This window comes from Prionailurus viverrinus, chromosome D3 (assembly GCF_022837055.1).
Source record: "Prionailurus viverrinus isolate Anna chromosome D3, UM_Priviv_1.0, whole genome shotgun sequence".
Classification (NCBI taxonomy): Eukaryota; Metazoa; Chordata; class Mammalia; order Carnivora; family Felidae; genus Prionailurus; species Prionailurus viverrinus.
This window is the reverse complement of record NC_062572.1, coordinates 21228417-21297365: the sequence shown is the minus strand read 5'-3', so window position 1 is coordinate 21297365 and position 68949 is coordinate 21228417. Positions and strand designations below refer to the sequence as shown.

General features: G+C 46.3%; 4 gene segments (V, D, J or C); all 4 read left to right on the top strand.

The window, feature by feature from the left end:
- The first annotated feature begins 17608 nt into the window (after positions 1 to 17608).
- Positions 17609 to 18510, top strand: LOC125148950 (immunoglobulin lambda variable 1-40-like). The segment is given in 2 exon segments: positions 17609 to 17766; positions 17878 to 18510. Coding segments are annotated over 2 exon segments (438 nt in total).
- Positions 18511 to 23972: 5462 nt separating this feature from the next.
- Positions 23973 to 37294, top strand: LOC125149363 (immunoglobulin lambda variable 1-40-like). The segment is given in 6 exon segments: positions 23973 to 24131; positions 24243 to 24527; positions 32925 to 32927; positions 34875 to 34882; positions 35002 to 35092; positions 37194 to 37294. Coding segments are annotated over 6 exon segments (534 nt in total).
- Positions 37295 to 41955: 4661 nt separating this feature from the next.
- On the top strand, positions 41956 to 42629 carry LOC125148948 (probable non-functional immunoglobulin lambda variable 1-50). The segment is given in 2 exon segments: positions 41956 to 42112; positions 42223 to 42629. Coding segments are annotated over 2 exon segments (438 nt in total).
- A 10025-nt stretch (positions 42630 to 52654) lies between these two features.
- LOC125149361 (probable non-functional immunoglobulin lambda variable 1-50) lies at positions 52655 to 56978 on the top strand. The segment is given in 3 exon segments: positions 52655 to 52769; positions 52880 to 53214; positions 56844 to 56978. Coding segments are annotated over 3 exon segments (528 nt in total).
- Positions 56979 to 68949: the final 11971 nt, after the last annotated feature.

Sequence of the window (68949 nt, the reverse complement as noted above, 5' to 3'; positions counted from 1 at the left end):
TAGTTTTCAGAGTGCAGGCACCATCCTGGCTGGTGGACAGTCCTCCACAATATGTACTCTGTATCTCCAGGGGTCAGAGCCGAGGCCCTCCCTTCCCCCCAGGCTCCTGTGCTCAGGGCTGACTGAGTCGCTGTGTGTCTCCGCTGGCCTGGCGCACTGGCTGGGTACCTGCCCTTCAGGTGTGATGTCGGGAGATGGCGATTAGCCCTGGGAGGAGCTTTGGGTGTCAGGTTAGCAAACCTCCCAGTGGGGCTTGTGAGGGTAAGGAGGAAGTGCCACCATTGCTACAAAATGCTGAGCCTGCTCTCGGGAAGGTGGGGGAAGTAGATCCCTCAGATGAGAGTTTCCCACAGCTGCCACCACCAGGGCCCAATGGGCACCCCTGTGGCTGGCGTCCCGAGCCCCCAAGGCACTGACTGTGTCCTATTCTCCTCTCCTCATCAGTGATCCCACTAGTAGGAAGGCAGTGGGGTACCAGGAGCAGGATCTCCCTCACGTGTGCACAAAGGAAGTCAACCCCATGGGTCTTTCCAGGAGGAAGTCCTGTCATTAGTGACAGCTTGGACGAATCTGCAGGACATTGCCCTACGTGAAATAAGCCCAGCGGAGAAAGATAAATACTGTGCAATCTCATTTACGTGTGGAATCTGCAGGAAGAAAACAAATTTTTTAATTGCTATAACTTGTTAGTGATGGAGAGCACATATAAGGGTGGCAAGGGTATTTGTTTGACTATAGCTTCTTAAATATAATTTTGATTTTCAACTTTTAGTTAATAATTACGAAAACACAGGGGTGCCTCGGTGGCTCAGTCGGTTAAGCGGCCGACTTCGGCTCAGGTCATGATCTCGCGGTCCGTGAGTTCGAGCCCCGCGTCGGGCTCTGTGCTGACAGCTCAGAGTCTGAAGCCTGTTTCAGATTCTGTGTCTCCCTCTCTCTGACGCTCCCCCGTTCATGCTCTGTCTCTCTCTGTCTCAAAAATAAATAAACGTTAAATTTTTTTTTTTTAAATTACGAAAATACACATAACATAAATTTACTAGTTTAATCATTCTCAGAGACGCTAAGTGTATTTGCAGTGTTATGTAACCGTCACAACTATCCATTTCTAGGACCTTTTCATCATTCCCAAAGGTAACAGTGCACCAGCAGGGGAATGGGTAACCTGGAATGGCAGCGGAACCAGGGCCCAGGACCCAACGCAGGAAGCAGCAGAGTAAAGAGGGCAGCTCCTGCAGCGGGTCTTGGCAGGTGTGCCCTGACCCAGGTGAAAGCGTCCTTTGGGCTGCGTTTCTTACCCCAGATTGACCATGTGGATGCACGCTGCCCACCATGGCATGAGTATCAATGTGTCCCATTGCACAGGGTCCGGCATTTCCAGCTGTCTCTCCCAAAATGTGTCAGGAAACACCAGTGAGAACCTGAGGATCTCATCTGGGGCATTTGCGGTATGATTCACGCACATTCCTGGCTGAATCCCCTTCAAAATCCACGTTAGCTCTCTTCCAGAGACCGTGCAAAGTCCTTGTTTTGAGCCTACATCCTCCCTGGTGGTCAAGGGGAACTTGCATTTATTTCTGGTCTCTTTTTTTCCTGTGGCATCTATCTATGTGTCTCATTCTACACCAGTACCACACTGTTTTCATGACTACAAAATTTGAAAGCAGAAAGTATGATGACTCCAGCTTTGTCGTTTGTGGGAGATGCAGGAGAGAAGCCTCAAAGGAAAAGACTTCAAAAGGGAAGGGCTGGAGAAGGTGCAAGGCTTTAGGACATGTTTACATAGCTGAACGTGTCCAAGGTGGATCCTCCTTCACATCGGACCCTTCCTAGTGATACAGAAACCAGTTAACTGGAAATTCAACCTTGAAAAGCTAGACCATTAGATTGAGTAACACACTTGCTTAGCTGACTTTATGTACATAGTCTTTAGCAGTTATCCTAATAAAAAGAAGCTTCATTCTAGAGTTGGGGCCTCATTCCGACTCGAGTATGAGGACCTTCACTTAACGGCACTTTGTTTGCGGACTCACCTTTTGTGACTCTGGCCGTACACCCTGCAACAGTTCTTTCCCAAGATTGCTTTGGCCCCTGGAGGCTTTTCTGACTCGATACAAACTTCAGGACTTTTTTTCTATTTCTGTGAAAAAATGTCATTGGACTTTTCACAGAAATTGTATTTAATGTATAGATTGATTTGGGTAGCATGGACATTTTAAAGTTACTTTTGTTGTGAAAAGCACCGGATTTAGGAATTACCTGGAGGTTACGTGTGAGGTATGAGGATGTGTCTAAGATAACACCCGTGCCTGTGGGTAAGAATCTGGATGGATGATGACGGTCCAAAATAAAATGGAGATGTATGTTTTAGCCATAAGTTAAAGAAAGTGATATGTGTATTTTTTTCTTTTTTTATTCACTGATTTATTTTTTAATTTAAAAATATTGACTGAGCGCCAGCTAAGTATCAACAAGCTCCACATAGTGTGCTATGAGGAACAAACAGAATTGTGAGGTCATGGACATCTGTTGGGTTTTCATCTAACTCACTATGAAAGACAGTGATCAGATGTTTTATGTGAAGTTCAGAGAGAAACAGTAAGCATTTGTAGGAATAGGACATACAGTTCTATGTTAAGTGAGAGTGGTTGGCTAGAAGTGTGTATATATGTATATCCGTATCTAATATTTTATGTAAGTAATTTGTGTTTCATATGTATGATCACACACACACACATATATATATACTTAAGTGTATATATATATATATATTTAAATATATATATACTTATATATATATACTTAATATATATATACTTATACTTATATATATACTTAATATATATATACTTAATATATATATACTTAATATATATATACATAATATATATATACTTATACTTATATATATATACTTAATATATATATATACTTATATATATATACTTAAATATATATATACTTAAAGTATTTATATATATATATACTTAAATATATATATACTTAAGTGTATATATATATATATATATAAGTGAGAGTGGTTGGCTACAAGTGTGTATATATGTATATCCGTATCTAATATTTTATGTAAGTAATTTGTGTTTCATATGTATGATCTCACACACACACACACACACACACACACATATATATATACTTAAGTGTATATATATACTTAAATATATATATATACTTAAGTGTATATATATATACTTAAATATTTATACTTACATATATATATACTTAATATATATGTATACTTATATATATATACTTAATATATATATACTTAATATATATATACTTAATATATATATACTTATACTTATATATATACTTAATATATATATACTTATATATATTAAATATATATATACTTAAGTATATATATATACTTAAATATATATATACTTAAGTATATATATATATATATATACTTAATATATATATATATATACTTAAATCATACACACACACACACACAAGGTCAGGGCACAGGGTTATAGGGAATGAACTGCAAGAGTGGGAAATGTCCTGAGTTGAGAGAGAGATTGGCTCTCCCCTCAGGCCTCCCACATAGACGCTGTGGAGGGGCTTATGTGCCGTCTGCCCTTGTGCTCACTGGGCTCAGGTCACATTCTCCCTGATAGTCTGTAGGGGTCTAAGCTGGAAACCCAGGCCTGGGGTCCTACATTGTGCCCTCTGCTCTGTGCTCACTGCAGCCCAGGAGAGGCTTCCCAGCCCCAACTCACATCCAGCTTTCCCCAAATTCAGTTCCGGCACCCCAGGGGATGGAATGACTTGCATGAAGGGTTCCACTCTGCTTTCCCAGGAGGGGAGCGAGAGGTTTGTGCAGGTGTCTCACTTGTGTGCTCAGAAGCAGAACCTGGTGCATATCCTCCATGGCATGGACCCCTCTTCACTTATTTGCAAACCACCCTTGTATGGATGCCGTGCTAACTGATCTGGATGATTCCCATTTTAATAAGAGGCTGTCTAAATAAGCATAATTTATTTTTCTTTAGCACTCTACCAAGTAATTACAGATTTCATTTTTTTAATTTTTTATTTTCCAATATCTGTTATCCCCTTGTCATTTTTAAACTGTGTATACTTTTGAAGATTCCATTTTTGTCCAAAACTTTAGCCAGTGACTCTTCCATTCTGTTATGAAAATTATTATGTGATTATTAGACAATTTTTTCTAGTTTTTGTATCATACATTTTTGCTTTCCTGTGGCAGGGAGGTGGGCTGTTTCTCTTTTCTCTTCTTTCTTATCCCTCGTGGCTGGCAGGTGCTTACTGTCTCCTTCCCCCTCTTTTCCCATCACTGAGGTGTTTCCAGAGCTTCTCTCCCAACTTTCTCGCCCATCTGCTCACAACAGTGCATCTGAGACCTCCTATCTCCATCCTGCTCGCCCTGAATGCCCATCCTGTGGTCAGTGTCAGGTCTCCCCGCACGCTGTCCTGTGTCTTCACACTCAGGGGACTTTCTGTTCTGAGGGTGGTTCAGGCTGCTGCTAACTTTCTCCTTCTCTCTTCACAGATGTTTCTGGAACTGACTTCTCTTTCCACTAAAGCTCATGACTTGTGGCGTGAGCGTGCGAGCAAGGCCACCAGGGTCCCTGCATTTACTTTTGCATTTGCATTTACTTCCTCATTTATTTCACTTCCATGTTGTGTGAAGATGATGCACGGTCTGTCTCATGTGTTAAAAGAGTCTGAGTCTTGTGTAGTTTCTTCTGCCTTCTTAATCATGCAGGTGTTTTTAAGAGCTGTCATGGATATTTCACCTCAGCTACCCGGAAATTCTCATGAAAATTTTGTTTAAATGTGAAAAAATCATATCAAAAGGGAACCTCCTTTAAAGAATACTTCTTAAATTAATTACTGTTTTTATTTTTTACTGGATTCTAACATTGATGTAAGGAGTAAAAACGATCAAATATATTTAGTTTATATGTATTGGCAATTTCTTATTAATACATTCAATAAATGTGACTAAAACCACAGGTAAAGAGTCGGGAGAATAAGCCAGGTTTTCTTGTTAAGGGATGAAATGTATCAGGTCCAAGTGTCACAGAACCACCATGAGTTCACTCCTTGGTGAGTCACAGGGGGAGAGGCTGCACTAGATGTCACACAAAGGAATCTTGATCTGCAGCCAATAAGGAGATCAGGGGAGTAACTTCCAAAGCTGTGACTCCCTGAGTGGAGGGGAGTGGGTTCCTTTGATTCAGGGTTAGGATGGAGACCCAGAAGAGGGAGTTTTGTCATCCCACGTAAGGTGGCACCAGGTTGTGCAGGGGTCCTGAGAGCACGGGCCTGTGTGTGTATCCTGTGAGGTGTTAGCTGAAGCTTGTGCTCCTCCGAGAGTGGAGATTGAACATCATCCTGAGGCGGAGGTCCCTGGAGGACACGCCGGGGTCCATCTGAGCAGGTGGAGTTGGTGGAGGATGTAACTGGTCTAGGCTGCCAAGCCCGTCCTGCTGTTTGCCTCTGAAACAGAAGGTTGACTTTCCTGTGAAAAAAGAAGGGGTGTCAGTGCAGGTCCTGCTGGGGACAGTTTTAACCTCGTTAACCCTTTGGGGCGCGGTTTGAACCCTGCAAAAACAACTCAAGAATGTGCTTTAGGTCAGCTTTACTTTTGAAACAACACTGGGTGTGACACCACTGAGTTCTTGTCTCTGATGTGGTCAGACTGTTTCCTGACCTCGTAGAGACTTAGTTTTCGCATTCCCTTTGTTCCCTTAAAATCTTCTATGACCAGGTTGTTGTATTTATTTGTTCCAACGCTTCCTAGAAGGTTCTGCAAGATGTGTACTGGGCAAGTAGAGCCTGCAGGGTATGGATTCCAGAAAACAGCTGGGGGCTTAAATTATTGCTTTTGGGTCAGGAAAGCTGTCTCCTCTTTTTCTGTCTTCTATTTTTCTTTTGTTTTGGTTTTGTTCTAGGGACCTCCAAACTTTCTGCTTATAGAAAGCTCAAAGTATTTAGATTAAAAATACTGCACTGATAAGAAAATTCAGTGAAGTCACCAGAAATATAAATTAAAGTTTCTATTAATTATTTCAATAATCTTTAAATAACAATGATACTTTTTCATAAGTTAAAAATAATGAAGGGAGGAGGCTCCTGGGTGGCTCAGTCAGTTATTAAACATTCAACTTTGGCTCAGGTCATGATCTCATCGTTCCCAAGTTTGAGCCCCGCCTTGGGCTCTGTGCTGACAGCTCAGAGCCTGGAGCCTGTTTCAGATTCTGTGTCTACCTGTCTCTATGCCCCTCCTCCACTTGCACTCTGTCTCTCTGTGTCTGTATCTGTCTCTGTCTCAAAAATAAATAAATATTAAAACCTTTTAAAAATTTTTTTTTAATGTTTGTTTTTGACAGAGAGAGAGAGCGAGTGAGAGAGAGAGAGCGACAGAGCATGAGCGGGGGAGGGGCAGAGAAAGAGGGAGACACAGAATCCAAAGCAGGCTCCAGGCTCTGAGCTGTCAGCACAGAGCCCGACACGAGGCTCGAACTCACGGACCGTGAGATCATGACCTGAGCCGAAGTCGGACGCTCAACCCACTGAGCCACCCAGGTGCCCCAATTAACATTAACACTGTAAAAAAATAATGAAGGGATGCCTGGGTCACTCATCTGTTAAGTGACTGACTGCTTATTTCATCTTATGTTAGGATCACGGTCGTGAGATCGAGCCCCAGGTCAGGCTGTTGCCAAGCATGGAGCCTGCTTGAGATGCTCCCTCTCCTTCTCCCTCTGCCCCTCCCCTGCAGTCACTCTCTCTCTCTCCATTCCTCTCTCTCAAAAAAATCATAATGAAAATTATTTTAATATTATTACCAACAAAATGAAAGTGCTAATGTTACTGGACAAAGAACCAGTTCCAAAGTCGGGTTCTGCTATAGTCACTGAAAAATCAGTGCTGGAGAGACGAGTGAAGGTGAGAAAGGAAGCCGGCAACCTGGGAAGACTATGGACAGATGTCTCAAAACCCATCTTTCTTGTCCAGGTGAAGCCAGAGGGTTCACCACGGGAAGGTGTCAAAATGGTAGGGGCTCTGTGCAGGAGAAGCAGGTGCCCAGACCATGAACCATATGAAGACATGACTCTGCACACACTTACTTACTGACATCTGCTGTTTGACTTATCCTCTGGGAGCCTTTGGTCCTTCACTCCTCAAGGCCAGTGGTCTGCAAATCTGAAGGAAAGTAGGCTAGTTCTGCTATAGGCCCAAAAACTTTGGTCAGCAAATGAAGAATGCATAAGCTTGAAGCAAGTTTTATTTTAAGAATAGTGGGAGTGCTGGTGCGCATGGGTGGCTCCGTTAAGCGTCTGGCTCTTTATTTCTGCTCGGGTCATGATCTCATGGTTTGTGATCTCATGGTTTTCACATTGGGCTCTGTTCTGACAGGGTGGAGACTGCTTTGGATTCTCTCTCTCTTTCTCTCTGTCCCTTCCCCACCTCTGAAAATAAATGTAAAACATTGTTTTCAAATCTTAAAAAAAGCCCAGTGGGAGCGCTATTACAGTAAGAACAAATATCCTGAGATGTGTGCAATCTGTATATTACAGGGAATTGTAAAACTCCCTGAAGAGTGTGAAAGCCCGTTTGAAAAAAGTGGTGAACATATTGTTGTTGTCTTTAAGAAGAAAACAAAATATAAACATTGTAACAGTTCACAGGTGAGCTCCTGCAAGTTATCTTCTAGCTTCTGTTTCCAATTTGAGGTCTGGATGGGAGATACATTCTAACTTCAAGGAAATCGAGAAAAGTCTGACTATGTACTGTGGCGGGGAAAGACGTAACAATGGATTACAGAGAGGGATGGGAGAAATGGAGGATCACAGAGTGGCTGAGCTAGGGACTCCCTAGAGGGAGTCTCATAAATTCAGAGCGAGAACAGTCAGCACGGCCACGTGCACCTGCAGCCACAGGCAGCTGGGGAGGAAGTGGCATAGTGGGTTCTGTGGGGGCTGTTAGCGAGGCAAGCAAGACTAATGTCGATGGTTACAAAGAATACATTATGATGATAAGGATGATCCGTGATTTTAAAGTAAGTGAGGAGGAACAGGGAGTCTAAGGAAATGAAAAAAACAAGCAGGGTATTTCCCAGTACAGTGAATCAGGGTCCAGGTTGTTGGAGATAACAGGCCATGGGGGTCCTTATCCAGCAGTGGAAGAAGAATCTGTAATAAAGGCAAGGGTCCATTGATACACCTTATTTATATACAGTGTTCTTTTGATATCAGTCCTAATGTGCAGAGCAATTTTAAAATAGGCTTAAAGGTAATAGATACATCACTGCATCAGAAGAAAACTATGAACTGCCAAGAAAATACCAATAAGTACATTAAAACCCAGAGTAGGGTGCAAGGGCAGAAAATACTTTCCCCACCAGCATTGTGTTTTCATGTACAGACCGATGGGAGAGGCCAGGGGCTGTCCCCTGGGATTGAGGGAACCTCTCAGGAGACCCTCACAAAACAACAGCTGCAACACGTTTGGCACAACAGTAACATGTAAGAGAATCTGTAAGGGAGACCCATGCCAGCTGTAATGATGGGTGAACTTATAGGTCAGTCTGGGTAATTACATGCTGAATGTCGGTTTTTAGATAATCCTAGATTGTTAATCACCCAAGGCACCTGCCAGAAGCCAACTCACTGCCAGATTATGTGGAATATCTGTAGAGGTGACAAGTAGACGTGAGGAATGAGACCCGAACACCTTGGTTCTGTCCTTAATCCCTTGTATCTGAACAAAATCTCCTGTTTGGCATCTGGTTTCCAGCACGTGTGGGCTCAGGGAATATGTTCCTCAAGCCTCCAGATGGGATCCTCACAAGGACTTTTTCTACCAACGCTGGTAGTCGCTCCAGAGCAAAGTTTCTTTCCTTTTCCCCAAGTTATTAGAAGCACTGGCATATTTGGCCAACTTCAAAGGCAATGACTACGAGAGAAGACCACAGAGGGTTCAGGAGCATTGTAGCAGATGGAGAGCACCCGGCCCATGACTCATATGTAGTATGAGCTGACTGACTGGGAAATCTGATACTCAGTGTCTATACTATAAGAGAAGATGTGTACCATTTCTCCAGAGTAATGACAAAAATAAAATCTAATAGTGAAAACCAATAAACCAGAAACAGAATTTATTTCAGATCAATTGTCAAACTTCTGTACATTTGAGCAGTACAAAATAAATACACAAATAAATGTGTATGAGAAAGGAAGGAAAGAAAAAAGGATGGAAGGAAGGAAGGAAGGAAGGAAGGAACCATACAATGAACTTTTCAAACAAACAAAGTACAGGAAAACAAACAACCTGAATAGCAAATAATTCAAAAACATTACCAGACACTTTGCACAGGATGATATTACCAAGGTCACCTGGACCGGGAAGTTCCCATCAAAGAACTCACATATGAGTGGTAGAGAGGTGGAGATAAGGGGGACTGTGTCCCTGAGGTCACAAGCCTTGTAGTTCTGGACTGGAATAAAAAAGTTCACTGTAAAGGTTCCCCCTCCCTGCCTGAGGGTGTCACTAAGGGAGTGACAGCCCAGCCCTGAGAGCAGAGGGAGATTATATGTCACATTCTTATGGGCCTTGGCCTTGTGAGAGCAGCACTGAGACTGCTTTCTCAGAATCAATGTACCAAACAGTATCAGCTGCAGATTGGAGCCCAGAGACGGTTGGGGACTGTGCTGCCCGCGGGGACAGAGACTCAACCTGGGATGCTTGGTCATTGGCCTTGTTCCAGGAGAGCCCTCCTGCCCCCACACCACAGCCATCCCACAGTCCCCTGTGTCCCCAGGTGTCCACTGTGATGACTTTCAGTGGAAAAGGCTAAAGCCTGGAACATAAGCGACAAGAGGAGAATGTTTCTCTGGAGGATCTACTGTCCAGATAGTTCTTGGGAAACAGATTCTGGGGCATAAGAAAAATGATTCTATATTCTGAAGTTTGCAGGAAGTCTCTGGAAGAGAATCACACCTCCTGAGAGGCTGAGGGAGCCTTGCTGTCATCTAGTTTTTAATAGATCACCTTTTATCACAACCAATTTTTTGTGACAATTACAACCAAGGTGTCAAGGTGACCAGGCAGGAGGCAGGGTGGGAGAGATAGCACCCCCTCCTGTCCAGGGTGAAGGTGAGTGGGAGGGTTTTTGGAATAGGAAAGAAACTGCATTTTCTCTTTCCCTTTCCCTGCTGATTTCTTCACTTCCTTATACCCCTTGTCCCTCCTCACATCAAGTCATGGGTCACCATTATCACCGTGCTCCATCCCTCATCACCCACCAAGGATGAGTCTCCTCACCTCACCAGCCCCCTCCCCACGCCCATGGCATCCACCAGGATGCTTCTTCTCCCCCTCAATCTGCCAGCTGACTGTGGCTGCAGGTGCACACGGCCATGCTGACGGCTCCCACCATGGATTTATGAAACTCCCTCCGGGGTGTCCCTAGTTCAGACACTCCATGACCTTTCATTTCTCACATTCTTTTCTGTAATCCATTGTTATGTCTTGCCCCGTCTTCAATACATAGTCAGCTTGCCCTCAACTTCCTTGAAGTTAGAAAGTATCTTCTATCCAGACTCCAAACTAAAACATAGAAGACAGAAATGAGATCACCAGCTAAAAAGGTTAACATGTTTACGGTTAGTTTCTTATTGAAGACAAAAGTAAACATTCGCCAGTTTTTTCAAATGTGCTTTCATATACTTCAGGGAATTTTACAATTTCCTTTAAAATACAAATTGCACACATCTCAACATGTTTACTCAGCACTTTTACTTTTTTTGGTAATCTTATTAGGACGATTTTCATTATTTTTAACTTATGAAAAACTAAATGAATATAGAAAAAAAATAGTACACATAAAAAAGAGAACAGAAGAATTAACTTAAAAGAAGTCCAAATGTAAACAGTAATTGCTTAAATAATTAAAGACATGAGTAAAAAAAAAAATGAGGGATTTAAAAAAGTAAAACTCTTATTTAAAATTTTATTAAAATAATACGCTTTATTTTACATACTTCTGATGATTTTACTGAATTGTTTTTTTCAGTAAAATATTTTTAAATTTAAATGCCCTGAGCCTTTTATATAACATATTTCATTTCTCAAATAAAAACCTGATTCTTTCTTATTACACTTTACTTCTGTTTTTAGTTACATTCTTTTTGTATTCGTAAGAAGTTGAAGAGAAATATGAAGTGTATTGGTCGTAGCACTTAGCTCTGATAACTTTTCCTTTTATGTCAATGTTAGATATTAGATAAAGTATGAAATAAAATAATTTATTTTTTACATCTGCATCAACCATTTTAGGAGGTATTCTTTTGTAATTATTTTTTATATTAAAAATATGGAAAATTCTGGTGCTCAGGTAATATCCAACAAAGAAATTGGAAATACCCATGACAGCTGTTGAAAACACACCAACAATTAAGAAGACAGAGGAAACTACACAAAATTCACACCTTCCGTAAAGCATGAGCTGGACCAAGTTGCAACTTCGCACAACCCGGAAGTGAAAATCAGCAAAGAAATAAGCGCTCAGACTGGAAACCCTGGCGGCTTCACTCCCGTGCGCACACTACAAGTCAGGAGCATCAGTGGGAAGAAAAGTGAGTTCCAGAAACAGCTGTAGGAGACAGAAGGGGAAGGCGACTAGTGGCCTGAACCAGCATGAGAGGAGAAAGTCCCTTGAATGTGAAGACACAGGCCAGCATGTGGGGAGACTTGAGCCCTGACCACGGGGCATGCATCCAGGAAGAGCAAGAGGGAGACGGGAGGTCTCAGTTGCAGAGCTGTGGGCACAGGGGGTGAGAAAGTCAGGAAGGGACTCTGGAAACACCTCAGTCAGGGGAAATGAGGGGCAAGAACATTTGGCATCCGCCAGGCACGAGGGAATAGGAACCAGGGAAAGGAGACACAGCCTGCATCCTCTCCAAGGGTAAGGCAAAAATGCATGAGACCAAAACCAGAAAAACAGTCTCATTAACACACAGTATTACTTTTCATAACAGAATAAAGCAACTACTGGCTAAATTGTTGAACAAAAAGAAGTATGTACAAATATAGAACATAAATCATGGAAGGGGTGAATTGATATTGGAAGATAAAAACTGAAAAAGAATGATATCCTTAATTATTGTATAAACCACTAAGGAAAAGTAAGTGATTACTGTTGTGACAGCCGATGCCATTAAAACTGGAACCATACAGATAGATCGGCATGGTCGGTGCACAAGGGTGACAAGCAACCAAGTGAAGCAATCCATGTATTTACAGATGGTGGTGTTGATGTTCCCGCAACAATGCACACATTCTTATCGCCAGCGAATGAAGTGCTTACAGTGGCACCTGTTCTGTGATTCAGCACCTGTGAAATGTGCGCAAGAGGGAAGTCACTGCAGACAGGAAGGAACCGGTGGTGACGAAGGGGTGAGTGCAGAGAGGGGCAATGGCGTGACTGCTAGTGGATCAGCGCTTTTTCTGCAGGTGATGGAAATGTTGTCGATTCGATCATGATGATGTTTGCACAACTCCGTAAATATACTACAGACTGCTGGGTTGTATACTTGAAATGAGTGAACTCGGTGACATGCAAATTATCTTACTAGATTTGTTTTATTTTTAGGAAAAAGAACTTGAGGTGAGAGGCAGGGTGAGTTAAGCCCGGGTGGTGGTGTGTGTAAAGGCTGGAGGAAACACCTGAACATGTGGAATCCCAATGCCAAGCAGCCAGGTCCAAATCCAGATCTACTGACGTCAGGTACCCTGAAGGTGTCCATCCTGCCATTCACCACCTGACCACCCTGCCTGCCCTCCAGGCCCCTCTCCATCTCGTGCAGCAGCTCCCCGGGGGAATCCAGCTTTCTCCCCAGTGCACCCCCATCCTGCACCATAACCAGGGCATCCGGGAGGCCAACCCCTAGGTCCCTACCTACTCCCTACCCAACATCTGTCCTGGCATTCCTCCTGTGAATCCCTTGGCACCTGGCATGGAAAACAGATGGAAAAGAAGACATGGAAGAAAATGAAGAAAGGTCTTATAGATATACAAATACAACAAGCATGGTAAGCATTCCTCCTCCACCTCCTCCTCCTCCTCCTTCTCTTCTGACCGAGTACAGGGCCTGGACCCTTCCCTCAAGCCTTTCTGGTTCTGCTCTCCCACCAAGCTTTAGATGCGAACTTATACTGGAGAAAATAAGCCCCGTCCCTTCCCCCTTCACCCCCAATCTGAGCCTTACTCTGCTATGCAGCCCTACTGGCCGGGGAAATTGGATTAGAATGACCATGGGCCAGCAAAGACTGTCTTCTCACTACATGGATGGACGTTTCAGCCGATGAGTTTAGTAGAACTATTTTTGGCAGAGGATGAGACTTCGGAGCTAAATACTGAAGACGAGTATAGGATCTGTCAAATGCGATTTTTTAAAACATTTTTTGTAATATTTGTGGTGTCATGGGAGGTGTTGTGGAGATTTAATTATGGAAAAGAGAAACTCTACCATTGTAGTGATGGTTGGCAAACGTTGGTGATTTACTGGCAAATACATTTCCCAGCAGGCCTTTATTGAGCCTACTAACTGGAAGGCTGCTGGGAGGTGGAGTCCATTGGGTTGATAAGCTCTGCCTGCCCTTTTGGAACCTAATCTCACTGGAGTCTTGGGCCCTTCTCTTTCACCAGCTCTCATTTAATCCAAATAAAGCTCTTTATCCAAGGAAGAAAGGAAGGGAGGAAGGAAGGAAAGAGGAAAGGGAGAGAGATAGAGAAAGAGAGAGAAGAAAAGAAAGAAAGAAAGAAAGAAAGAAAGAAAGGGAGACAAGAAAGGAAGAAAAAACAAATGAGAGGCAACTACGCCCACTGACCCTTTAAATTTCCTCTGTGCTCAGAGTCAGACCCTCAGACCCTCCAAGGTCTCCAAGGCCTCCCTGTCTGTTCCTCACCGGCAGTCCTGGGGGTGACAGAGACAGCTTTCTGTCTCAGGTCCCCATGGGCCTGCAGCAGTAAGTCAGAACTGATGCTTCTGCCCCATGTTGAGCACTAACAATATGGCTCATCCTCAGGCTGCAGGCCTGAGAAGGTCCTAGAGGCCTTGTTCCCAGAGTGGGAGCCAGAGAACCGAGCTGAGATCTCCGAGGGCCCATTTCTTCTGAGCACCACAGTTGTGGTAACGCTGAGAGAAATCTCTTGGAAGCAGCCCACATAATTTGCTCCAACACTGTTGCTAATTCCCGTCCAGGTGAGGGTCACCTTCTGCCCCTGAAACCCTGACAGGGAGGCCTCCTGTGTCGGGGCACACTGTGCCCAGGACCCTGCAACAGAGCAGTGGAGACACGGACAGGCAGGTCCTGAGGGAATGCCTCCACCTTGTTCTTCAAAAGAGGGGAAGAAGGAGGCCAGCACACCCCAGCCCATAATCACTCGCCTTGCTTTCCACAGCCAGTCACCTAAGCGGAGAACGAGGGGGGTGAGGAGGAGAGGGGTCCAGGTCAAGGTGGAGACAGCCCAGGCTGTGCCCCTGACGGAGCCCACCAGTGAGAGAACTGCACAAAGCCTCTCTCATCCCCTCCCTACTTTGGAGAGCAGAGAGGAATCCTTCATGCAAATCACTCCCCTCCTGGGTCCTGAAACCTACTCACTGAATATGGTGACAGCTGAGGGTGAGGTGGGGCTGGGGAGCCAATCGTGGGCCCCGATGAGCATAGAACAGAGGGTACAAGGCAGGGTTCCAGGACTGGGTGCCCAGCTGAGACACCCCTCAGCCATCCCTGCACCTCCCCCAATGCACAGGGACAGACCTCCAGTGCCCCCTGCTGTCTCAGAGTTCAGACTCACTTAGGACTGGGAGAAGGAACTGGAGTTGAGCAGAGAGAGGGACCGTCTAGACTTGAGCCTGCCTGGCACCCCACCCACCCCTACACAGGGGCGGGGGCTTCTAATCCCCCAAGTGCTACCTCCTGTGTGGCAGGCACCACCACACCTCAGTCCTTACTTCAGAGCTGTGGCTTCCTCAGCATGAATCACTCTGTGCCCCCCCACCACTTAGATAGTTGTGTTGTTGGGATGTCAGGTGAGTGACCCCCTCAGGCAAGTTGTGTCTTGCACTGAGGGATAAGAAGGGCAGAGGGCAGGCTCACCACTCCACAGGCTGTATCAGGAAGGCCTGAGGAGACATCCCATCTCTTTGTCATGTCAGGTCACTTCCCACCCAGGCAAGCCAGTCCCCATAATCCTCTGCACCTGCCCCCATCCTCACACTTCATGGGGCAGGGTCCGTTAACAAAAATGCACATGAGATTCCTCAAGGACAGACTGTAATTAGAAACAAGGGGCATGTGCCTCTCACGTTGCCTTTTCCCAAGAGCACTCATAGGCGATGGTCAACAACACAGTCATCCCTAGATGCAGCCAGGGAGACCCAGCGGTGAGGAGAGACACTGGAGGTGACTGGGTCACCTGAACCAGATGGGGCCCCCATCCAGACGGGATTGCCCATTTGGGAACCTGCTGAAGCTTGGGAATTTTAAGGACAGAGCTCATCCCATGACCCAGAAGATCCTGGTGCTCTAAACCCTCCTTTCTCAGTGTGCAATGTATTATAATTACTCACACCAGATCCCTTTCTAGTCCTTCTCTGTGTCACACAAGGTTCTACTCCTACTTTAAATATTCACACAGTGATTTTCCCCAGTGGTTCATCTAATCCATCTCTGCACTGTTCATGACAATACATCTAGGATATATCTCCTGGGATTTATATCACATATATATATATATATGTATATATATACATATATATATATACACACACATATATATGTATACATATATATACATATATATATACACACACACATATATATGTATACATATATATATAAATAAATATATATATATATATATATAACACAAACTACGTATAAATAATACGTAAGATACAGTTATACACACACACACTTCTAGACATCGACTCTCGGTTAACATAGAACCGTGTGCTCTAGTCCTATAAATATTTAATGCTTCCCATTGAATACCTCCCATGAAACATCTCCTCCTTGTCTGTCACAGTGAGTCAGATGAAAACCCAACAGGCTCCATGACCTTGACAGTTTTGTTTGTCCTTTCAGCACTGAGTGTCTGCAGCCTACCGGTACTTAGCTGGTGCCCAGGAAAGGTTTTTGAATTAAAAAGAATACATCAGTGAATAAAAAAAGAAAAAATACACATATCCACATTCTTTACCTTATTGCCAAAACTAGTATCTCTCCTTTCATTTGAATCATCATAATCCATCCACATTTTTAAGCACAGAGATGGAGGTCATCTTAGACAAGCACGTAGACCTCACACACAGCCTCCAGGTAATTCCTAAATCCAGGGATCTCCCAATAAATATAACGCTAAAATGTCCACACTACCCAAAGCACTCTGTAAATTCAATGCAATCCCCATAAAAAAATCCAATGATGTTTTGCACAGAAATAAAAAAAAAACCCAAATTTTGTATAGAACCAGAAAAGACCCCAAATTGCCAAAGCAATCTTGAGAAGGAACAAACCTCGAGACACCAACTTCGCACTTTCAAATTATATTACAAAGATGTAGTCATGAAAACCAACGTGGTATTGTTCTTGAGAGACACATAGGCTGATGCCATAGAATAAAAAGACCAGAAAGTCATTCCAGTTCCTCTTGACCACCAGGCAAGACATAGGCTGAAAACGGTCCTTTGCAAGGTCTCCGGAACAGAGCTACCATGGATTTGGGAAGGGTTTCAGAAAGAATGTACGTGAATCCTAGAGAAGATGCCCCAAATGGGATCCTTAGGATCTCACTGATATTTCCTGATGCACTTTGGGAGAGAAAACTGGAATCACTCAGACGTCTGACAATGAGCACATTGACATAGATGCCGGGACAGAGTGTGAATCAACACAATCCATCTGGGTAAGAAGCACATCTAAGAACGATCTCACCAGGGTCAGGTCCCATCTGCCAACGTTCCCCATGGGAGCTGCCCTCTGCTCTCTGCTGCTTCCTGCATTGGCACGGGTGCCTGGAGCCCTGTCTCTGCTGTTGTATCCAGTTAACTCCTTCCTCTATTGGTACACATTTACTGTTAGAGGAATGTGTGTAGAGACAACTCTTCAGGCCTGACCCATTAAGTGTCAAGGGAGCCATGGACAGGCTCACCCCCAGGAGTCTGAGTAGAACAGAGAGTCTGCCCTGAGGTGATGGGGGCCACGTGAGGAGACCTGGTCTAACGCTTAGGCAGAGGAGAGTGGCTAGAGCAGTGGGGAGGCAGAAGTGGTCTCTGATGGGCTCTGCTCACCTCATAAACTGGCATGTCTGTGTCTGGACGCTAGGGGGCACTCAAGGCATGTTTCTGAGGGGTCAGGGTAGATCCAGAGCTGTGATTGCCACCTGCCACTGCCTGTGCCCTCTGCTCAGGGCTCACATGTGTGACCTCCCCACCCCTGCCCTGAAATTGCCCCCACCCTGCCCATCCCCCTGACATCCTCAGACAGAGGCACCTAAAGAAGTCAGTGAGGAGTCAGAAAACAGGGGGGTCGCATTTGCATGGTTGGGCCCTCCCCCTCTCAACACATCAAGAGGTGAAGGGAGAGGTTGAGGGAGGCTCTGCTCAGCTGTGAGGCAACAGAAGGCAGGATCGGTGCTGACCTCCGCCATGGCCTGGTCCACTCTCCTCCTCACCCTCCTCGCTCACTGCACAGGTGACTTGATGTGGGGACACAGGAAGGGGTTCTGGAAGCACAAGTGTGGGCCTGATTCCTCCTCTTGTCTCTAGACCCCAGGAATATCCTCTCTGTTGTTTCTCTTTCCAGGGATTTGGGCTCAGTCGGGGCCGAATCAACCATCCTCGGTGTCTGGGGCCCTGGGCCAGAGGGTCACTATCTCCTGCACTGGAGTTGGTAGTTCCGTGGATTGGTACCAACAAATCCCAGGAAAGGCCCCCAAAACCATCATCTATGTTAATAGCAACCGACCCTCAGGGGTCCCTGATCGATTCTCCGGCTCCAAGTCTGGCAGCACAGGCACCCTGACCATCACTGGGCTCCAGGCCGAGGACGAGGCTGATTATTACTGCTCATCGTGGTACAGCAGTGGCAGTGCTTACACAGTGGTCCAGGCCTGTGGGGAAGTGAGACAAAAACCTAGTTACTCATCTCTAAAGAGGGAAACACATCAGCAGTTGCCTCCTCAGCTCAGCCTGTGATTCTGCTCATTCCGTGGCTGATGACTTGGACGCAGGTCCATGCAAGGGCACCTCCCGTGAGTGAGGTTCCCCCTTTCCTTTCTGTCCTCAAAGTCACTCTCAGAAAACCCTTGCGACACAAAGAGTCTTCATGAAAGAGAAATCTCTTGTTTTATCAGCTGAGGTATTTTACTTCTAGGCCAGATCATATCAATTTTTCCTTCTGATATTAAAATAAATGAAGCATTTTTTTCCCTCTGAACTCTACCCATGTGGTTCCTGAAGAAAAAGTCAGCCTTATTTGCATCTGGTACTATTATCTCATTGGTGGTGGCTAGTGTTGTGTTGTTATCTCTTATTTGTGAAAAAATGCCAATTTAAAATCATAAAATTATGAAGATAAGTTTCAAAACTTTTGTCCATAGGAAAAACCCTGCACTTCAATGTTTATAACAACTCATTCCTAATCACTAAAGCCTGAAAGCAACTTAAACTTGGCACATGGATACTTATTCTAGGTTTAAATGTGATCACCCAAACCAGAAACCAACTAAGAGGTCACCTAGGAGGTGCCACTTTTATAAATAATTCGATAGTTATGTCAAACATTGGAAGACGCAAAACTGCAAACACATGCAGGTCGTGGAGGTCCTAAACGCTGAAAAGGAGTTAATCATGTGAACGAAGGAAAACATTCTGAGCCACAGAATTATTCTATATGATACTAATGGCACTTAAATGACATTCTGTCATTGTCAGAATTCACTGAACACTGTACACGCCCCATGTCAGAAACTTAACGAGTACGTAGAAGAATGTAGCAATTTGGGGCACATGATGGAAAGCAGAAGGTGACAAAACTCATGTAGCTGCAGTAACACGTGTGAGCCCACGTCAGTGCGGGGGTGGGGCGAGCCACTGAGCCGAGGGGCTGAAAGTGAGTGGAGCCTCTACGTGTAAAGACATAAGAAACTGCATGAAAGTTCTGTCTTCTAGTAACTAAGGTTGCGTCCCGTGGGGGAGCCAGTTGACAATCGTGACGTGACTGCACTGTGTACTGTCACCGAACAATGAAGTAAATGGATGGAATGTGGTGCTCGAGCCACAGTTGTCACTTGAGGAAAGGAAAGTCACACATACAACCAAGGGAGGAGGCTGGGGAGAGGATGTGGTTATGGATTAGAGCCGCAGATGACAGTCTGACGACGTGTGTAGTTTGATGGAGACAGAGACTTGCATATGGACACAGTCACCAATATGTCCACGGTCCTGGCTTAGTTTCCTCATGTATTTGTCCTTCATGCGTCAGCTGAGTGAAACCAGAAGCAGTGATGCCCCATAAGGCCTGAGATGCATTTTCCCAGATATTACCTTCTAATACCGTTCTCTCGGGAAGACATGGGGCTTCCTCGGGGGAATCTTAATTCCCAGACAGCAATGGCGCAGGATGAGTACGGAGGACCTTATTAGTGTCAGAAATTGAAAAAAGTGCAAGAAAAACCCTGCACTTTAATGTTTATAACAACTGATTCCTAATCACTAAAACCTGAAAGCAACCTAAACTTGGCACATGGATATTTATTCTAGGTTTAAAATAATCACCCAAACCAGGAACCAACAACAGGTCACCCAGGAGGTGCCACTTTTATAAATAATTTGATAATTACATCCAACATTGGAAGAAGCAAAACTCTGCAAACATCTGTAGGTAGCGGGGGTGCTAAACGCTGAAAAAGAATTAATTATGTGAACAGAGGAAAACACTCTGAGCCACAGAATTATTCTATATGACACTAATGGCCCTTAAATGACACTCTGTCATTGTCTGGCATTGTTTCCCAAACAAACGCAAGCAAATCAGCACACAACCACCACACATACCCGTGTGCGCACATACACAAGGACAGGTTGTGTCTAAGAGCTCACGAGCCAACCGAAAGGGCCCCCATGAGGCAAAACTAGAAAGATTTCAACCACAGGAACATAAAAGGACTGGGTTGTAACTCAGTGTCTACACATATGTTTGCCATCCATATTGTTAACTGATGGTATAAATATATGGCATCACATGAGACACATTCCTGTGCAGAGATTTCAGGGAACAGGTGTAAACCCTTGGCTTGAATGACGTCAGGCATAGCCCCCACTCAGTAAGTATGGACAAAGGCACCAACAAGAGGGACAGTCTGAAGAAGTGTCACAGTAAGAGAAGCTTAAGGACAATTCACAACTCAATGTCGCAAAGAATCATAAACTGGATCTTACAACAGAAAAAGGACATTAGGGAAAAACTAAGAAAATCTGAATAAACTGTGGATATTAGTTATGAGCTGAACTGTGTCTCCAACAATTCATGTGATTAAGAGTTCTAAAAACTCCCCTATTTCAGAGTGAGACCTTATTTGGAAATGAGACTGTTGCGGATGTAATTACCAGGGCGAGACCAGTAGAGTGTAACTGCATGTGTTCTAAGCTTTCTCTGTCTTTGTTTTTCCTCTGACTCAGTCTGGAATCATGCTGAAAGAATTTCACCATTTTAGAGAAAAAGGCCTATGAACCTATCCTACCTTGTCCAGAGAACCCTGGTATTACCGGAAAAATCTAGACATTTTGTTGTCTTTTCACTGTTAACCCATGGAACATTTACCATATACAGATAATAGTGTTGAATGTGAGTGGGATTCCCTTCCCTGAATGCCCCTTAATGGATAAGCAGAGAAAGAATTTCTAAGAAAATAGAAGTCCCTTCCACGGTATAAGGGTTTATATCATGTTCATCCGAGAACAATTACAAAACTGGACTAAGAGAGGCAAATGGGTCATGAGGATACCAGAGAAGAAAATTAAATTCCACACTAAGTATAAAGGCCTGGTCAAAACCCAGATTGGGAAGTGAGTACCCTGGGTACTTGTTTGCGGAGAGCCGGTAGTCTTTTGACAAACAGAGACTTCAAAGGCCCCAGAGCCTGTACCATGGAGGTGATGGGATATAACAGGAGATCCTCATAATACAGCAACAACAGCAAAAAGTATTCACAGTTCAAGGACTTTGAATAACCCCCCAAGGACTTTTTATCACAATGAAACGGGAGTGAACCTGGAAAATATGAGGCCTTGAAATTGGTTTTGATTGGAGACAGGTAGGGGTGCCTGGGTGGCTCAGTCCGTTAAGCTTAGGAATTTGGCTCAGGTCATGATATCGTGGTTCGTGAGCCGAAGCTCTGCCTTGGGCTCTGTGCCACGAAATCAGAGTCTGGAGCCTGCTTCTGATTCTGTGTCTCCTGCTATCTCTCTGTAACTCCCTGCTCTTTCTGTCTCTGTCTTTCTGTCTATGTCTTAAAAAAAAAAATAAACATTAAAACAAAGTCAAATTGGAGACTGGTAGTGATGCCAGGGCCCTGCAGCAAGAAAACCCAATATCAGGGAACACTAACATGTCCAGGAACATAAACACTGTAAACTAAGCCTATGGTGAGCAGCCTGGATGCTGTTAGGGACCTGAAGAAAATTAATGTCTCCATCCCAAGCACCCAGGAGAGGATGCACTCATGCTCCTTCCCGGGACACTGAAAGCTCAAATATCCGTCAGCAAAGGTCTGAGTGTCCTCTTGGGATGCTGTGTGTTGTCAGAGCAGCTGGGTGACCAGGACCGGGGTCAGCGGTGGCCTGTTCACACTGGCACTGAGAGGACAGGGCTGTGATTCAGGCCAGCAGGAAAATACCCCAACAGGTATTTACCAGACAGACCTTACTATCCGACAGAGCTCAGTCCCATGAAGTTCCTGGTGCTCTAAGCCCTCCTTTCTCAGTGTGCAATGTATTATAGTTACTCACACCAGATCCGTCTCCAGTCCTTCTTTGGGTCACACAAGGTTCTACTCCTACTGTAAATATTCACACAGTTATTTTCCCCAGTGGTTTATCTAATCCATCTCTGCACTGTTCATGACAATATATCTAGGATATATCTCCTGGGGTTTATATCACACACACACACACACACACACACACACACACACTCACACACACACACACACACACACACACACACATATATATAACATAAACTACGTATAAGTAAAACATAAGATACAGTTATACACACTTAACCTTCTAGTCATCGACATTCGGTTAACATAGCACTGTGTGCTCTAGTCCTATAAATATTTAATGCTTCCCATTGAATACCTCCCATGAAACATCTCCTCCTTTTCTGTCATAGTGACTCACATGAAAAACCAACATGCTCCACAACCTTGACAGTTTTATTTGTCCTCGCAGCACTACGTATCTGCAGCTTATCAGTTCTTAGCTGGCGGCCAGGAAAGGTTTTGAATTAAAAAGAATACATCAGTGAATAAAAAAAGAAAAAATACACATATCCACATTCTTTACCTTATTGCCAAAACTAGTATCTCTCCTTTCATTTGAATCATCATAATCCATCCACATTTTTAAGCACAGAGATGGAGGTCATCTTAGACAAACCCTTAGACCTCACACAAGCCTCCAGGTATTCCAAAATCCAGAGATTTCCACAAAATATAATGCAAGAGTGTCCACACTATCCAAAGCACTCTATAAATTCAATGTAATCCCCATGGAAATTTCAATGACATTTTTCACAGAAATTTAAAAAACCCTGAAGTTTGTATAGAACCAGAAAAGACCCCAAATTGCCAAAGCAATCTTGAGAAGGAACAAAACTCAAGACACCAAACTTCGCACTTTCAAATTATATTACAAAGCTGTAGTCATGAAAACCAATGTGGTATTGTTCTTAAGAGACACATAGATTGATGCCATAGAATAAAAGGACCAGAAAGTCATTCGAGTTCCTCTTGACCACCAGGGAAGACAGCCTGGAACCAGGTCCTTTGCAAGGTCTCCGGAACAGAGCTACCATGGATTTGGGAGGGAATTCAGAAACAATATACATGAATCCTAGAGCAGATGCCCTAGATGGGATCCTTAGGATCCCACTGATATTTCCTAATGCACTTTGGGAGAGAAAACTGGAATCACTCAGACGTCTGACAATGAGCACATCAACATAGATGCCAAGATAGAGTGTGAATCAACACACTCCTTCTGGGTAAGAAAACACATCTAAGAACGATCTCACCAGGGTCAGGTCCCATCTGCCAAAGGCCCCCACGGGATCTGCCCTCTGCTCTCTGCTGCTTCCTGCATTGCCATGGGCACCTGGAGCCCTGTCTCCGCTGTCATATCCAGTTACCTCCTTCCCCTTTTGATACACATTTACTGTTAGAGGAATGTGTGTAGAGACACCTCGTCAGGACTGACCCATTAAGAGTCAAGGGAGCCATGGACAGGCTCACCCCCAGGAGTCTGAGTAGAACAGAGAGTCTGCCCTGAGGTGATGGTGGCCACGTGAGGAGACCTGGTCTAACGCTTAGGCAGAGGAGAGTGGCTAGAGCAGTGGGGAGGCAGAAGTGGTCTCTGATGGGCTCTGCTCACCTCATAAACTGGCATGTCTGTGTCTGGACGCTAGGGGGCACTCAAGGCATGTTTTGAGCGGTCACGGTAGATCAGAGCTGTGAATTGCCACCTGCCACTGCCTGTGCCCTCTGCTCAGGCCTCACATGTGTGACCTCCCCACCCCTGCCCTGAAATTGCCCCCACCCTGCCCATCCCCCTGACATCCTCAGACAGAGGCACCTAAAGAAGTCAGTGAGGAGTCAGAAAACAGGGGGGTCGCATTTGCATGGTTGGGCCCTCCCCCTCTCAACACATCAAGAGGTGAAGGGAGAGGTTGAGGGAGGCTCTGCTCAGCTGTGAGGCAACAGAAGGCAGGATCGGTGCTGACCTCCGCCATGGCCTGGTCCCCTCTCCTCCTCACCCTCCTCGCTCACTGCACAGGTGACTTGATGTGGGGACACGGGAAGGGGTCCTGGAAGCACAAGTGTGGGCCTGATTCCTCCTCTTGTCTCTAGACCCCAGGAATATCCTCTCTGTTGTTTCTCTTTCCAGGGATTTGGGCTCAGTCGGGGCCGAATCAACCATCCTCGGTGTCTGGGGCCCTGGGCCAGAGGGTCACTATCTCCTGCACTGGAGTTGGTAGTTCCGTGGATTGGTACCAACAAATCCCAGGAAAGGCCCCCAAAACCATCATCTATGTTAATAGCAACCGACCCTCAGGGGTCCCTGATCGATTCTCCGGCTCCAAGTCTGGCAGCACAGGCACCCTGACCATCACTGGGCTCCAGGCCGAGGACGAGGCTGATTATTACTGCTCATCGTGGTACAGCAGTGGCAGTGCTTACACAGTGGTCCAGGCCTGTGGGGAAGTGAGACAAAAACCTAGTTACTCATCTCTAAAGAGGGAAACACATCAGCAGTTGCCTCCTCAGCTCAGCCTGTGATTCTGCTCATTCCGTGGCTGATGACTTGGACGCAGGTCCATGCAAGGGCACCTCCCGTGAGTGAGGTTCCTCCTTTCCTTTCTGTCCTCAAAGTCACTCTCAGAAAACCCTTGCGACACAAAGAGTCTTGATGGAAGAGAAATCTCTTGTTTTATCAGCTGAGGTATTTTACTTCTAGGCCAGATCATATCAATTTTTCCTTCTGATATTAAAATAAATGAAGCATTTTTTTCCCTCTGAACTCTACCCATGTGGTGCCTGAAGAATAAGTTAGCCTTATCTGCAATTGGAACTACTATCTCAATGGCAGTGTCTAGTTTCTTCTTATTATCTATTATTTGTGAAAAAATGCTAATTTAAAAGTATAAAATTTGAAGATAAGTTTCAAAACCTTTGTCCATAGGAAAAACCCTGCACTTCAATGTTTATAACAACTTCTCTGAATCACTAAAGCCTGAAAGCAACCTAAACTTGGCACATGGATATTTACTCTAGGTTTATTTTTTTATTATTTATTTATTTATTTATTTATTTTAATTTTTTTTTTAACGTTTATTTATTTTTGAGACAGAGAGAGACAGAGCATGAACGGGGGAGGGGCAGAGACAGAGGGAGACACAGAACTGGAAGCAGGCTCCAGGCTCTGAGCCATCAGCCCAGAGCCCGACGCAGGGCTCGAACTCACGGTCCGTGAGATCGTCACCTGAGCTGAAGTCGGATGCTCAACCGACTGAGCCACCCAGGCGCCCCTACTCTAGGTTTAAATGTAAATACCCAAACCAGGAACCAACTAAGAGGTCACCCAGGAGGTGCCACTTTTATAAATAATTTGATAATTATATCAAACATTGGAAGAAGCAAAACTCTGCAAATATCTGTAGGTCGCGGGGTGCTAAATGCTGAAAAAGAATTAATCATGTGAACAAAGTAAAACATTCTGAGCCACAGAATTATTGTATATGATACTAATGACACTTAAATGACACTCTGTCATTGTCTCCCAAACAAACGCAAGCAAATCAGCGTACAACCACCACACATACCCGTGTGAGCACACACACAAGGACAGGGTTTGTCTAGGAGCTCATGAGCCAACTTAAAGGGACCCCATGAGGCAAAACTGGAAAGATTTCAACCACAGGAACATAAAAGGACTGGGTTGTAACTCAGTGTCTACACATATGTCTACCGTCCATATTTTTCACTGATGGTAATAAATAAATGGAATCAGATGAGACACATTCCTGTGCAGAGATTTCATGGAACAGGTGTAAAACCTCGGCCTGAATGACGTCAGGCATAACCCCCACTCAGTAAGTATGCACAAAGGCACCAACAAGAGGGACAGTCTGAAGAGGTGTCACAGTAAGAGAAGCTTAAGGACAATTCACAACTCAATGTCGCAAAGAATCTTAACTGGATCTTACTACAGAAAAAGGACATTAGGGAAAAAGTAAGAAAATCTGAATAAACTGTGGATATTAATTGTTACGCGTTGAACTGTGTCTCCAACAATTCATGTGATTAAGAGTTCTAAAAACTCCCATATTTCAGGATGAGACCTTATTTGGAAATGAGACTGTTGCAGATGTAATTACCAGGGTGAGACCAGTAGAGTGTAAAGGCATGTGTTCTAGGCTTTCTCTGTCTTTGTTTTCCCCCTGACTCGGTCTGGAATGATGCTGAAAGGAATCTCACTATTTTGGAGAAAGGCCTATGAACCCATCCTACATTGTCCAGTGAACCCTGGTATCACCAGAAAAAATCTAGACATTTTGTTGTGTTTTCACTCTTAACCAATGGAACATTTACCAAATAAATATAATAGTGTTGAATGTGAGTGGGATTCCCTTCCCTGAATGTCCCTTAATGGATGAGCAGAGAACGAATTTCTAAGAAGATCGATTCCCTTGTACTGTATAGTGGTTTACATCATGTTCACCCTGAAAACACTTACAAAACTGAACTATTAGAGAGGCAAATGAGTCATAAGTATACCAGAGAAGAAAACTAAATTCCAGACTAAGTATAAAGGCCCGGTCAAAACCCAAATTGGGAATTAAGTACAGTGGATACTTCTCTGCGGAGACCAGGTAGTCTTTTGACAAACGGAGACTTCAAAGGCCCCAGAGCCTGTACCATGGAGGTGATGGGATATAACAGGAGATTCTCATAATACAGCAGCAACAGCAAAAAGTATTCAAAGTTCAAGGATAACCCCCATGCCTTTTTATCACATATGAACTGGGAATGATCCTGGGAAATATGAGGCCTTGAAATTGGTTTCGATTGGAGACTTGTAGGGGTGCCTGGGTGGCTCAGTTGGCGAAGCTTCAGACTTCAGCTCAGGTCATGATGTCGTGGTTCGTGAGCTGAAGCCCTGCCTTGGGCTCTGTGCCACTAACTCAGAGCCTAGAACCTGCTTCTGATTATGCGTCTCCTGCTCTCTCTCTGTAGCTCCCTGCTCTCTCTCCCTCTCTCTCTCTCTCTCTCTGCCTCTCTCTCTCTCTGTCTCTCTCTCTGTCTCTCTCTCTGCCCTCTCTCTCTTAAAAAGAAATAAACATTAAAACAAATTCAGATTGGAGACTGGTAGTGATGCCAGGGCCCTGCAGGAAGCAAACCCAATGTCAGGGAACACTAATATGTCTAGGAACATAAACACTGTAAATTAAGCCCTATGGTGAGCAGCCTGGATGCTGTTAGGGACCTGAAGAAAATTAATGTCTCCATCCCAAGCACCCAGGAGAGGATGCACTCATGCTCCCTCCCTGGACACTGAAAGGTCAAATATCTGTCGGCAAAGGTCAGAGTGTCCTCTAGGGTTGCTGTGTGTTGTCAGAGCAACTGAGTGACCAGGACTGGGGTCAACGGTGGGCTACTCAGAATGCCCTAAGAGGACTCGGCTGTGAGCCAGGCCAGCAGGAAAATACTCGAATGGCTCTCATATACTAAGGCAAACAGGGTGCACATTGCAGTGTGACTGTCCCTCACCTGGGCCTCGGGGGCCCCGGGAGTGCTCAGCTGTGACTCGCTCCCTTACATCACCTTTCTCCCTCCAACCCCATGGCACCCTTCCCCAGGCCTGGGGCCAGGCACAGACGTCTGGGCCATCGCACAGAACAAAAACGTTTGCAGGCAGAATCTTGAGCGGGACCACAGTCAGGGAGGTGACTACTAGAAAATTGGGGAAGAGGGGTCTTGTTTTATTCTTCTGGTCTTTTTATTCTGTCGCATCAATCCATGGGTTTCTTTCTAGGCCAATGCCGTACTGGTTTTCATTACTATAGGTTTGTAATACAACTCAAAAGCAGGAAGTCTGGTGCCTCCAGCTTTGTTCTTCTCGCTCAATATTGTTTGGCAATTTGGGGTCTTTCTGGTTGTGTATAAAAGTCAGGAGATTTTTTCAATTTCTGTGAAAAATGTCTCTGGAATTTTCATGGGAATTGCATGGAGTCTATAGATCGCTTTGGGCAGCGTGTACATTGAAACATGGCTTTTGGTGTGGAAAACGCTGGATTTAGGAATTACCTGGAGGCTGTGTGTGAGGTCGAAGGATGTGTCCAAGATGACACCCGTGTCTGTGGTTCACAATTTGAATGGATGAAGGTGGCCCAAAAGAAAGAGCCGATGCCCGTTTTAGCCATAAGGTAAAGAATGTGGAGACTGGTATTTTTTCCTTTGTTAATTCACTGATGTATTCTTTTTCATTCAAAACCATTTCCTGAGCACCAAGGACGTAGCAGTAAGCTGCAGACACTTAGTGCTACAAAGGACAAACTAAACTCTCAAGGTCATGGAGCCTGTTGGGTCATCACCTGACTCACTATGAAAGACAAGGATCAGATGTTTTACGTGAAGTATTCATATATTGTGGCCCTTGAATATATGTACATTCACACGCATGCACAACGAGTCAAACCAGATTTCAGGGTTAAGGAAGGTATATTTCTCTTCCTAGGTTTGCCTTTTGATTCCATTTGGAGATGCTGGATTCAGGTGGTCAGTTGGCCTACCTCATAGACCTCCAGTGGATGTCCACTAGAGTCATCAACAAGCAGCCACCCCTCTTTCTCGGGCCTTGACACATGCCCTGACCTCTGACCCAGGGCTCCTCCTCTCAGGGACATCCCTTGGCTCACCCTACAGTTGCCCCCTTACTTACCGCAGCTCTGTAAAGACCTCTTTGTCCCAGCTCCCCTGCACGCCACACATGCACACGGGCCGTGTCCCCATATGTGTGTTCCAGTGACACCCCTTCGCTGTCCTTACATTTACCACATGCAGCATCTGTGAACAGGAGACACAGAGCAGTTCTGGGGATACTGTTGGCAGAGATGGACCTTTTGAACCAAATCACAAGCTTCCACTGAGATACTTTTCCAAACGTGAGAGTGTCATGGTTCCAATAAGGGACCCAGAAAGGCCCTTTCGTACTCCACTCCCATGGGTCACAACATCAGTACGACTGCTGTCCAAATGAACATTCTGCTTGGTGTGCAGAGGGTATACAGCAGCTAGAGGACATGGTGCCTAGGGCAGCAGGGGAGCAGAGCGAACAGGGGCCTGCAGAGTGAGGGTCAGCAGCCAAGCTGCCTGGGGGGCAGTAGGCACACTGGAGCCTCAGGGCTGTGTGACCTGCCTCCACCTGACAGCATCCATTGCCCTGTGAGCCCCTGCATCTGGCTGCGTCACCACATTGCTTCCAACGTGGATCACTTCTTCCTTTTTCCTTTGGCGTCTGGAGAATTGCAGGCTTATACACAAGGAATAGACAGAGCGCATTTCCCAGGAGGAAGTGGGCTCTCAGGACCTGCCCAGAGGATAAGGCAGCTTGTGGGCAGAATCCCTTCAATGGAACCTCAGGGAACAGAGCTCTGTGTGGTGTCCACCATGTCCTGGAGTGTCTTCTTCAGTCCTTTATACAGGGAGCCGTTGCCGGATTTTATAGAAAGCAGTCCCTGAGGTCACACAGGACATGCTCTCTCCTCAGGTCATCAAGGAGCAGGGGCAGCGACACCAGACTCACAACCCGTCTCTTAGTAAACTGTTCACTTGAGCAAAGGTCCCCACTGGAAACCTCTGCAATATGTACTATTCTAGGTGTGGGCAGACACCCCATCAATGTAAAGATTGACATCGTATAAGATGCAGCCAGAGTGCGGGGCGCCTGGGTGGCGCAGTCGGTTAAGCGTCTGACTTCAGCCAGGTCACGATCTCGCGGTCTGTGAGTTCGAGCCCCGCGTCAGGCTCTGGGTTGATGGCTCAGAGCCTGGAGCCTGTTTCCGATTCTGTGTCTCCCTCTCTCTCTGCCCCTCCCCCGTTCATGCTCTGTCTCTCTCTGTCCCAAAAATAAATAAACGTAAAAAAAAAAAAAAAAAAAAAAGATGCAGCCAGAGTGGGAGGAAATAATCATTTCAGATCCGGAGTCACTGTCCCACACCTTGCACAGGGCTCATCACCTGCTCACGTGGGACAAGACCTCTTCTCTGCTGCGTTTGTTCCATCCATCGTGTCTCTGGTACCAAGTGTCACCAGTAAGTCACCAACACTGAGACTAATCACTCACTAAGATCTCTGCTGTCACTGCTGCCACAGCACGGCCCTATCTAAGGCCATGACATCCATCTGGGACTTCAAGAGTGACCACTTTCCTTTCCCATCCATGCAAAGTAGTAACCATTGATTTTGGCTTTTTAGTTACATTGTCTAACACATGAGGAATAATGTTGCAAAATAATGGACGTGAAGATTCCCTTTGCAAGTTCTTGATCCTTGTGGAACTGGTCCCCTCGCTACTCCATGAACAAGGATGCCGGCCTCAGGACCACATCATAAGTGTGTGAGAGTGTGTGTTTTACCATGTTATAAATGGATCTATTTTTGTTTCTTTGTGGCTCTTATTAGGATTTTGTGTTAAATTTGGCTAAAGGCTCTTTTGAGACCAATTAGGGCAATATGGTCATATCTCTTAATGTAATGTAAGGTAATATTCTTTATTTAATGTAACATAACCAAATCATTGGAATAAATCACACTTAATAATTGTGTATCAATTTATTAATATTGCATTGAGGTCTCTTTATTAGTATTTTATACACAATATTTCTATCAATATATAATAATCATGGTCTGTAATTTTCCTTTTTGTGCAATGTTTTTTGAAATTATACTTATGAGTTTCATAATTCCCTCCATGCGTTCCATTTATTCACCTGAGGGGCTCACAGAACTCAGGGAAACACTGACTCCTTTAGTCAGTTCATTAAAGATATGATGAAGGGGACAGGGGAACAAGTAATGAAGAGCCACCTAGTGTCAGGTCTAGGAGCGTCCCCAGCACCGGAGCATCAGTCCCTGGGGAGTTGAGGTGCATCTGTTCTGGGAGTGGATGTGTTCGCCAAACCAGAAGCTCTTCAAACACTGCACTTTCTGATTTTATTGAGGATTCAGGGAGACATGATCAGACATTAACTACACTGTCAGGCTTTTTCCTGTCTCTCAAGTATGAGGGGTGAAGATTCCCAGCCTCTGACCAAGCCTTGGTCTTTCTGGGCACCAGCCCCACCCAGGAGGCTTCAGGGAGCCCACCCAGAGTCACATCATTAGAACTAGGATGTTTCTAGTGTTCTTTTCACTTAGAAAATGACAAGATTTTCAGAAACTCAGTGTCAGCATCTAGGGGCAGAGACACGTGTACAGTTTCTAAGGTCACACAGTACTGTTGTCTGGACTGAAAATGGTGACAGAGGTACTCACGTTCATCCACATATCTCAAGCCGTAAAGTGTGTCTTGTGTTACTGATGACACAATCATATCTGACATGTTAATAAGCACCTTGGTCAGAGACAATTTCCTCTCTCACCCATCTGACTAAAAGTGAGTCCCAAAGTCTTCAGACTCTCCTCACTGCACCCTCCCCCACACACACTCTGCTCGTCTCCCCCCTTCTCCTGCTTCCCTCAGGCCTTCCGTCTCTCTCTATGGCTCTTCAGGCCCGAAAACCATCTCTATGTTAGGATTTCAGAGAAAACTATAATCTTGCAAGAGTTTCCACTCTCCAGGGTCCATCTCTACAGAGACGTTGCAGAAATTGGACCAGCAGGAAATCACTTCCTCATGTGATTCCTGCTCTCATCTCTGATTGTAGTTTTCATGCCCCACCAACCTCATCAATCTCTGTAATACGACAACATGATTATTGTATTTCCGTGAGATGAATGTTCACCCAGCCTTTGAGTATTTGCACAGAGAAGCGATTCATGCAATTACTTCCTCCTTCAGAATGACTGAGGCTGCACACAGGGTAACTTTTGCCATAGTGAACGAAGGAAGGATTGGCTGCATATTTCAATACATGACAGCTTTTCTTGGTCTTGAGAATATTGGTTTGTAAGACCATCAGGACACTCACTCAGCCACACACTTTTGCACCAAGCAATGCAGTGTCAAGCATTAACCCTTTTGCAAAATAACAGCAGACACTATCTCACGGTCACCCCAATGGAGGTATCAGGGGATACGAGAGGCAAAGTGGGGGAGGGCTGTGATGTGAAGGGCATGAAGAAGGGGCTGTGTGATCAGCCTCTATCTTGTGCTTCCTAAGACCTGAAGACCCCACAGCTATGAGAAGTGTGTCTACAGGAATGAGAATGGATAGAAGGCCCATCCACAAGGCCTGACATTCCGATTCAGTGAATTTCCTATTTGAACTAATTCAGACCATATTACTCTCCTTGTGTAAGTTTCATACTCATGCCAGAGAAGTGGCCTTCCAGACACTGGCCTTCTTGAGTTCCAAGCTCCAGAACGCTGGACGGTCATACAGAGAGCCAGCCCCAGGGATGGGTTTGCATGGGGACCAACACAACACTCAGCAAATGCAGAGAGGACATAAGGGGACAGGGATACACTTGTCTTCATGTGTGGCCTCTGAAGGAAAGGTTTTCCATTCTCTCTCTCTTTCTCTCCCTCTCTCTCTCTCTCTCTCTCTCTCACACACACACACAGGCACACAGGCACACACACACACACACACACACACACACACACACACACAAACACGGATCTCTCCTCTATCTGAGTATATGGTGTTCTGGATTTTGTAGCTTCCTGGCTTCTCTTTCTCCCCAAAACTCATGGTCAATCTGTGCTCATCCAGCCAACCTCAGGGTCACAAGCCCAGGAGGAAGCATCCTCATCATCAGGAAACTCCAGCGACATCCAGTGTGACCAGGGTCCTGTCACTGAGCAGCCAGGACTTGCCCTGATCACCTTCTCTCCTAAGACAAGTTGGTGCTCAGGAATCCCAGGGTGAGTCTCTATCGCTGTGGGCAGCTCAGCCTCTGAGTCCCTCGGGCTCCAGTCAGCATTTGAGGCTGATCAGTACATTGGTTCTGGAATAGAAGCTTCAGTGTTGCTCCCACACAGCTCAAAGCCCAGGGGGATGTATCACATCCTCCCTGTGCTCTTAATGCTGGACTGTTACTCCCTCAGTCCCCCCAGTGACACCTCCAGCCAGCTTGGAGTTCTGATGAAAATTCTTCTGTCTCAAACTGGGGCCACAATGCCTGTGACCTCAGGGACATAGTCCCCCTCATCTCCACCTCTTCACCACTCACATGTGGGATCTTTGACCGAAGATTCATGTAGCCTTGGTGAATAGAAATTCACTCCTCTAGTCATGGTGGCTGGATGAACTATTGCTGTCTCCTGAATATGCTGGACACAAAGAACGCAGGTAGAGCTGTGCTCAGCCCAGAGACAGGTCTGACCCCAAATCGCTCACTCCTAGAAGCTCTGTGTGTGCTTAGTAATTGAATCACTGAGATGGCTGCGGTTCACAGGAACAGATTCCCCCTGGGCTTTCATTGGACATCATGCCACACTCACCTACTTATAGAACAACTCCACCATAGTAAGCTGGTGGCAAAGAAAACATGACTTTGCAAAAAGTTTATAGCAGGCATCCTTTTTGCATTGTTTTTCCATCCATGTTTTTAACCACAATTTCATGTGTTCTCTGTAAGAAATACAGAACTGAGAGAACCATCCTAGTGATTGTACCTGCATTTTCATAATAATGATGTCATTGACTGAAATAAATCTTACTGAGAGAAATTTTGTGTAAAGGAGCACACACCCATTCAAAGGGCACACTGGGCTAAGTGCTGACTAACACATAAACTGTGTCACTGGATCCTTGTCAGAGCACCTGCTGCTGTTGCTCCTTCCCTCCTAGAATGGCCTGCAAGTTTGTCCTTTGGGTGCTGAGGTCAGTGTCACACTCAAGGCTCCTGCAGACTTGGGTCTCTTTGCTGGGAGAGCACATCCTGGAAGGAATCACTGCACATAGTATGAGGAGAGCTAATGTTTTCAACAAGCAGACATAGTGACAGATGACAAAGATTTTTTTGCGTAACGCCCCGAGGAATACACACAACTGTTTCTCCCCACAGCCTGAACAGAAGCTCTCCCTCTCTCCTCAGTGCTGCGGGAAAGTTAGAAGAAGGTGAGCTCTGGAAACCCGGGAGAAATCACGTAGCAGGAAAGGACACAGAATCCTACACTGAAGGGTCCACGTGTCCGGTGGTACTCATCATTGCACTGGGCATGATCTTGATCTAAGTGGACTTTTGGTAGAGACACCACCTCCTTCCTGACCCATGACCCATACAGGCGGCCATGGACTGACTCTCCCTGAGGAGTCTGAGTAGAGCATCCAGTCTGGCTTAGGTTATGGGAGTTTCCCTAGAGGGACACCTGGACTGACCCTTGTCGGGGTACAGTGGGCAGTGCAATGGGGGCACAGGAGCTCTCTTTGGTGGACTTGGCTACCAGTTCAAACAATGGCGGCTCTGAGTCCGAACACCAGGGGGCTCACAGGACCCATTGCTGTGGGTTCAGGGCTGATGAGAACTGAAACTTGCCACCTGTACTGTCAGTGCCCCCTGCACACGGCTCACAACTGTGTCCTCCTCACCCCTTGGCCTGAAACAGCCCCCCCTCGACCAGCCCCCTGACATCCTCAGGCAGAGGGAACTGACACAGGCCCAGGGAGGGGTCAGAGAGCTGGGGTCTCATTTGCATGGAGGGGGCCCTCCCTCCCTCAGAAGATGAAGAGGGGAAGGGAGAGGTTAGGGGAGGCTCTGCTCAGCCGTGAGGCACAGAAGACAGAATCGGTGATGACCACCACCATGGCCTGGTCTCCTTTCCTTCTCACTCTCCTCGCTCACTGCACAGGTGACTGGGTGAGGGCACACTGGAAGGGGATCTGGGAGGACATGTGGGTCCTGCTTCCACTGTCTTGTGTCCAGACCCCAGCATCACCCTGTCTGTGTTTCTACCCCTTCCAGGGTCCTGGGCCCAGTCAGTGTTGACTCAGCCGCCGTCCGTGTCGGGGTCCCTGGGCCAGAGGGTCACCATCTCCTGCACTGGAAGCAGCTCCAACATCGGGGGTGGTAATTATGTGAGCTGGTACCGACAAGTCCCAGGAACGGCCCCCAGTCTCCTGATTTATGAGAATAACAAACGACCCTCCGGGGTCTCCGATCGATTCTCTGGCTCCAAGTCTGGCAGCTCAGGCTCCCTGACCATCACTGGGCTGCAGGCTGACGACGAGGCTGATTATTATTGTGCATCATGGGACAATAGTCTCAGTGCTCACACAGAGCTCCAGGCCTGTGGGGAAGTGAGACAAAAACCTGCTGTCCCCACTGTGATGGTCTTTTCTTGTGTAGCTCCCACCTTTTGCTTCCCTCTTTGTTTGAAGCAACACAGCTGCTTCCCCCTTGACCTAATATTGAGGCCTGAAACAAAACCCAACGAACCTCCTCTAGTCTATGTCCTTTTCCTGTCAATTCTTTCCCCAAAACCTGTCCTTATAGGCACACATTTTCTGTTTCATACATGCTGAGCAGAAATTCCTGGATGCTGGGGCAGGTTTTCCACGGGACCAGTGTCCCTGAGGGTTGTGCCTGTCTGCTACGCCTACCATATGACGATACCACACACTGGATGCCTACACCAAAGATAGTGAATTTCTCTCAGTTTGGAGCCTAAATGTCCACGTTCAAGGGGGTGGCAGTATTGATTTCCCCTGAGGTCACTCTCCTTGGCTTGCAAATGGTTACATTCGTCCTGGGTCCTCACGTGGCATTCCCATGTGTGCTCACCCATGCTGCCTCTACCTCTTCTATGAAGATGCCAGCCCTGTTTATGGGGGCAACACCCTTTTAACATCATTATCCACGATGACATCTTTTAATGCCTTTTCTCAAACAGTCACAATGTGGGTTCGGGTTTCCATACAGGGTTTTGAGGGACACAGATGAGTTCATATCACGGTGTCAGGACTGACCCGGACACACAGTACAGCTGTGTCTGACTCAGGAAAGTCATTGTCCACATGATATGCATGAATGGCATTTACTGAACCCTCACTACATGACCTCTGTTGGTTTAGGAGCTCAAGTCGCAGTGCAGAAGTGACGGGGAGTGTCCCCAGGCTCAGGGAGCAGACACTGTGTGAGGAAGAAAGGGAACACACAAGCAATACTTTGTGCCTCACCCTGACTTCTCTCATGAGGACCGAATGTCTCTGCAGGCTCCTGTCACACCCAAAAGACACACCCTGTGCATGACACAGACTTGTTCTCCGTCTCCCACCGATCAGCAGCCTCAGATTTCATGTGACTCGATCACATCACCCCTCCATCTGCCCTGACGATATTGGGCGACTAGGGAGGGGATTGTGGGATTGATTTGGTTAACACAGTGCGCGTCTTGTGGGAGTTGAACTCAGTCCCTGACTAACCACGTAGCTTGGAAGTTTGGGGTCCAGATCAGAGAGGCAGATGATAGAACTTTGAACAACCAGGTCCCCACCATATGCATCGTCTTCCCTCCATCCTCTTTGTAATTCAGGTTGGGACATGGTCTGTGGGCTCCGGCATCTGCGTGGAGACACAGGCCAGGTGGTTCCCATCTCATAAAACTACAGCTCGGGCCCCTGTCCATTTTGACGTCTGCACCTGGTCAGCTCAGGCCAACACACACTCCCAGGCACAAGGTGCTGATGTGAAACGGAGGCAAGCCCAGGAGAGGTGGAGAGCATTAATAAAAGCAAATGATTTGTTTTCTTAGAGACTTTAAAAAGAATTCAGAGTGTTCACTGTTTTTGATCCTAGGATAAAGATGTATACATTTCAAATGGCTCTGTAAGAAAACAGTCACTGAATTCAGGTAATAACATAAAAGGTAATTTGAATAAATTACCTGCCCCCCCTTGCTCACACTCTGTCTTTCTCTGTCTCTCAAAGAAGAATAAACTTCAAAAAGTTGTAAACTACAATAAAAGAAAAGAATGGTAAAGAAAAGTATATCTTGAAACAATGCAAGGACAGAAAGATGTGGTTATATAAGTGTCACGTAAAGCGAAGGACTTGGCGGTTACAAGGGCTGAGTGCAGAGAGGGGGCAATGGCCTGACTGCTGGTGCGTCAGGTACCCTGAAGGTGCCCATCCTGCCATCCACCACCTGACCACCCTGCCTGCCCTCCAGGCCCCTCTCCATCCTGCAGCAGCTCCCCGGGGGAATCAGCTTTCTCCCCAGTGCACCCCATCCTGCACCATAACCAGGGTATCCGGGAGGCCAACCCCTAGGTCCCTACCTGCTCCCTACCCCCCACCTGCTCCTGGCATCCCTCCTGTGAATCCCTTGGCACCTGGCATGGTAAGACCAGGAATGCCGATGGAAAGAAGATGTGGAAGAAAATGAAGAAAGTTCTTACAGATATACAAAACCACAAGCATGGCAAGCATTCCTCCTCCTCCTCCTCCTTCTCCTTCACCTCCTCCTCTTCCTCCTCCTCCTCCTCCTCCTTCTCCTCCTTCTCCTCGTCCTCTTCTACAGCACTGTTTCTGACTGAGTACAGGGCCTGGACCCTTTCCTCAAGCCTTTCTGGTTCTGCTCTCCGACCAAGAATCAGATGCCATCTTTGTACTGGGGAAAATTAGCCCCATCATCCTCCTCCTTCACCCTCTCTGAGCCTTACTCTGCTGCTCAGCCATGACTGGCCGGGGTAATTGAGTAAGAATGACCATGGGTTAGTAAAGACTGTCTTCTCACTACTTGGATGGACATTTCAGCTGATGAGTTTAGTAGAACTCTTTTTGGCAAATGATGAGACTTCGGAGCTAACTACTGAAGACGAGTATAAGAGGTGTCAGATGTGATTTTTTAGCCTTTTTTGCAATATTCGTGGTGTTGTGGGAGGTGATATGGAGTTTTAATTATGGAAAAGAGAAACTCTACCATTGTAGTGATGGGGGGCAAACGTTGGTCGTTTACTGGCAAATACACATCCCAGCAGAACTTTACTGACCTTACTAACTGGAAAGTTGCTGGGAAATGGAGTCCATTGGGTTGATAAGCTCGGCCTGCCCTTTTGGAACCTAATCTCACTGGCGTCTCTGGCCCTTCGCTTTCTCCAGCTCTCATTTAATCCAAATAAAGCTCTTTATCCAAGGAAGAAAGGAAGGGAGGAAGGAAGGAAAGAGGAAAGGGAGAAAGATAGGGAGAGAAAGAGAGAAAGGAAAGAAAAGAAGAAAGAAAGGAAGAAAGGAAGAAAGGAAGAAAGAAAGAAAGAAAGAAAGAGAAAGAAAGAAAGGAAGGGAGACAAGAAAGGGAGACAGGAAAGGAAGAAAAAACAAATGAGAGGCAACTACTGTCACTGACCCTTTAAATTTCCTCTGTGCTCAGAGTCAGACCCTCAGACCCTCCAGGGTCTCCAAGGCCTCCCTGTCTGTTTCTCACCGGCAGTCCTGGGGGTGACAGAGACAGCTTTCTGTCTCAGGTCCCCATGGGCCTGCAGCAGTAAGTCAGAACTGATGCTTCTGCCCCATGTTGAGCACTAACAATATGGCTCATCCTCAGGCTGCAGGCTGAGAAGGTCCTAGAGACCTTGTTCCCAGAGTGGGAGCCAGAGAACTGAGCTGAGATCTCCGAGGGCCCATTTGTTCTGAGCACCACAGTTGTGGTAACGCTGAGAGAAATCTCTTGGAAGCAGCCCACATAATTTGCTCCAACACTGTTGCTAATTCCCGTCCAGGTGAGGGTCACCTTCTGCCCCTGAAACCCTGACAGGGAGGCCTCCTATGTCGGGGCACACTGTGCCCAGGACCCTGCAACAGAACAGTGGAGACACGGACAGGCAGGTCCTGAGGGAATGCCTCCACCTTGTTCTTCAAAAGAGGGGAAGAAGGAGGCCAGCACACCCCAGCCCATAATCACTCTCCTTGCTTTCCACAGCCAGTCACCTAAGCGGAGAACGAGGGGGGTGAGGAGGAGAGGGGTCCAGGTCAAGGTGGAGACAGCCCAGGCTGTGCCCCTGACAGAGCCCACCAGTGAGAGAACTGCACAAAGCCTCTCTCATCCCCTCCCTACTTTGGAGAGCAGAGAGGAATCCTTCACGCAAATCACTCCCCTCCTGGGTCCCTAAACCTACTCACTGAATATGGTGACAGCTGAGTGGGGGCTGGGGAGCCAATCGTGGGCCCCAATGAGCATAGAGCAGAGGGTACAAGGCAGGGTTCCAGGACTGGGTGCCCAGCTGAGACACCCCTCAGCCATCCCTGCACCTCCCCCAATGCACAGGGACAGACCTCCAGCGCCCCCTGCTGTCTCAGAGTTCAGACTCATTTAGGACTGGGAGAAGGAACTGGAGTTGAGCAGAGAGTGGGACCCTCTGGACTTGAGCCTGCCTGGCACCCCACCCACCCCTACACAGGGGCGGGGGCTTCTGATCCCCCAAATGCGACCTCCTATGTGGCAGGCATCACCACACCTCAGTCCTTATTTCAGAGCTCTGGCTTCCTCAGCATGAATCACTGTGCCCCCCCACCACTTAGATAGTTGTGTTGTTGGGACGTCAGGTGAGTGACCCCCTCAGGCAAGTTGTGTGCTGCACTGAGGGATAAGAAGGGCAGAGGGCAGGCTCACCACTCCACGGGCTGTATCAGGAAGGCCTGAGGAGACATCCCATCTCTTTGTCATGTCAGGTCACTTCCCACCCAGGCAAGCCAGTCCTCATAATCCTCTGCACCTGAGCCCATCCTCACACTTGATGGGGCAGGCTCCATTAACAAGAATGCACATGAGATTCTTCAAGGACAGACTGTAATTAGAAACAAGTGGCATGTGCCTCTCACGTTGCCTTTTCCCAAGAGCACCCATAGGCGATAGTCAGCAGCACAGTCATCCCAGGATGCAGCCATAAAGCCCCAGTGGTGAGGGAGACACTGGAGGTGACTGGGTCCCCGGCACCAGATGGGTTTCCCTTCCAGACGGGACTGCATATTTGGGAAAACTCAGAAGCTTGGGAATTGTAAGGACAGAGCTCATCCCATGACTCAGAAGTTCCTGGTGCTCTAAGCCCTCCTTTCTCAGTGTGCAATGTATTATAATTACTCACACCAGATCCTTCGCTAGTCCTTCTGTGTGTCACACAAGGTTCTACTCCTCCTGTAAATATTCACACAATTGTTTTCCCCAGTACTCATCTAATCCATCTCTGCACTGTTCATGACAATACATCTAGGATATATCTTCTGGGATTTATATCATATATATATGTGTACATATATCTATGAAACACAAACTACGTATATATAAACATGAGATATTGTTATGCACACACACACAACTTCTAGTCATCGACTCTCGATTAACATAGAACTGTGTGCTCTAGTCCTATAAATATATAATGCTTCCCATTGAATACCTCCCATGAAACATCTCCTCCTTGTCTGTCATAGTGAGTCAGATGAAAACCCAACAGGCTCCACGACCTTGACAGTTTTGTTTGTCCTTTCAGCACTGAGTGTCTGCAGCCTACCGGTACTTAACTGGTGCCCTGGAAAGGTTTTTGAAATAAAAAGAATACATCATTGTATAAAAAAAGAAAAAATACACATATCCACATTCTTTACCTTATTGCCAAAACTAATACCTCTTCTTTCGTTTGAATCATCATAATCCATCCACATTTTTAAGCACAGAGATGGAGGTCATCTTATACAAACACGTAGACCTCACACACAGCCTCCAGGTAATTCCTAAATCCAGGGATCTCCACAATAAATATAATGCTAACATGTCCACACTACCCAACGCACTCTATAAATTCAATGCAATCCCCATAAAAACTCCAATGAGGTTTTGCACAGAAATAAAAAAAAAACCCAAATTTTGTATAGAACCAGAAAAGACCCCAAATTGCCAAAGCAATCTTGAGAAGGAACAAACCTCGAGACACCATACTTTGCACTTTCAAATTATATTACAAAGCTGTAGTCATGAACACCAATGTGGTATTGTTCTCGAGAGACACATAGGTTGATGCCATAGAATAAAAAGACCAGAAAGTCATTCAAGTTCCTCTTGACCACCAGGGAAGACATAGGCTGAAAACGGTCCTTTGCAAGGTCTCCAGAACAGAGCTACCATGGATTTGGGAGGGAATTCAGAACGAATATACATGGATCCTAGAGCAGATGCACCAGATGGGATGCTTAGGATCTCACTGCTATTTCCTGATGCACTTTGGGAGAGAAAACTGGAATGACTCAGACATCTGACAATGAGCACATTGACATAGAGGCCTTGATAGAGTGTGAATCAACACACTCCATCTGGGTAAGAAGCACATGTAAAGAATAATCTCATCAGGGTCAGGTCCCATCTGCCAAAGTTCCCCATGGGAGCTGCCCTCTGCTCCCTGCTGCTTCCTGCATTGGCACGGGTGCCTGGAGCCCTGTCTCTGCTGTTGTATCCAGTTAACTCCTTCCTCTATTGGTACACATTTACTGTTAGAGGAATGTGTGTAGAGACAACTCTTCAGGCCTGACCCATTAAGTGTCAAGGGAGCCATGGACAGGCTTACCCCCAGGAGTCTGAGTAGAACAGAGAGTCTGCCCTGAGGTGATGGGGGGCCACGTGAGGAGACCTGGTCTAACACTTAGGCAGAGGAGAGTGGCTAGAGCAGTGGGAGGCAGAAGTGGTCTCTGATGGGCTCTGCTCACATCATACAATGGCATGTGTTTGGACGCTAAGGGGCACTCAAGGCCTGTTTCTGAGGGGTCACGGTAGATCGGAGATGAGAACTGCCACCTGCCACTGCCTGTGCCCTCTGCTCAGGCCTCACATCTATGACCTCCCCACCCCTGCCCTGAAATTGCCCCCACCCTGCCCATCCCCCTGACATCCTCAGACAGAGGCACCTAAAGAAGTCAGTGAGGAGTCAGAAAACAGGGGGGTCGCATTTGCATGGTTGGGCCCTCCCCCTCTCAACAGATCAAGAGGTGAAGGGAGAGGTGAAGGGAGGCTCTGCTCAGCTGTGAGGCAACAGAAGGCAGGATCGGTGCTGACCTCCGCCATGGCCTGGTCCACTCTCCTCCTCACCCTCCTCGCTCACTGCACAGGTGACTTGATGTGGGGACACAGGAAGGGGTTCTGGAAGCACAAGTGTGGGCCTGATTCCTCCTCTTGCTCTAGACCCCAGGAATATCCTCTCTGTTGTTTCTCTTTCCAGGGATTTGGGCTCAGTCGGGGCCGAATCAACCATCCTCAGTGTCTGGGGCCCTGGGCCAGAGGGTCACTATCTCCTGCACTGGAGTTGATCGTTACGTTGGTTGGTACCAACAAATCCCAGGAATGGCCCCCAAAAACATCATCTATGGTAATAGCTACCGACCCTCAGGGGTCCCTGACCGATTCTCCGGCTCCCAGTCTGGCGGCACAGGCACCCTGACCATCACTGGGCTCCAGGCCGAGGACGAGGCTGATTATTACTGCTCAACGTGGGACAGCAGTGGCAGTGCTTACACAGTGGTCCAGGCCTGTAGGGAAGTGAGACAAAAACCTAGTTACTCATCTGTAAAGAGGGAAACACATCAGCAGTTGCCTCCTCAGCTTAGCCTGTGATTCTGCTCATTCTGTGACTGATGACTTGGACGCAGGTCCATGCAAGGGCACCTCCCATGAGTGAGGTTCCTCCTGTCCTTTCTGCCCTCAAAGTCACTCTCAGAAAACCCTCTCAGAGTCTTGATGGAAGAGAAATCTCTTGTTTTCTCAGCTGAGGTATTTTACTTCTAGGCCAGATCATATCAATTTTTCCTTCTGATATAAAAATAAATGAACCATTTTTGTTTTTCCTCTGAACTCTACCCATGTGGTGCCTGGAAAATAAGTCAGCCTTATTTGCATCTGGTACTATTATCTCCATGGCAGTGGCTAGTCTCTTCTTCTTATCTGTTATTTGTGGAAAAATGCCAATTTAAAATTTTAAAATTATGAGGATAAGTTTCAAAAATTTTGTCCATAGGAAAAACCCTGCACTTCAATGTTTATAACAACTTATTCCTAATCACGAAAGCCTGAAAGCACCCTAAACTTGGCACATGTATATTTATTCTAGGTTTAAAATAATCACCCAAACCAGGAACCAACTAAGAGGTCACCAAGGAGGTGCCACTTTTATAATAATTTGATAATTACATCCAACATTGGAAGAAGCAAAACTCTGCAAACATCTGTAGGTCGCGGGGGTGCTAAACGCTGAAAAAGAATGAATCATGTGAACAGAGGAAAACACTCTGAGCCACAGATTATTCCATATGATACTAATGACACTTAAATGACACTCTGTCATTGTCTGTCATTGTCTCCCAAACAAACACAAACAAATCAGTGCACAACCACCACACATACCCATGTGTGCACACACACAAGGACAGGGTGTGTCTAGGAGCTCACGAGCCAACCTAAAGGGCCCCCATGAGGCAAAACTAGAAAGATTTCAACCACAGGAACATAAAAGGTTTGGGTTGTAACTCAGTGTCTACACATATGTCTGCCGTCCATATTGTTAACTGATGGTATAAATAAATGGAATCAGATGAGACACATTCCCATCCAGAGATTTCATGCAACAGGTGTAAACCCTTGGCTTGAATGACGTCAGGCATAACCCCCACACAGCAAGTATGCACAAAGGCACCAACAAGAGGGACAGTCTGAAGAAGTGTCACAGTAAGAGAAGCTTAAGGACAATTCACAACTCAATGTCACAAAGAATCATAAACTGGATCATACAACAGAAAAGGGACATTAGGGAAAAAGTAAGAAAATCTGAATAAACTGTGGATATTAATTGTTACGCTTGAACTGTGTCTCCAACAATTCATGTGATTAAAAGTTCTAAAAACTCCCATATTTCAGGATGAGACCTTATTTGGAAATGAGACTGTTGCTGATGTAATTACCAGGGTGAGACCAGTAAAGTGTAAGAGCATGTGTCCTAGTCTTTCTCTGTCTGTTTTTCCTCTGATTCAGTCTGCAATGATGCTGAAAGGAATCTCACTATTTTAGAAAAAAGGCCTATGAACCCATCCTACATTGTCCAGAGAACCCTGATATTACCTGGAAAAACCTAGACATTTTGTTGTCTTTTCACTGTTAACCCATGGAACATTACCAAATAAATATAATAGGGATGAATGTGAGTGGGATTCCCTTTCCTGAATGCCCCTTAATGGATGAGCTGAGAACGAATTTCTAAGAAGATAGAGGTCCCTTGTGCTGTATAATGTTTTATATCAATGTTCATCCTGAGAACACTTACAAATATGGACTAATAGAGAGGAAAATGAGTCATAAGTACACCAGAGAAGAAAATTAAATTCCAGACTGAGTACAAAGGCCCGGTCAAAACCCAGATTGGGAAGTAAATACAGTGGATACCTCTCTGCGGAGAGCAGGTAGTCTTTTGACAAACAGAGACTTCAAAGAAAAGAGTAATAAAGGAATTTAAATTGTTTAAATCTAAATCTAGATTTAAGAAGAGAACAAAATAACAAAAATGATATTAAACTTAATATATTACATAATAATGTTAAATTATATTGCATTTAAATGGACACATTGTTCCAGTTACAGACATGGATTGACATAACAGAGCATAATGGTTAAAACTAAAAACAAGTATACCCTGCAACCATGAAAGTACAAAAAGATGTGGTTATATAAGTGTCACGCCAAAGACTAAGGGAAGAAATTTTCTAGAAAACCAGTGACACATTTAATAGTGATAAAATAATCTATTCAAAAAAAAAAGAAGCTCAAATATTATAACATACCTTTGCAAAACTATCTGAAGAATAAATTATAGAAGCAAAGAGAGGAATAACTAGTCCACAATTACAGTTGCAGGTGTTAACACAATGGTCTTAGTAACTGAATGAATACAGAAAAAAAAAACAGTACACATAAAAAAGAGAACAGAAGAATTAAAAGGAGTACAAATCTGAATGGTAATTGCTTAACTAATTACATAAAGACAGGAGTAAAAAAAAAAAAACTGATGGATTTCCTGATTTACTTCTAATGGATTTTTATGCTTTATCTTGGTTCTGTGAACAGGGGTGGCTCCCTGCGTTTCCTTCTTATTCCTTTTTTTCATCTTCCCACCTCTCTTATCTTCTCCTTTCCTTACCACTCACCCAGAGCTAGTGCACAGCAAGAAGGGATGCTCCGGCCACTGCATTGGGAGGATGGACTTGGCATATCTCACGTTCCTGTTCCCACGTAGTTCCCACATGCCCACCTTTACACATGTGACACAAACCCTTTTAACAGTGCACACAGCTGGAGCCCTCAACCTCACCATCATCCTTTCCCTCACCCTCAGTCCAGGGCCACGGTCACCTCTCCATGCTCTTCCTTGTGGGCCCTACTTGCTCATCTTCCTCCTCCAGATTCCCTGTATACTCAGCCCTCAGGCCCTCCGGACACGGCCTTGCCTGCTCTGTTGTAGTCAGGCACACTGTTGAAACTGACACCACAATGTCTGTCTAAAGTGTAAGTTTCTTAGTTAATAATACTGTACTGTAGATTTGAAATTTGCAGACAGGATAGATCTTAAGGGTTCTCATGAAAGAAAGAAGGAAAGAAAGAAAGAAGGAAAGAAAGAAGAAAGAAAGAAAGAAAGAAAGAGAAAGAAATAAGAAAAGAGAGAGAAGAAAGAAAGAAGAAAAGAGAGAGAAGAAAGAAAGAAGAAAAGAGAGAGAAGAAAGAAAGAAAGAAGAAAAGAGAGAGAAGAAAGAAAGAAGAAAAGAGAAGAAAGAAAGAAGAAAAGAGAGAGGAGAAAGAAAGAAAGAAAGAAAGAAAGAAAGAAAGAAAGAAAGAAGAAAAGAGAGAGAAGAAAGAAAGAAAGAAGAAAAGAGAGAGAAGAAAGAAAGAAGAAAAGAGAGAGAAGAAAGAAGAAAAGAGAAGAAAGAAAGAAGAAAAGAGAGAGAAGAAAGAAAGAAAGAAGAAAAGAGAGAGAAGAAAGAAAGAAGAAAAGAGAAGAAAGAAAGAAGAAAAGAGAGAGAAGAAAGAAAGAAGAAAAGAGAAGAAAGAAAGAAGAAAAGAGAGAGGAGAAAGAAAGAAAGATAGAAGAAAGAGAGAAGAAAGAAGAAAAGAGAAGAAAGAAAGAAGAGAGAGAAGAAAGAAAGAAGAAAAGAGAAGAAAGAAAGAAGAAAAGAGAGAGAAGAAAGAAAGAAAGAAAGAAGAAAAGAGAGAGAAGAAAGAAAGAAGAAAAGAGAAGAAAGAAGAAAAGAGAGAGGAGAAAGAACGAAGGAAGAAGAAAAGAGAGAGAAGAAAGAAAAGAAAAGAGAGAGAAGAAAGAAAGAACGAAAGAAGAAAAGAAAGAGCGAAGAAAGGAAGGAAGGGAGGGAGGGAGGAAGAAAAATAGAAAACTGGCATGTATACGAAGTGATAAATGTATTGATTAGCTTGATTGTTTCACCTCACAGTTTTAATGTATATCCAATCTCCATTCTGTGCCTTAAGTGCATACAATGTTTGATTTTTTATTATACTTGGAAAAGCTGAAAAGTTAAGCAGAATTAATAATAAAAACAATATGTTGCATTTCAACAATATTTCTCCCATTTTCAATCTCTAAGAAATACAAATAAAATAAAAGCCAAGCACCTCACTCTGACATAGAAGTACTTTTACATTTAGGCGTCAAATGTCCTCACCCCTTTTGCACTTACATTCCATTTGCTCATAGCTGCTGTCAAATGACATAGTTTCCGTCCCCTCAACACATCATATCTGATGGCCCACCCACCTCCAATTCCTTCTTTCTTCTGGGAAGGTAGTGTGTTTTATTTGTCCTGCTGTATGAACCCTGGTCCCAACTCTCCACCCAGAGAACCAGTCTCCCCCCTCACGTGGCCCACCTGAGACAGCAGCTCAGGTGTGTGCTTCCAGAAACTGCCTTCTCAACCCACTGTGGCCCCATTCATGGTGCTTGGTGGTGATTCACCACATTTCTTTCTCTGACAAACACAGAAATTCTCCTTGGGAAGGCTGCTTGTTCATATTAGTTACCTTGGGCACTAGGGCATATGGCATGTGGATGCTTGTGGTCTGACAGTGGCCAGGCTGTCAGGTCAGTGTCCCTGACATCCTTTCCAGGGACAGGCTGAAGCTTGACCTGTGGGCTGCAGGGGGCACTGTCGGCCTCCCCAGGAAGAGCACACTGGGGGCCCCCTGCTGTGTACCCTACAACCCCCTTAGGGCGCCCACACTTTTGCCTATGTGTGCTAGTGGGGACTCAGCAGCTGTGTCCCCTCTGGCTGGGAGGGGTCTGCTGCTCACAGGTCTGTGGAAGGTTCCGGCAGCTGCTTCTTCCCTGGTCCCTCCCAGGAGACAAACTCTGAGTCTCTGTGGAAATCAGCCCCCTCTTTCTAAGGGACTAAGCTGACACTACAGCTAGTAGGCAGGACGGAAATCTGTGTGAACAGCCGGTCCCCATGAGTCCATGGAGAAGACAAAAGAAACCGCTACATGCCCGCCCTGATCTGGGGCTGCAGGAGGAGCATCCATCATGGCCTGGACCCTTCTCCTTGTGCTCCTGGTGCTCCTGGCTCACTGCACAGGTAGGGACATCTCCAGATCCATGGCAGCTCTTGAGTGGGTGTCACCCTCACTGTCACAGACCACCAAGCAGCTTAACCTTTTCCGCTGCCCCGTTTCCCATGAGGGTCTGTGTTTACAGGTTCCCTGTGCCAGCAGGGGATGACCCAGATACTCTCCTTCTAAAGACTTCCACTGTGCTACAGATCTATGGGGAAGTGAAACAAAAACCTGGCCTGCACCCTCCTGACCTGGTGTGCCCCTCACAACAAGGGCTCTACCACGCCTGGGTTAGGGGGTCAATAGCGTTGTCATTTCTTCTGTCAGCACCTGAGTTTCCTCAGTCCACTTGATCTGATAGTATCACATACTTTTCTTCAGATCAAAATTTGGATTAATCCATTGATAATATAGTCTCGCCCTGTTAATGTTGCACTGGAAGTAATCCCATGCTCAGAGATTTATAGCTCTTAATGAAGAAATTGGATAAGAATGAAAAGGCTGATTCCGGCCATGCTCTCTGGAGAGTGTAGAGTGACTCAGATATGCTTCTGGTCTGAGTGTTTCCATTTGGGGTTGTGATGCAACCCCCACATGCACGTGGGAATTGTATTATCTATTCTAGCATCAACCTCCAAAAAGGAAAATTAGAAATAATATCATCTACAATAGCATCAAAAATATGAAACATATAAGGAAAGATCTGAAAGAATTTGAGAATTTTATGCACTAAAAATTATAAACCATTCAAAGGGAGATTAAAGGTTTAAATACATGTACAGATCTATCGGGCTTATGGGTCTAAATATTCAACTTGGTAAAGATGTCAATCCTCCCAGAATTGACCAATACAATCATTGTAATAGCTTTGGTAAAATGTCCTTGAAATGGTGGGGAATTTTAGAAAAGAAAAAAAGAAAAGAAAGTAGAAACACTAAGAAAACATGTGACTAGAATATAGCCCTGGGAGAATCCTGCCCTGTGTCCTCAGGCCAGCTTGTCTCTGAGGAGGATAAGGCCCAGGAAGTAGGTCTGAAGTCAGAAGAAACAAGTCAGGGTGAGAGCACAGACATGCAGTGTCAACCAAGGACACGGACCGGGTAGAGGACCCTCTGTCCGAAGGCCGAAGCACAGAGTGTGAGTGCAACAGGTCTGTTGCTGGGGACCCCTGGCGACCAGTCTATATAGTGCCCCCCACAGTGTGCATCTGGGGCGATGGTTTCTGTTCATCACTTCAACCTGGCGAAGGACCCTGTGACTTGTAACTTGTTGGAGAATTGGGGCCAGAAGACAGGTACATGAAGAGGGCAGCATGTGATCTCAGAAACTCTGTATTTTCAAGGGTTACAAGTGAAACTTGCATCCATAATTCCCGGGAAGACAGTCTGAGGAAACTGATCAAAAAGAGGTCACCTCCAATGGCTGCCTTGGCCTCTCTTGGAAGGCATGTGGGTGTATCCCTACCCCACATGGGATGTTGTTTGCCTGGTCTTATGGAGGCATATGTAGTGGGAAGTCATGCCTACTGGAGAAGTCTTGTGTGCTCAAGTTCTTGACTGCAACTTAAGGATGAATTTGAACCCCCCTGACCAGCACAATGAAAGCCCCCATGTCCCAGGCCTAGGAGGAAATGAGATTCTAGCTCCTTGAGCACTCACGCCCAATTTCATCTGCCTACAATGACAGTTTTCATGGATTCTTTCTACTAACTTGTCAATGTAAGGCAAGATCTACATGATCTTGTAAGGAATGATCTGATCTGTGAGGAAATTTAAAATGAGTGTGTATCTTAGCAAATGTGTATCAAGTCTCCTGCACCGATGTAGCAGAGGAACGCCCAGGGTTTCCTTCTCAATTTGTATTCAGATTTATTTTCTCCTTTCTGCCATTTCCTCCCCATTCTCTAACCTTGCTGGCATCCCGAGCTTTGTGCTCCGAATCCCCAAAGTGAGTTAGGCTTTGGACCAAGTAATAAGGAACTCCAAATATCCCTGCCCCCTATATTTTCTGTAATTTAGGTTCCTGTTTCCAGGATCTACAGACTCATCCATCCATGAGGTTGGGGTCAGATATCAAGAACAAAATCATCTGTAGCAGAAAAAGCAGCAACATGAGATGAAATTGTGGTCTGGCACAAAACACATATGTGGAAGCCATAGAAATATGGACTGGGGAGATCTTGTCTCATTGTTATCTGAGATGAAACCTCTGGCTTCAGGTGTGCCAAGGCATGATTTCTTAGGTCCTGTCCTAAGACAAGTCTGACCACTGGGTCCAGACATGGGGCCATCTGGACAAACACTGTTCCAGATCAGTGAAGAATCAAGATGCAGCCTCCCTCCTCCTCTTGTGGGCCCTTCACTCTCTGGACACTTATTGCATCTGACTGTACATAATTTACAATCTGTCCTCATCCTCTCAAACTATGTCCCCAAATCCAGTCCTTGGCAACACATATTATGATACCGTCTCGCATTGAGCAGAAATCCCTTGATGCAATGGTCAGCTTTCCCTGGGAGCCAGGTCCATGAAGTGTCAGGTTAGAACCAGAGACACAGGAGTCCAACTGCATTTGACTTAGGACAGTTGACTCACCAAGAGTTCCTTCGTCCCACACTATTTACTAAAACATACTTGGTGCCACACTTGGTCTAGAGGCTCAGGATACAGTGTAGGCAAGACAGGGATTGTCCCTGTCCTCAGGGAGCTGACGCTATCTGGGAAAGGGAAAACAAACCAGGAAAAGCATAAACACATGTAAAATGTTACCATGGAGGGAGGGGAGTTGAGTATTGTAGGTGGATACAGGAGCCACTGGAGCATTTGACAAAAAGACACAGGATCTAATTCAAGCTTATGAAGAAAAGTCCAGATGTTTCAGTGAACACGAATGAGGAGGAGGGAGGAAGGAAGCCAGTGGGAACATCGGTAGCTGTTAGAGGATAATGGGCAGATTCAGCAAGTTTGGGGAGGAAGGAGGCACCGAAGAAGGGGGTGTGGCTTCGAGCTAACCCTTAGGAGCTGGATGGCATGTGAGTGAGCTCCTAGGGAGAACATTCTTGATCAGGGGTATGGAGATGAGGCCCCAAGTTCACCCCCATGATGGAAGCGTCAACAACCTCCCTGCCTTGTTCAGTGGCAACATGGGGATATTTCGGGGTGTCTGGGTGGTTGGGTCGCTTAAGCGTCTGACTCTTGATTTCAGCTCAGGCCATGATCTCACGGTTTGTGAGTTCCAGCCCCATGTCAGGCAGCTTTGCATTGGCAGTGTGGAGCCTGCTTGGGATTCTCTTTCGCTCTCTCTCTCTGCCCCTCCCCTACTCATTTTCTCTTCTCTCTCTCTCTCTCTCTTTCTCTCAAAATAAATAAATAAATAAAACTTAAGAAAATAAAACACAGGCATATTTCCTCCCCAGATAACAAGTGGGAAATCCTTCAGGACTCACTCTTCTTTCTCTGATAGTTATCTGAGATGACCCTTCTCCATGACCCCCATGTCCCCAGGCTGATTTTCCACATAGGAACAAAATGCCTCTGCATTCCCATGTATCGCATCCACACAACAAGCCATCCAGAATGAGAGATCCTCGTCATCCTGGACCCATTGATCAGGAATCCCAGCCTTCAGGACTGGACCAGATCTCTTACACCATCTTCCCTGCCATCAACATGGTACCAGAAAGAAATTCATTTGATTTCTCCCAGAAACAGAGGTTCATCCCAGCATTTGGGGCCGGGATCAATCACATTCTGACAGCATGACTGGAAGATGTGGGTCTGGATAGGAGAGGAAAAGGTCAGACGGTTTGTGCAAGCATCCCCACCTTGTATATCACTCAGCTCTTTATTTCCAGCTCTGCCCTCCACCCTCATAGCTGGTTCATGTTTGAGTCTTGTGTTGTGTACGTTAAGAGCTGAGCAGGGGACACAGACCATGGGGTTTCTGTCTCATACGGTTGTAATTCTGACTCCCAGAGCTTTCTAATGTCTTATAAAACATAAGACATCCCATGACCACCTGTGGTTTTCTCCTCCATCTGTCCCTTCCTCAGGAGAGGACCAGTTCCAGAGGCCCAGCACAAGATGCTCTGTACACATCCCAGGATGGTTCCCCATCTGTTCCAGTCCCCAGTAAGTGCCACTCCAGGTCACCTCAGGATCATTGCTGAGAGACTCCACCTCACAGGGAGGTCACAGAAGGCACTACCACATTTAACCTTTTCTGTGTTCTGGGAGTGGGATCAGAATTAGCCAGACTCAAAAAGCCAAATATCTGATTCTCATACAAATACAGAATGGACAAGTATAAAATATGCTATTAAACTCATCTATTAGTGAGAAGACCAGTAAAATGGTGAAGCTTGAATAAAGAGCAGATAAAAAATAAAAATACTTACAGTTCACCAGGAAAATGGACTTTGAAAAAATATTTTTGTGTGTTGGAGATACACTGCTAAATTTGTAACAAGCAAGGAATCATATAAGAGGAAAAAACATGTGTCTTGCACAGAAAGAGACACATCTTCATGGGGGTAGCACAGTGCTCTGGATTTGATCCTGACTGAAAAGGAATCTGAGCAGAGACACCACCTCGACCCTGACCCATGAACAGCCAAGGTAGCCATGGCCAGACCTTGAAGAGTCTGGGTAGAGTATACAGCTTTCCTTGAGGTAATGGGAGGCAACATAAGGGGATACCTGGCCCTAAAGCAGGGGATAGGGGACAAAGCAGTAGGATGTCAGGAGGTGTGCCTGACTGGCTCCAGTCACATGTCACACAATGCTGTGTCTGGGTCTGGACCACCAAGGGACACATACAGCCCATTTCAAGGGTTAAAAGGTGATCAGAGCTGGGACCTGCCACCTGGAACTGCCTGTGCCCTATGTTCAGGGCTCACAGTGGTGACATCCACACCCCCTGGCCCCACACAGCCCCTCCCATACCCATCCCCTTACCTCCTCAACAGAGAGACCTGACCCAGGACCAGTGAAGTGTTAGACAGCTATGAGTCTCATTTGCATGGACAGATCCTCCCCCTCTTAGAGAATGAAAAGGAGAAGAGACCTATTAGGGGAGGTCTGCACACCGTGGGTTACAGAAGGTAGGAACAGTGATGACTTCCACCATGGCCTGGACCCCTCTTCTCCTCACCCTACTTGCTCACTGTACAGGTAACTGGATGTGAGGCCAAGGGAAGGGGCCCTTGGAGGACATGTGGGTCGTTCTTTTTCCTCTTGTCTCTAGACCCTGGCATCACGGTCTCTGTGTCTCTTATTTGCAGGGTCCTGGGCCCAGTCTGTGCTGACTCAGCCACCATCAGTGTCTGGGACCCTAGGCCAGAGGATCACCATCTCCTGCACCGGAAGCAGCTCCAACATCGGGGGTCGTAATGCTGTGAGCTGGTACCAACAAGTCCCAGGAATGGGCCCCAAAACCGTCATCTGTTGGGATAACAGCAAACCCTCGGGGGTCCCAGATAGATTCTCCGGCTCAAAGTCTGGCAGTTCAGGCACCCTGACCATCACTGGGCTGCAGGCTGAGGACGAGGCTGATTATTACTGCTCAGCATGGGATGATAGTCTCAGTGCTCACACAGTGCTCCAGTCCTGTGGGGAAGTGAGACGAAAACATGCTGTCCCTGCAGTGATGGGATTTCTTTTGCAGCCCCCATCTTCTGCCAAGACAGCTGGTTCCCCTTTTGTTTGACCTAAATCTGAGGTCTGAAACCCAACTCACGGAACTTTCTCTAGGATATGTGTCCTTGTGCTCTCAATTCTGTCTCTGCAGCCTGTCCTTGCAGGTACACATTTTCTGTTTCATGCAAACTGAGCAGAAATTCCTGTACGCTGGGATATTGCCCTGGGGACAGAGTCCCTGAGGCTTGTGCCTGTCTCCTAGGGCTACTGTAACATAAAACCGTAGACCGTGTGGCTAATCCAAAAGATATTGATTTTCTCACAGTTCTGGATGCTAAATGTCCAAGTTCAAGGTGTTGCCAGGTTTGATTTCTCCTGAGGTCTCTCTCTTTGGCTTGCAGATGGTGGCGTTCTTCCTGGGTGCTCACATGGCCTTGTTTGTGTTTTCCCCTCTGGTGTCTCTACCTCTTCTTATAAAGACATCATCCCTATTTTTTAGGACACCACCCATATGACCTTATTTATCCATAATTACATGCTTCAATGCCTTATCTGCAAACATCACAATGTGGGTTAGGATTTCCACATAGGGTTTTGAGGGCACACAGTTCAGTCCTTATCAAGGGGTCAGGACAGAACCAGGACTCAGAGTCCAGCTGTGTCTGGCTTAGGATAGTCCACTCTTCCAATGGTATGCATTCACACCCTTTACTGAACCCTTGCTACATGGCAGACTTGGGTCTAAGGGGTCAGGACACAGCAAAGGAAACACATGGAGGGTACACCTGCTCAGGGAACTGACAGTGTCTGGAAGTAGAGAGAAGAAACAGAAGTAAAACATACTGTGTCTCAGGCTGACTTCCCAGATTGGGACAAATGTCCCTGCAGTCCCAGAATGAGGTCCATACAACACACCCTCTGGACGGGAGATTTGCCCTCCATGACCCACTGACCAGAAACTTCAGTTTTCAAGTTGCCTGGACCACATCACTCCACCATCTCCCCTGAAATCATCATGGTGACCAGGGAGGGGATTGTCCAAGTGGCTTGGGTAATACAGTGGCTATCTGGTTGGAACTGGGCTTAGTCACTGACTAATCACATGGCTGGGGATTTGGGGTTCAAATAGGAGAAGAAAATGATAAAATTTCACCAAATATGGCCGTGCCTACCACCTCTTCTTCCCTCTACCCTCTTTGTTATTCAAGTTGGGACATGGACTATGGACACTGGCATCTGGGCAGGGGACATGGGCCAGGTCGTTTCCATCTCATAAAATCATAGCTCAATCCCATGACCATTCTGATGTCCATGCACCTGATCAATTCCAGACCAACACACACTCACTCCCAGGCACGAGGTGTTGATATGAAATGTAGGCATTCACATGAGAGTTAGAAAGCAGAAAGTATAGGGTCACCTGGATGGCTCAGTTGGTTAGGCGACTGACTTCGGCTCAGGTCATGATCTCACAGATAGTGAGTTCAAGCACCATGTCAGGCTCTGTGCTGACAGCTCAGAGCCTGGAGCCTGCTTCGGATTCTGTGTCTCCCCCTCTCTCTACCCCTCCCCTGTTCACACTCTGTGTCTCTCTGTCTCTCAATAATAAATAAACGTTAAAAAAATTAAAAAAAGAAAGAAAGCAGAAAGTATATTACTCACATGATGACCTTCTCTTCCCAGAGGTAGAAAGAAGGTAAAGAGTTGCAAGAAACTTCAATGGTGGTCACTTCCCCACCACCTGACACCTGTGATCACCTTGTGATCATGATTTCGCATGGTCTTTGCAGGACCTAGAGCACAGACTTAGCATTGCCTGACCAGTTGTCTTGATCCCTCTGTAGAATTGAACCATGCAAAGGGCTAGAAAAAAACAAAGAACAAGACTGAGATTTGGATAAAGGACTGCACATGAGTTAGGGTTCTCCTAAGAAAAAGAACCTATAAGATGCATGTGTATATGTATGTGTAATATAATGTATGTCTATGTGCATGTCTATGTGTGCATATCAGTCTATCTGAGATATTTATTTTAAGGACTCTTTAGCCATTGTTGTAGAGGTTGGCAAGTCCAAAATCCACAGTGTGGGCTGGAAGGCCACAGACCCAGGAGAGGAAGTGTAGATGTTGTAGTTTTGTTCTGAGGGCAATGTGTTCCCAGAATCCCTTCTTTCTGTGCAAGGTCAGTCTTTTCTACATCAAGGCCTTCAACTGATTGGATGAGGCCCATTCGCATTATGGATGGTAATTGGCTTTAATAAAAGTCTACTGACTTAATTCCATTTTTTAAAATTTATTCCTTTATTTGAGACAGAGAGAGAGAGAGAGAGAGAGCACGGGGGGGGGGGGGAGGCAGTGAGAGAAGGGGAGAGAGAATCCCAATCAGGCTCCGTGCTTTCAGCTCATACCCTAATGCAGGGCTCAATCTTATGAACCATGAGATCATGACCTGATCTGAAATCAAGAGTCAGTTGCTTAACTGACTGAGCCACCCAGGTGCCCCTACTCATTTACTTCTTAATATCATGTGAAATATATATTCGCAGAAACTACTAAAACCATGTTAGACCAAACATCTGGCTCTCATGGCCTACACAAGCTACACATAATTTAACCATCACAGACCCAGTTCCTCAGGGTGTGGAATGGACTAAGAAGTGTGAGACAGGTATGCCCTCATTGGCGATTTAAGGATCAAGGTGTCAGGTCGTGGCCACCACAGACTGGATGCCCTTAGTCCTCCCTGTTCTTATTTACCACCCAGATGAATGCTTCCTGAGCTCCAGCAGGGATCCTACCCTAGCTCTGCCCCACTCTCTGAAGTGTTGACCCTGCCCTGTGCTCACAGATCTCCACACCTCTCCCAGCTGATCCAGCCTCCACCAAGGACAGAGACCCCAGGACAGAAATGCACTCTCTACTTCCCCCCGAAGGAGCAACAGCAGTGGACAGAATGACATGATTTTGACACATCATTCCCGGGATATCTCCTCAAATCTCTGGACTCAACCAGAGATGAGCCAAATCATTGACTCAACCATGTACCCTGGGACCAAGGTTCCTTTTTTGTCTCCACATCATGCTACCTCATCAGCACTTGTTTCCAATCCAGAATGAAGCCAGACATCACTGACCAACACAACCCAAAGGTCCTAGTGCTCCTCCAGTGACCCAGGCTCAGGAACATGAGATCCAACCTTCTTGGGCCCCACAGTCAATCCACTCCATCCTGCAGTGCTAACTACAGGTTGACTACTTCTTCCACTTTGTCCTCTCCTTCTTCTTCTTCTTCTTCTTCTTCTTCTTCTGTTTTTTTCTTCTTCTTCCTTGAGACTCCCCTGTCTGTGTCTCCACTGCTCTGTTACAGGGTCCTGGGCACAGTCTCCACTGACATAGGGAGCATACATGTCAGGGTCTGTGGGACAGAAGGTCACCCTCACCTGCACTGGAAACAGTAACAATGTTGGAACAAATTATGTGGGCTGGTACCAACAGATTTCTCACGGTGGCCCCAAAACTGTGATGCTCAGGACAAGTAGGCTCTCACAGTTCCAGATCTCTGGCTCCCACTCTGGGAACACAGCCTCTCTGACCATATTGGGCCTACAGCTTAAGGACGAGGCTGACTATTACTGCTCAGTGTGGGATGAAAGCATCAATGCTGACACAGTGCTACAGGCCCATGGGGACCTAAGACAAAAACCTGCCCCTGCCCCTCGTGGTCACCCCCATTATTGCCTGTGACAAACAGGGAGACCATGGACACCCTAGAGGGTGTGAGGGTTTGCTCTGAGCACAGAATGACCTTAAAAGGTCGGTCACAGTTGCTCTCCCTCATACTGTTTTTTTCTAAAAACAAAGCAAAACAAAACTATTGAGATAATTTGCATGCCACAAAGTTCATTCATTTACAGTATACAATTCCATGGTCTTTAATATAGTTCCACAGTTGGACAATCTCTATCATGACTGAATTTACCACATTTCCATCACCTGCAGAGAAACCTTGGACCTACCAGCAGTGAAGTCACTGTCGCCACTGCGCTCAGCCCTTTGTAGCCACAAATTCCATTCTGTCTGCGGTGATTTCTTGTGGGTATTTTACGTGCACTGTAACACTGAACATGTGCCATTTTAAGTGCCCCATTCACCCACATTAGGTGCATGCACATTGCTGTGGGAACATCACCATCTGTAAATGTATGGAATGTTTCACTTAGTTGCATAACACCCTTGCGTGGAGCCCATGCTAATCTATCTGGAAGTTTCCAATTTTATTGGATAGGCTGTCAAAACAAACATGTGATGGCCTTCTGTTGCCGAATTCTTAGGTGTAATATGTTTTTGAGGTCCATCTAGTTATACCTGGCTCTGTAGTTCACTTTTTTAAATTGGTGACTAGTATTTCACTGTATGGATGCACCATATATTCATTATCTATTTATCAGCTGATGGACATTTGTGTCGTTGACACCTTCTGTCTATTTTGCATTGTGTCTATTGCTGCCATAAACACTCCTATACAAGCTGTTTGTGTGGACATATATGTTAGTTTCTTTTGGTTTGATACCTAATAGCTGAATGCCTGGGCCATATCATGACTTTATTATACACTTCTGAATAAAGTGCCAGACTGTTCTCCGATGCGGCTGCAAAGGATTGCATTCCCACTAGCATACGTGAGGTTTCAGATGACCATCTCCTCATAAAGCTGAAGTGGTATGTAAGTGGTTTTGCTCTGCATTTCCCTAATGAGTAGGGATGTTGGGCTCCTTTTCATGGTCTCTACTGTTTCTATCACATTACCAGCAGCCTAGGCTCTGAAACTCTCCAGGAAGCATTGGCTTTAAGGAGCTTTAGTCTGAGCTATTGTTGAAATTGTAGGCTCAGCCTGCTCACGTGAACACAGCAGAAAATCCTCGCTCAGGAAGATAATTCTCTCAGAGACACTGGAATGGGGAGACTGAGGGACAACCCTGCCACGTGAGGACCATAAGTTAGGAATGTCCTGTGGATTCTGCCTGTGCCAGGCACGGCACGCACAGGACTTCAGACCTGTTCTGGAACCTCTTCCTGACCATGCCATTCACTAGTCAGCACAGGAGACAAACTTCAGGCTCAGCAAGTCTCCCCATGGCTCAGAAGAGAAGGTGCCCCTGGGAACCAAGGAACGGTGGCAGCCCCTTCTTCCCCGCCAACACACAGTGGCAACTTTATGAACCCACACATTCCACAGAGACTCCAGCCCATCCCTGACAAAAAATGCATAAACTCTAGGAAAAAATGAAAAATCCTTTCAAAAAGATAGAAAAGGACTTGCATAAATAGAAAGATAAACTTGTTGGTAGTTTGGCTTAATGATTTCTTTTTCCCTAATATTTATAAGGACAATTTTAAGGACAGAAATAGTCTAGAGCATTTTGCAAATGAATGGACAAAGAAGTAGGACATAAATTGTTGGATACTGAGACATTTGTGAGAGCTAAAATAATTTAACCAATGTGATACTGATACAAGAATAAAAAACAAGATACGTATTAGCATCCAAGAAAATAATCTATGCATGCAATGCACTTAAGAGTGATGTTTGAAGCACCATCCAGCAGGTAGACAAAATAACCTCACACATGAATAGTTTACTTTTGAATTCTAGAAAAGTGAGATTTTCCATGAGATCTATGAAAAACTAATTTTTATGTAAATTTAAAATGGTTCCGGCTATGATGGAAAAACCCAGGAAGGAGTCAACCACCTGAAATTCTGGTCACCAATTCCAGTGTGTGGTAAGGGATTTCCCCACACCAGCAAGCCATACTGGGACATCAGCTGGGTGCCCTACAATTCAACTCAATTCTGACACTCAGTACTGGAGATAACACAGATCCCACAGGGTAAGGGCTCAGTCCTGCAAGAATGCCCTCCATTTGGGGTGCCAATCACAAGTCTTGGGTGTTACCTGAGCTTTGGGCCCACTTGAAATGGGTTGCAGTCACCTCCTACAGGGATTTGATTAATTTGCTAGAGTGGTTCACACAATTCAAAGAAATGTCTTTTTTTTTCTGACAAGATTACTGATTCATTATAAAAGGGTATAACTGAGGAGCATCCAGATGGAAGAGATACACAGGCCCAGGTATGGGGGAAGGGCATGGAGCTTCCATGTCCACTGTGAGCCTGATATGGCTCCAAATCTCCACCTGTTCACCAATCTTGAAGCTCTATGAAGACCCTCCTTTAAAAAAATTTTTTTTTAGAAAGAAAGAACATGCAAGTGGGGGAGAGGGACGCAAAGAGAGAGAGAGAGAGAGAGAGAGAGAGAGATGGAGAATCTTAAGCAGGTTCCATGCTCAGCACCCAGCCTGATGCAGGGCTCAATCCCATGACCCTGGGATCATGACCTGAGCCAAAATCAAGAGTTGGATGCTCAACCAACTGAGTCACCCAGGTGCCCTTCCTATTGTGTTTTAGTGGAGACTTCATTACATACTCATGATTGGTTAAATCATCAGCCATTGGCAATAGATTCAAACTAATCCCTCCCCACCCAGGTCAGGAGGGGGTATTGATAGTTCCAACCCTCTACTCACAAATGTGAGTGCTGGCAACCAGCCCCCTATCTTTAGTTGCTTTGCAAAAGTCACTTTGCTAACTTAACCAAAGACACCTTTACCACTGGCATCGCTTGCAAGGTACATCTTTTTTGTTTGATCTGTAATTGAGGAGTGGTGGGCGTGAGAGTTTCCCCTACTGGTCTCCCAGCAACACTCTAAAGGAGATTTTTCTTTAATTTTGACGCTATATATACATGTTTACACTCCCATCGATCAGGGCTCCTTCTAAGAGTGAGAAAAAAGTATAATAATCATGTGCAGCACTACAGGATCATAGCATTTAGAAACCGGACCTGGATGTTTGAATAGACTGGGACCCGGTGAGCTACAGAAACAGCTGGTCTCTCAGGGCTTCGGGCCATGGTGAGGTGTGTGCCCTGGATCCTGAGCCATGAACAGCCAAGGAGCTATGCGCACACTCACCCTGAGGAGTGTGAGTAGAATGTAAAGTCTGTCCAGAAATGATGGGAGGCCACATAAGCGGAAACCTGGCCTGGCTGTAATGCAGGGCTCAGATCAACACAATGTCACCCAGTGTTGTGTCTGGGCCTGGAGACCAGGGTGCGCATGGGTTCCGTTTCTGAGGGGTCAGGGATGATCAGAGCTGGGACCTGCCACCTGGCACTGCCTGTGCCGTGTGCTCAGAGCTCACAGCTGGGGCCTCCCCACTCCTGGCTCCACCCAGCCACTCCCCTACCACCCCCCTGACATCCTCAGATGGAAGGACCTGACCCAGGGCCAGTGAGAGGACAGAGAACTTGGGTCTGATTTGCATGGATGGGCCCTCCCTCTCCCAGAAGATGAAGAGGGGAAGGGAGAGATTAAGGGAGGCTCTGCTCATCTGGGTGGCCACAGAAAGCAGAAACAGTGACGGTCTGCCCCATGCCCTGCATCCCTCTCCTCCTTACCCTTCTTGCTCACTGCATAGGTAACCAGATTCAGGGACAGGGAAGTGGTCCAGGGAGGACTATTGGGCCCTTTATCCTCCTCTTGTGTCTAGACCCAGCATCATCCTTCCTTTGTCTCTCCCCCTTGCAGAGTCCTGGGCCCAGTCTGTGCTGACTCAGCCGCCCTCAGTGTCTGGGGCCCTGAGTCAGAGGTTCTCCATCTCCTGAACTGGAAACACTGACAACATTGGTTGTGTTTATTGCGTGTACTGGTACCAGCGGCTCCCATGAATATGCTCCTCAGACTTCTCTCATATGGTATGATAACAATTGACAACTGATACTCAGGAGTCCCTGATTGACTCTAGAGCTCAAAGTCTTACAGCCCAAGCTCCTTGACCATCACTGGCCTCATGCTGAGGCTGGGGCTGATTATTATTCCAGGCCTGTGAGAACCGTCTCAGTGCTGACATAGTGTTCCAGGTCTGCGGGGAGGTGAGACAAAAACTTACTGTCCTCATAATGATGGGGATCCCTGTGCAGCCCCGACCCCTCTGTCACAATAGTTGCTTCCTTTGTTTGTTTTGTCAAAAGCTAGGGTCTGGGATCCATCCACCGGGAACTTGCTACAAAGAATGGGAACCATCCTCTCAAATTCTGCCCCCAAGCTTGCAGTTGGCCACCATACATTGTCCGTTTTTACTCTAATTGAGCATAAATCTCTGGATTCTGGGACAGGTTGTCCTGGGGAAAGAGTCCACGGAGAGATGTGTCAGTCTGCTTGGGCTGCCATTATGTAATAACACAGGCTGTGTGGCTTAACCAACAGAAGCACATTTTCTCAGTGTGGAGACTGGAGGTCTCCAGTCCAAGGTCTTCGTAGGTTTGCTTTCCTGAGGTCTTTCTTATAGATGGCTGCATTCTTGTGGATCCTCACTGTGGCCTATTTTCTGTGTGTGCTCAACTCTGTTTTTTCTTCCTCTTTTTATGAAGAGACCATTTGATTAGGCCATCACCCTTATTTACGACTTCATTTACCTTAATTACTTCCTTCAGTGACTTATATCCAAATACATACCATTGAGGGTTGGAATTTCAACGTAGGGTTTTGAGGGGGACACAGTTGAGTCCATATCAGGGAGTCAGGGGAGAGCCAGGGACACAGTGTCCAGGTGTGTCGACTCTGAATAATTGACTGGAAGATCCACACCATTTGGAGAATACCTACTATGTGAGAAACCTGAGTCTAGAGACGCGGACCACATGCGGACACCATAGGAAAGGTCCCCATGCTCAGGGCATTGACAGTGTTTGGGGGAAGAGAGAGGACACAGAAGCTAAACATGTATAGGAAAGCTATGTCCTGGGAGCATGAGGATGGGATCAGGGGGGTGGAACCAGAGTATTGGAGCGGTTGACAGGTACTCCAGAATCTGATGCGTTGTGATGAGGTCCCAGCGCTATGCAGACAAGGAAGGAGCAGGAGGGGAGCATGAAGGTGGGGACCAGGCAGGACTGTGGATGGTGCCCAAGTCACCCGGTCCTGGACAAGGGTTGGCCAGTGGGGTGGAGAAGGAGGGTCAGGACCCCTGTGACGTGGAGGATTTAGGGAATACGGAGGGGGGTGGGTATGAGAAAAAGGAAGTGGGAGGTGTGGCACCATTGCAGGGAGGGGGCTCCACCAGCTGGGACAGCATGAGGACCCATTTCTGATGCAGGGTGACTTCCACCTCCCGATTCCGGGAAAGATCAGCCCCTGACCCAGGCGACTTGTTCATAGTTCTAGGAATGCACATATCTGCTTATTCTCATCTCACAATGTGCCTGTTGAAAGAGCAAAGAATTGTTACAAGAACACCATGCGAGGCTGAGCTCAGTTCCCTTGTTCTCATTGCTACCCATGTGTTATAAACGTTCCCCTTTAGGGAAGCACAGAAAATCACAATTTCCTTTAGATAAGCTAACATGAACTTCAAGAACTGGGGTTCTGTAGTTGGTTTGGATTTAAATGTTTCCAGAGCATTCTTTTATACAATAAAGATTGTTAATGACTACTTGGCTACCCTTCTCACTTTCTTGCTGAGAAAAAGGGATCAACGGGACATGGCGGATAAGGAGACTGAAGCTGAGCTCCATACGGGACCCCAGCCTCGGAGCAGGGGGTCAGCAGTCCCTCAGGCAGGATCAAGGCAGATGGGTCCACACCCTGACCCTGTCATCCCCTGGTTGGGGCTTGCAAAGATGTGCTGGCAAGCAGTGTTAGGACAGGCTCATTATGTCCCAGGGCACACTGTCTATAAGAAATAAGGAAACTACTAGAAATCCAATGGGAAGGCACCTAAAGAAGACAAAGCCTACACTGCAGTGATCAGAGGAAGAAGGGTTGAGGCCATGCTTTACAGAAGAATCAGAGAAAACTCTGAGATTATTTCTTAAGGAAAGAACTTCATGTTGTCGCTAGTTTATAAATCCATTAAAGGAAACATAACTTTCCCCAAGTTCACCTGCCCCTTTATTTACGACACACGTGGGCTAATGTGATGGAAAGTGCACTGAGCCAGGCACAGCGTCCCCATGAAGCAAGAGAGAAGCTTAAGCTGCAGGGTCTCCCAGCCAGGCGTCTTACAGTCTTTGATCTGGACAGTCTCCCAGAGGAAGAACTCACAAAGGGATCCCTTGGTCCTGCTTCAGCACCATTACATCCAGGGTGACTACAGAGCTTGGGTGAAGATGGCAGGCAGCTGAATGATGACGTTTCAGAAGAAATCACTGTCAGCAGGGTCGCTGGGCACCACTGAGTCTCTGTGATGCCCTCGCTCTTCCTGAAGCCCAGCCCCTCCAGCTGCAGCCCAGCTCCAGAATATTCTGATATTCCTGCCACAGAGCATTTCCGGGCCAGGCCAGGCTCACGCTCACCCACGAGGTTTGATCTGGAATTTAGGTAGTGTCACGTGACTTAGAAATCAGAAAATAAATTCCTCATGATGGAATTTCTCTGACCCCTGGCACCTTGCTCACACCCAGAGCTGGCCACGTGGCTGGTCAGGGGTTCTTTCTCCCCAGACTCAAATCAGTTCAGAGACTGATGCATGGAATTCCAGAATTTCTCTTTTTTTTTAATTTTTTTAAATTATTTTTTAATGTCTATTCATTTTTGAGAGAGACAGAGACAGAGGGAGAGGATGGGAGGAGCAGAGATAGAGGGAGACACAGAATCCGAAGCAGGCTCCAGGCTCCGAGCTGTCAGCACAGAGCCCGATGTGGGACTTAAACTCACGAACCACCAGATCATGACCTGAGCTGGAGTCGGACGCCCACCTGATTGAGCCACCCAGGGGCCCCCTAGGATTTTCCTAATTTAAAAGCATCTGTTTACTTTATTTTGGCAAACGGGATCAATGTTTCATCTGTTCATTTTTGGTTGAAGTCTATGTTTCTGGCAAGATCATGATGAAAAGTGGATATATTTTCAGATGCAAGCACACAAATTGCTGTCATTTTTCTTTAGCTCCCACAGCACTCATTCTTTAATATGGACTATATTTTTCTCAAACTTTACGTTTGAAATGTTTATCTTAAACATTTGGTCACCACCAAAGTCCTGCTCTTCTGGAACACATCCTGCTCAAGGGATTTAGAGTTTTAAGTAAAATGCTACAGAGAATATCATTTGTCACAGCTCCCTGCAGACTTGTGTCCTGTGCTTGCAGACAGGATTCCTAGGAGTGACTCACTGTGTTAAAAATCTATATGAATGACAGTAGTCCCAAGTGTGTGGGAACGTTGACAGACAAGGAAGATTCGCCTGGAATAACCCACTATCAATGTCTTCCAGGTCCCTTCCCGTGGCCTCCCATCCCTCCAGAAAGGCTGTCTCTCCCCTCGGTGCTATGGGGAGTTGACAGGGAAGGGGAGCCATGGTCACCAGTAGGTCACATCAGAGGAAAGAACACAGCGTCCTGCACAGAAGGGGCCATGTGTCCCTGGTGACGGGATCATGCCCTCATATTTTACACCTTATATATAGACTATTTATTTGTTAATTATACCTCAAAGCATGTTGGTGAGAAAAATCATTGGAAATTGAATTTTAAAGCCCAGATCTTTCTCTCAAAAAATTATCAGATTTGGTAAATTCCTTTCTCACCATCTCTACATGTCATCTACTGCTTCGTTGTATGAGGTAAGCCTCTGTACTTAGTGACCTCTCTCTGTGAACTTGTGAGCAATTTCTCTGTCGTTGTGTGTGTGAAGGGCTGCCTGTTACTGAGAAATTCAGAAAGACATACCATGCTATTTCCACAGTATATCTCTGTTGTGAATATGTAGAGTTAAAAAAAATGAATGTATACACACCCACATAATTATTCTGCTAATAGTGTCTTTCAGATCATCGAAACCATCTAAGATTAAACATGTATTCTGATTAACAAATCAACACCCAATGAAACACATTCTATGAACAGTTCATTTCACCTCGAACAGGAAAGAAGGTGACTACACACAGCACTCATGGAACAAGTGAAAATTTGGGGACAAAAGTGAGACGGCTGCCACATTTACAAAAGAGTCAGCATCATTCATGGTGTGAAATGCTACAGGACACATGCCCATCACAGCTGATTCAGCCCACATGTCTTTGTGTGTGTGCGAGAGCGGGGACGGGGAGTAGAAATCATTATGCCTTTCTGAATGTTTTCCGTAAGAAGGGTGCTGGGGACAGAGGCAGCTGAACAGGTCTCCAGCCTTCTCCAACAGCACCTCTTCAGGACAGCTCATCACCAAAGAACCTTCCAATCTACTGGATGGTCCCTGTCACCTTCTGACAGGAGGGTCCCCACAGGCCAGAGGACAGTCTGAAATCCTCTTTTTCTGCACTAGCCTCAGCTCAAGCACTCAAAATTACTTTGGGGGACTCCTGGGAGCCTCATCCCTCACCCCCCCTTCATTCCTCAGTCTCTCCTCACACCAGTATCCCCACTCCACCCTGGCCCCGCTCTCTTCATGGAGACCCATTCCCCTCAGGTCAGGGCTCCAGCCCCAGGTCCTACTGGGACAGGCGTGCTAAGAGGTGGGTCTCAGGGAGCCAACCTCTGTCTTTCTAAAGGTGCAGAGCAGTGTCTTCTCAACCCCTTCCTCCGGGGTCCTTGTTGATGAATCCTCGCAAAAAGTAGACAGGAGAGGAATCCAGGGCAGGGCCAGGTTTCTGACCCTGCCTCACTGGAAAGTGAGGTCAGAGGGAGGAGGAGCTCCCCAGCCTTCACAAACCATGGGATGTGGCTGGTCCAGGCCTCTGTCTTTCTGATATGCTGACAGCAGGACACATCTCCCTTCAGGAGCCAGGTCTCAGGGCTACCCCGTTCCACTAATGTAACCCATGAGGAAGGGTCAGCATCTGAGGAGGCCGTTCTAGGGAACTAAGGGACGCGTGATTTGAGGAGATTGCAGCTTCGTGAAAGGCCCCTGGATGAAAGATTTTTCCCATTTCTGAGGCAGGGGCAATGGAAGTGGCGCTGGTCAAGGAGGGCCTGGCCTTCCCTCAGGCAGGATAGTGACCTTGCCTTTCACACCTGGTGCAATGTGCTCCAGGGCCAGCAGGTGGCGCTGTGGGCACGTGCCTCAACCACAAGGTAGCGCCCAGAGCTGGAGACCAAGCACCTGGCTGCTTAGTAGGTGTCCTCTGCTCAGGGATGCCTGGGGCCCAGCAGCCCCTTTCTCCCAAAGCCCTAGATGTCCCCACAGAAGAAATTCACCAGTCCCATGCTCTTTAAATACAACTTTGAAGCAGAGGGTATTGATTCCTGGTTGATGGAGAGGTTGGGGCAATCCGGAGGGATGGGGAATAATCTGAATGATGGGCCCTGTTCCCATCAGAGTGAGGGAAGGGATAAGAGAGGCTGGGGGATCTCTATCCCAGCGGGAGTACGGGGAGAAAGTTCTTGGGTCATCTCTACCATGCCCTGGACCCCTCTCCTCTTCACCTTTCTCACATACTACACAGACGACTGAACTCTGATGTCAGTGGTGGGGGAGGGGTGGGGTCCTTCGGGGGATAACTGGGTCTTTTCTTTCTCCTGGGTCCTTATCTTGAGTTGTTGGTGGTACCCTGACTCTCTCACTCTGTCCTTCACTTTAGGGTCCTTGGCATGGTCTTTGGTGACCCAGTCACCATCACCTACACTCGGAGTAGCAGCAGCACCAGATCTGATAATGGTGTGGGTTCCAACTCTTAGTGCTGTTGTTCCCCCAAATACTGGCTTTTGGAAGTACCTGGCCATCAGGGGTTCTAGATTGATCTTCTGCCTCCAAGTCAGATAGATACATGACTTCACAGACCATCTGTGGGCTCCAACCTGAGGATGAGGTTGATTCTTACTGTCTCACAAATGACAGAGACCTCAATGCCCACACGGTGCTGTGTTCCCAGGAGAGATTGAAACATAATACACCCTCTGGGGTCCCTGATCAGACTTTCCCACCCTTGCAAATTGCTGTCACCATGACACCAGCACCTGAAGGTCTGAAACCCTCTGTATATCTGTTGGTTCAATAATGTCCCCAACTCTGATCCCATCCAGGCTTGAGGCTGAGACATTCTTATGATGACTCCTCTTCCCAGACGTGTGCACATAGGAAGGAGCTCAGAGTCTGTCTCAAACACAGAGACGTGAAGAAGGCACTAGAGCTGAACCCAGCAGCCTCTGAACTCACATGGATCCTCAGTTACTGCAGATGAGTATAAACAAGTTAGTGTATTAAGGGTTGGCCAACTGGCCGCATGAGGTGCAAGAGGAAATATTCTCGTTTTCACAGTTGTAATACATGATCTAATCATCAGGAATCCTAAGCATCAGGAATAGGTGATATAATAAAATTCTGCTGATGCAGCTGAGACACAAGCTTTCTATGGCCCCTTTGTAGTGAGAGGGGCCTCCCTTAGGCCCGATGCCCCCTTCTTCAAAATTCCCAGATGCCCTGGGTCTCTCTGTGACATCAGGAGCAGCTCAGAAAAGAGGGTCAGGACAACCTGTAGAACTCTAACTGGGGTGACAGGAGTGCAAGAGAGGACAGGGAGTGTCTGGGTTCTGATGGCTTGTGAGACAGGCTGGGACAATCCTGTGTGGCCCCTGCCAGCAGAGACAGCACTCAGGGCCTCCAGGGTGTTCAGGCATCAGTGTGCTCACTAGATATTGCTGACCTGCCAGGACCCAGGGGCCATCACCACATGGGCCACCTCTATCCCTGAGTCAGCTCCTCACCTGCTCCTCTGTTTCCTTCTACCTGTGAGAGGCCTTGACAGGGAGGCCGGACAGATGGACAGCAAGGGCTTAACTGAGCACAGCAAGCCCACCCCTGTGGAACTTTCCAGAGAAGTAAAGAGACTTTGGGGTGCTCAGTATCCATGACAGAGCTTTAGCGTCAGAGTCTGGGTCTTAGGACCTGGGTTCCTCTCCTCCTCACCCTCCCCACTCTCTGCACAGATGAGGGCAGACCTCTCCAGGGTGAATGAAAGAACCCCCCAACTCTGCTCCACACCCCCACTCTCCCGTGCAGTGGGATGCCATCCTCTTCACATTCCTCTCTGTCCCCTTACAGTGTCTGTGACCCAGGTGGGGCTGAATCAGCCACCGTCGGTGACCAAGCCCACCCTCAGTGACCAAGCCCACCCACAGATGGCCACATTCACCTGCACTGGAAATAGGAACACTATTGGCAAAAAGTGAGCAGCTTGAAGGCAGCAACACCCGGGCCATGTCCCTACACTTCAAATCAACAGGAAGAAAGAACACCTGGCCCTCTTGTTCTCCCATAGAGCTTCTGGATGCAAGTCAAGCAGGCTGGCCTCTCTGACCACCCCTGAGTCCCAGGCTGAGGACGAGGCTGATCACTCCTGCTCAGCATGGGAATGCAGCCTTGAAGTTTGCACAGCACTTCAGGCCAGTGGGGAAGTGAGACACCAACCCTGAGCTCCCAGGCCTCACTGGCACGTGGGGCCCTCGCAGAGTACCATGTCACCGGCCCACAAAGAGACAAGGGCTGGGTTCCACCTGACAGTTGTGTGGACTACTCGGGATTATAAGAAATAATAACGTCAAGAAAAAAAGGCTGGATCTGCAGAATTAGCAAGTGCATATGGACAGCTTCATTACGACTCTATTTGGCCTTTATGAATACATGTACACTCGTGTGCTTTCACAAAGAGTGAAAACAGATTTC